The 54,643-nt window shown below is 36.9% G+C and overlaps 3 protein-coding genes across 3 annotated transcripts; all 3 read right to left on the bottom strand.

The window, feature by feature from the left end:
- Positions 1–5,696: 5,696 nt before the first annotated feature.
- On the bottom strand, positions 5,697–6,629 carry LOC114048907 (olfactory receptor 4F3/4F16/4F29-like). Its single transcript, XM_027870067.1, has one exon. It carries the CDS (start codon positions 6,627–6,629, stop codon positions 5,697–5,699), a length of 933 nt encoding a protein of 310 aa, XP_027725868.1.
- A 17,809-nt stretch (positions 6,630–24,438) lies between these two features.
- Positions 24,439–25,377, bottom strand: LOC114048816 (olfactory receptor 4F3/4F16/4F29-like). The gene has a single exon (XM_027869920.1). It carries the CDS (start codon positions 25,375–25,377, stop codon positions 24,439–24,441), a length of 939 nt encoding a protein of 312 aa, XP_027725721.1.
- A 14,206-nt stretch (positions 25,378–39,583) lies between these two features.
- LOC114048815 (olfactory receptor 4F6-like) lies at positions 39,584–40,591 on the bottom strand. Its single transcript, XM_027869919.1, has one exon. The coding sequence runs from the start codon at positions 40,586–40,588 to the stop codon at positions 39,584–39,586; it is 1,005 nt and encodes a 334-aa protein (XP_027725720.1). The 5' UTR covers positions 40,589–40,591.
- Positions 40,592–54,643: the final 14,052 nt, after the last annotated feature.

Below are 54,643 nucleotides of genomic sequence, written 5' to 3'. Positions count from 1 at the left end.
TGTCCAAGTTCAAATCCTCTCTCTGACTCTGCTTGACAATCCATTCAGTCTTCATACCATGGTGTCAACTTCAGTGATTCATTAGCCATAATTCTAGAATCACTCATCCCCAGATCCCATGTCATGTTCAATGATTGGAAAGCACATTATTCTGATACTAACATATGAATAAAAAATGTGAAATTGGAAGAAAACAATGTAACTGCTGAGGCTAAATCTCCAGCCCTAACTTTTCACCTGAGCCTCAGACCCATATCTCAAAATGCATACAGAATATTCCACCAAATTATCCACTTTTTGGTAATGTTGTAGAGGGGATTTCTGTGCAGAATTGGGTTTGACACATGCTCCTTTGGTATCCTTGTGATCTCAAGAGAAAGTGAGGAAGGTCATTACATAGGGTGGACTCCTGTGGCAAGCCTATGGAGAACATGCAAGAATTACACATGTGATGGGCAGGCCATGGCATCTTCAGCATTGGAGGGAACATCCAAATCAATGGGATCACATATCCACTGGAGTACCAGAGGCAGGATGGAGCTAGGTGTAGAAATCCCAGGTTGTGATAAAATACTGTTCTCTTAGTAAATAACTAGTTTCTAGCTTAGTAAATTAATTTGTGGAGATGAAAACTAGAGAAAGATTTAGAGAAAGCTTTGAAATAATGTCATGATCTAATAAGAAAGTTTAAAAAAAGAATAAATGGGGCATAATGAGTTCTAGGAAAACACTTCTGATTTAAATATTGTCAGAAATAAAAATGTGGAATAGGGTTCAATGCACTATATGGGTGGAATTCAACAAGATTTAATGAATATTTGTTAAATATTTATACATGGAAGTGTGGTATTGTGGATAGAAAGTCATCTTTGGAGTCATGGTGCTTTAGGTTTGTAGTTTCCACCACTGATACATACTGTCTTTGTACTTCTAAACAAGTCACCTAATCTCCCAGAATCTAGGCAACTCTATAAGACTGAAAGTTGCAGAAGAGTTGACAATTTGCTTTGATAAAGAGTTTCCTCATCAGGGAGTTCCCTAAACAATGAGTTCATGGATCCAGAACTTTAAAATAAAATGCAAGGGGGGACAGCTAGGTGGCACAGTGGATAGAGCTCCAGACTTGGAGTCAAGACAAACTGAATTGAAATCTGGCCTCAGACACTTGACACTTACCAGCTGTGTGACCCTGGGCAAGTCACTTAACCCTGATTGCCTCACCAAAAAGCAAAAACAAAAATAAATAAATAAATAAATGCTAGGTATTGGGGCTACACAGAAACAAACAAACAAAAACAGATAGATAGATAGATAAATAGATAGATAGATAGATAGATGAGACAATCATTGCCTTTGAAGAGTTTTCATTCTACGAGGTAAAATACAATATGTACTAGAAATTTGTGTTATATGACCTCAATTGTGCTTTCACTACTGCTAGCCAATCCTTCTAGAGTCCCTGATGAACTCACTATCCCATTTTCATCACAGTATCTCTTCCAAACCTTAAAACTTAAACCTCCCATGGCTCTCCCTGTCCCCACCCTCTCAGTTGAGGACATTGCTTCATAATTTATTGGAAAAAAAAGTAGGGCCGTTTCCCAAGAGCTCCCTCTTCCCTCTTCTTCATCTCCTACCACTAGATGCCTTCAGCCACTATCACCTCCTTCACCCTTTGTCTCTTGTGATGAGGTAGCCTTTCCCTTTCCCAACATAAGCTCCTCTGTATACATGTAATCATTCCATTTCATCCCATCTTCTTCAGCAGTTTGTCCCCTCTTTCACACCTACTCTCCCACTTATCTTCAGTCTCTTCCAGTCTACTGGCTGCTTCCCTATCACCTACAAACATGCCCATGTCTCCCTCATCCTCAAAAAACCCTCATTTGATCCATCCATCTCCACTAGCTAGCTATCATCTGAACTCTCTTCTCCTTTTTGTGGCTGAACTCCTTGAGAAGACTGTCTACAATAGACACCTCCAATTCATTCTTCTTAATCTCTTGACTCTCTACAATCTGATGTCTAATCTCATTCAACTAAAACTATTCTCTATAAAGTTACCAGTGATCAGCTTTTTTCAGTTCACATCTTTCTTGACCTCTCTGCAGCCTCTGACACTGTCAATCATCTCTTCTCATTGATATTCTTCTCTCTTGGTTTTCCATTAGTCTCTCATGGTGTTCCTCCTATTTGGCTGACTTTTCTTCTCTGTCTCCTTTGCTGGATCTTCATTCCATTCATGCCCCATAACTATGGGTGCTCCCAAAAGCTGTGTCTTGGATTCTCTTCTCTTGACCCTCTATATTACTGGGACTCATCAGCTCCCAAGGTTTCAATTATCATCTCTATGAAGATAGTTCTATGATTTACTTATCCAGTCCTAACTTTCAGATTGAATCTCCCACTGCCTATTGGACATCTCAACCTGGATACCCCAAAAACATCTCAAAATCAACATGTCCAAAACTGAATTCTTTATCATTTCCTGAAAAATCTGTTCCTAGACTCCCCTTTACCATAGAGGACACCATCATCCTTCCAGTTACTCAGCCTTACAATCTCTCTCTCTCTCTCTCTCTCTCTCTCTCTCTCTCTCTCTCTCTCTCCCTCCCTTTTTCTCATCTCCCACATCCAATATGTTGCCAAGGTCTGTCAATTTTATCTTCAGAATATCTTTCAAATATACCCTCTTCTCTTCTCTGAAACTGCCACCACTCTGATGTAGGCCCTCATCACCTCACATCTGGACTATTGCAATTGTCTACTTCTTGGTCACCCTGATTCAAGTCTCTTCACACTCTTCACACTCCAATCCATCCTCCACTCAGCTGTCAATTTCATCTTCCTAACACATAGGTCTGACCATGTCATCACCACCACCCCCACCATCTTCACTCAATAAACTCCATTGCCTCCTTATCACCTCCAAAATCAAATATAAAGTCACAAGTTAATGTTCAAAATTCTCTGTAATATGATCCTTCCTACATACCCACTTCTTATCTATCTAAGCCTTGGAGTCAAGACAAACTGAATTGAAATCCAGCCTCAGACACTTGACACTTACCAGCTGTGTGACTCTGGGCAAGTCACTTAACCCTGATTGCCTCACCAAAAAGCAAACACTGTTACCTGAACTTGACATTCTACCCAGTCTCCCAGGTTCATGATCTTTTGGTTTTCCTTTGCTCTATACTTTCCATTACCCCTCCTCCTTCCATTAACACACACACACACACACACACACACACACACACACAACCTTCCCATAGCTATCAAGGTGATTTTCCTCAAACAGAATTCTGACAGTCACTCCCCTTCTTGATAAATGCCAGTGGTTTCATATTGCCTCTAGCATAAAATATAAACTGTCCTTTTTGACTCTTAAAGCCTTCATCCTTTTCCAAACTTATTTTTCAAACCTCATTATATATCACTCCATTTCCCATACCCTATGGTATGGGAAAATCACCAAAAAGCAAAACTCTAGAAGGACTGGGTAGCAGTAGTGAAAGCACAATTGAGGTCATATAACACAAATTTCTAATACATATTGTATTTTACCTTGTAGAATGAAAACTCTTCAAAGGCAATGATTGTCTCATCTATCTATTTATCTTATCTATCTAAGTCTTCTTATACCTTATACTTTCTCCAAACAAACTGTTACCCAATGACATTAGTATGATTGCTGTTCCTCAAAGACATTCTATCTCCCAACTCAGAATATTTTCATTGGCTGTCCCCAAAGCCTCAAATTCCCTCTGTCCTCTACCCTACCTCCAGGCCTCCTGGATCCCTGCAAGTCTATACTGAAACCTTACATCCTACAGGATGCCTATTCTGATCCTTTTAATTACAGTGCCTTCCTTCTGTTGGTTATTTCAAACCTATTCTGAATATAGTTCACTTATGCACTTACTTGCATGTTGTTGCCCCCATTAGACTGTGACCTTCTTGAGAGCAGGCCGTCTTTTACATTTCTTTGTATCCTCAGAACTTAGTACAGTTCCTGGCACATTGTAGACACTTAACGAATGTTCATTGACTGACTGATTGACAGATAAATAAATATAAAGTGATTTGAGGAGAGGTAGCACAGCTTAGATCAGAAAAGGTTTCATGGAAGAAATGGCACCTGTATTGAGGCTTGAAAGAAAATAAGGATTCTGAGACATAGCAATGAAGAGGTAATACATTCTAGAAATGGAGGAAGGATTGTTCTAATACACAGAGGTGGAAGGTAGAATGTCAAGTTCAGGTAACAGGTAGTAGCCCAGTTTAACTAGAATGTAGAATGTGTGAAGGATAGCAGTATAAAATAAGGTCAGAAAAGTGTGTTGGAGCCATTTTGGGAAGAGCCATTTTAGTCTCATGAATTTGCGTTTTCTCCTAGTGGCAATGATAAGGAGGCCTTGACAGTTTTTAAGCCAAGAAGTGATGGGGTCAGACTTATAACTTAACATAATTTTGGCAACTGTGTGAAGCAGAGGTGCCAAACTCTCAATTTGAAGGGGGAGCCACGAACTCCCCACCCAGTACAATCAAACCAGATTAAAATGTAATTTGAAAATATTTAACAAAGTAAAAATACAATAAAAACATAGAAAAGGTTAATTTGTGATTTTCTAAGTCAATACATGGCAGCAGGGATCCATTTCTGTTTGAGTTTGACACCATTGTTGTGAAGAATCACTTTGAATGGAGAAATGCTGAAATGAAGGGGGAGGGGAAGTTAAGAACCTATTAAATAGTTCAGACAAGACTGAGGTGCCTGAACTAATACTATTATTTTATGAGGCAGAGGTGAGGATGAGGCTTCAGCTATGGGAGATGGCCAGTGAAAATGCAGAGAGATACAAGAGATGGAGTGCCATATCTAAGGAAGAGAGAAAAAAACCGCTTTGATCAGATCATACTCATAGGGTATGGGAAATAGAGTGATATATAATGAGGTTTGAAAAATAAGTTTGGATAAGGATGAAGGCTTTAAGAGTCAAAAAGGACAGTTTATATTTTATGCTAGAGGCAATATGAAACCAATGGCATTTATCAAGAAGGGGAGTGACTTTGTCAGAATTCTGTTTGAGGAAAATCACCTTGATAGCTATGGGAAGGTTACGTGTCTGTGTGTGTGTGTGTGTGTGTGTGTGTGTGTGTGTTAATGGAAGGAGGAGGGGTAATGGAGAGTATAGAGCAAAGGAAAACCAAAAGATTATGAACCTGGGAGACTGGGAAGCTGGAGGTGCCCTCAGAAGAAATGCCGTCAGGAAGTTCAGAATAGGTACAGGTTGGGTGGGAAAATAATGAGGCAGTTAGGTATTATAATGGATAGCATACTGGACTTCAAGTTGGGAAGTCCTGAGATCAAATGCTGCCTCAGACATTTACTAGCTGTGTCACACTGGGAAAGTCACAACCTCCCTCATCAGTTTTCTCATGTGTAACAAGGATATAATAACAGCATCAACCTCAGAAGGTTTTTGCAAGGTTCAAATGAGATAACACATGTAAAATGATTTGAAAATATTAAAGAGCTATATAAATGCTAGCTATTTATTATATTTTATGATGTTATATTACATTTTAAATATGTTGAGTTTAAGATATCTATGAAACATTCAATGGGAATATCTGGGACACACCAGACTTAAAAAGAGCCTCAGGATCAATAGTCTTTACCCCTACTGAATTTAAACAACCTTCTTTAAAAGTCGACTACAAACTCTTCCCATTGCTACCTTCATCTCTTTGTTCCTGAATGTGTAGATGACTGGGTTCAGAAATGGAGTAAGAACTGCATCAAAGATAGCAAGAAACTTATCCAGGCTTGATGTAGGAAATGGCCATATATAGAAAAATATTAATGGGCCAAAGAATAAAACTACCACAGTGATGTGAGCTGCCAGAGTAGAAAGAGCCTTGGAAGAACCACCTGAAGAATGGTTTTGAACAGTGACTAGGATGAAAATGTAGGAAATAATCAGTACACAAAAAGATCCAAGAGAAATGAAACCACTGTTGGCGGTGACCATAAATTGCAATCTGTAAGTCTCAGTGCAGGCTAGTTTGATGAACCGGGGAAGATCACAGAAAAAGCTATCCAATTCATTAGGACCACAAAAAGGTAAGTTTACAACAAAAGCTAGTTGGACCAATGAGTGGATGAGGCCAATGATCCAGGCAACAATCAAAAGGAAAATGCACATTCTGGGGTTCATAGTGGTCAAATAGTGGAGAGGTTTACATATGGCCACATATCTGTCAAAGGCCATGGCTATAAGCAACACCATCTCAGTGCCACCAAATGCATGAATAAGGAAGATCTGGGCAATGCAACCCCCAAAAGAAATTAATTTACGCTTCCTGAAAAGGTCACAAATCATTTTAGGGGCTGTGACTGAGCCAAAACCTAAGTCGATCAAAGAGAGATTGGCCAGCAGGATATACATAGGGGAATGTAAATGAGAATCAAAGGTCACAGTAAGCAAAATGAGCATGTTTCCCAGAATGCTCACCACATAGAGTACAGAGGAGGACACAAAGAGGAGACACTGAATCTCCCATGAATCAGAGAGCCCAAGGAACACAAACTGAGATACTATAGAATGATTCTCTCCATCCATTGACTCCAATGGGTACAGCTAGATGTGATCTTGCCTAAAGGAAAAAGATGATACAGGAATCAGAATTCATGAGAATAATATTAATATCCTGGTTTGAGGGATGTACAAGTTAGTAAAGTCAAATATTACTCTATGTCACAAACCAAGCAACATTCACATAATCTCTGAAATTGTTCAATATTGTTTTTTCTGCTTTTTCTTCTGTTTTTTCTGTTGATGGATAAGATGAAAGTATAAAAGAAGGATGCTAAATTTTTAACAAATACTCTAAAACTCATCAGAGAATCCCCAAAACAATAGAACTCAAAGGGATCTCAAAAACCATCTAGTCCAACACAATAATTTTATAAATAGGGAAATTGGTAGTTGTAATGAAGTAACTTGCCCAGGGTCAGACAATTAATGTGACTGAGGTACATTTCAAGCACAGGTCTTACTGATTCCAGGTCCAGGGCTCCTTAAGCTCTACCTAAATACTTCAAGAGGTAAAAGAGATGCTGTAAACAGAGGAATGTCACTTAATTGGAATGTAAAATGTTGAACTAATAAGATAAATAGAAGAAAAAGGTATAAATTCCAAGAAATGATATGAAGAATAAAGGTATTCATTATAAGTCTTGTAATTACCCAAAATAATTCTGTGAAGTCTCTTTTGGAAATTACCTTGAAAGCATGAGATACTTTCTTTTAAAAATCCTCAGTGGGAACAAGTCTTTGACCTTAGAAAATGACTTGGATTTTAAGAAATGACCAAAAAATCATTTAAAGCCTAGTGTGGTTAAGAAAAAAAGAACTTAAGATGGATTAATGTCATTTCAGGTTCACAGCTAGCTGTAACTATAAAGGGATGAGACAAATTTTCTTTTTTGCCTCATAAAATAGTTCTGGAGAAAATTCCAAACTATCTTATTCCCAATGACATGAGACATAAGTTGTAGTAAATATAATTAAGTTTTTTATCTAAAGTTTGGAGACAAGTATAAGGACGGGATGTCAGAGGAAGCAGAAAAACAAGCGCAGTAAATTACACAACCAGAAAAAAATGGAATCTACAGAGACTGACATGACAGATCTAAAGGAAACAACAAGGAGGGATATTATCAGAACTATCTAACTTGGTTCTGCCTGATACCATCCCATTGGCAAAATGGAAAATGTCAAAAGTTGAAAGGGTCATGGGGAAAACAGCATTTTAATTCTCTGTTGATATAACTGTGAATTGGCCTAGTCATTATGGAAAACGATTTGGAACTATGTCCCAAAATTTACTAAACTGAACATACCATTTGACCAGTGATACCACTCTTAGGCCTATAACTCAGACAGATTAAAGAAAAAGGAAAAAAAAAGCAATACATATAAAAGTATTAATAGTAGTTCTTTTTGTGGCAGCAAAGAACTGAAAACTAAAGGGATGCCCATAATTTGTGGAATGGTTGAACAAATTATGGCATATGAATGTGATGGAATTACATTGATCAGAATTATTCTGATCAACATAATGACGAACTCGGATTCCAAATACCCAATGATGAAACATGCTCCCTACCTCCTTATAGAATTGTGATGGACTCCAGGTGCAGACCAAGTCCCATATTTCTTGGAGATGTCCAATGCAAAATTTTATTTTGCTTAATTATGCATATTTGTTATAAGGGTTTTGTTTTTCTCTTTTTCCAATGGAGACGGAGTGGAAAGAAATGGAAACAAAATGGATTTAGTTAGGTAAAAAAAATAAAATTTAATTTAATTTTAATGAAAAATTATCAAACTTCTCAAAAAAAATAATTTTACCATGATATTCCAAGAAGCTGTACGAGAAAAATTTTCAGAAATACTGAAAAAAATTAGAAATCAACAGAATGAGTTAATATCTCAATGTAATTGAGGAGGTAGAAAATAGAGATTACATTGGGGATGTAAATTGAAATGCAATATGAAAAACACTAGAAGTGTTCCTTTGATCAGCAGCTGAATGACACAAATGGACGTGGGTCAAAAAAGGAGGAGGAGATGAAGAAAAAGTTGATTTGGGCCAACAAGGAAAATAACTTCTTGTGTTGTAAGAAATAAAAAAGAACCAGTTTCAGAGAAATCTGGGAAGACTTTTATGAACCAATAAAAAGTGAACAAACCAGAATAATTATTTATAAAATAACAATAGTATAAAATTATGCAAATGCTTTTTAACTGTTGGCTGTAAAAACAAACAATTTGAAAAGACATAAGAACTCTGATCACCATAATGACTGAGCAGGATTCCAAACACCCAAGGATGAAGCATGCTACCTACCTCCTTACAGAGTTATGATGGACTGCAAGTGCAGCCTAAGTCCTATACTTCTTGGAGATGGCCAATGAAAGTATTTGTTTTGCTTGATTATGCATATTTGTTACAAGGGTTTTGTTTTTCTTTTTTTTCTGTTGGAGAGTGGGTGGAAAGAAATGGAAAGAAAATAGATTTTAGTAAAGTAAAAAAGAAAATAATATTTAATTCAAAAAAGAATTACCAAAGAATTCTCAAAACAAAGAAAAAAATTTTACCATGATATTTCAAGAAACCATACCAGGAAAATTTTCAGAAATATTGAAAAAATAGAAAGCAATAAAATTTAAGGGCCACTAATAATCATGCACCAGAAATTCAATTCAATTCTTGGGTTCATAATGGTCAAGTGCAGTGAATTTATTACTGTCAGTCTTTGAGAATACAACTTAAGTTGACAGATAACCAAAAGGAAAACCAACACATATATTTAAAAAAATCAAAGCAAAGTAGCTTTTTTTGGTAAAAAATTAAAAATAAAATAAGCTGCAGTATGATATGCTGATGACTGAAACATAAGACTGTCTCCACTAAAAAACTGACATAAGACTACAGTATTTTAGATTTAGAAGTGGAAGTCCATCAAGATTAAATGCAGAAATGGAGGGTGAAAGACTTGTTCAGGATTACACAACTAGTGTCTGAGGAAAGATTTAAACATAGATCTTCCTAACTATAAATCCACTTCTCTAGCAGCCATAACTTTGAAGAATGGGGCTAGAAAGAATGAAATATATGGAAGTTTTTCATATTAAAAAAAAGAGCATAGGTACCCAAATCAATGTACAATTTTAAACTATGATAAATTACTTAATAGCTTCATGGGATTGAGGAATTGGGGAATGGAAATTGAGATGTAATGTGAAAAACAATAGAAATGTTATTTTGATCAACAGCCAAATGACACAAATGGGCTTGGATCACAAAAGGAGGAGGAAAAGGAAGAATAAGTTGATTTTAGCCAATGCAGAAAAATAATGAAAGGAAAAAGTCAAAAAAAAAGGATAGAGTGCAGAAAAGGGTTCAATATGAGTGACACAACATTCTTAAATATGGGTGAGGGGAACAGACTCCTTCCCCTTGTAAAATGTATTTCATAATAATTTAAATACAGTAATTGGGTTTAATGTTGTGTTAAGGAAAGGTTAAGGAAATGTTAGTATTAGTCAAAAAGAAAGATTGTATTATCTTTTGATGAAATGAGTAATTTAACAAAGTATGGGAAAGGCTAAGTCATTTCAGTTATGTTTGACTCTTAGTGACCCCATTTGGAGTTTTCTTAGCAAAGACACTGAAGTGGTTTGCCATTCTTTCTCCAGCTCATTTTACACATGAGGAACTGAGGCAAATACAGTTAAGTGACTTGCCCAGGGTCACACGGCTAATAAGTATCTAAAGCCAGATTTGAACTCAGGAAAATAAGTCTTTCTGACTTTGGGCCCAGCACTCTATCCACTGAATCAACTAACTGCCTAAGAAGACATATATAGCAATTAAAACTTCAAATGTAAATGTATTTAATTCTCAGTAAAAAGAAAAAAATAATTATCAAATATACTAAAAATCACAAGTATTTCAGCACTCAGCTAATGGAATATGATAAATCAAGAAAAAATATAAATGAAAATATTACTGATAGAATAACACATTGAAACTGAATTTGATAGATATATGGACAGAAACAAAAGAAGTAAGTAGGGAATGTAACTTTTTCAGATACTTGGAATCTTTATAAAAATCAGTTACCTCAGACAAGAGAATATTAGAAATCAAATGAGAAATGTTAAATGCTATAATTACAGATCACAACATAGTAAAAAACAGTAATCTCTAAGAAAAGCAAGATTGAGACATAAAACTAAATGAAAAAAGTACTTGTTGAATAGCAGTTAATTTAAAAAGCAAATTACAGAAACAATACAAAAAATATGTGTGTATGTGTGTGTGTATATATACACATATATATCTATACAACATATCAAAATGTGTGCCTTACATTCATATACTACAATTTCTTTAGCTATTCCATAATTATTGAACACATGCGTTGTTTTTACCTGTCATGATGTATTGGGATGCAGTCAAATCAAAACTCAGGGGACAGCTAGGTGGCACAGTGGATAGAGCACTGGTCCTAGAGTCAGAAGGACCTGAGTGCAAATCCAGTCTCAGACCAGACACTACTTGACACTTACTAGTTGTGTGACCCTGGGCAAGTCACTTAACCTCAATTGTTTCACATAAAAAAAAAGTACACAAATCAAAGCTCAGAGCCAAAATATTTCTAAATCTTTTATAAACATGATAAAATAAAAGAAAATTAATGAATCCTATTGCTATCAATTAGCTAATTAGAAAATGAACAAATTGATTCACCAAAAGCAAGCACAAAACAAGAAATCATCACAACTAAAGGAGAAACTTATAAAAATAAAAAATAATCAAATTAATAAAATAGTCAATAAGATGAATAAGTCATTAATAAAATTGATTTTTAGAAAAGAATGCAATCAAAATTTTAAAATCAGAAATGAGAAAGGTAAGATCACGATTAATGAAGAATTTTTTTAAATCAGAGACAATCTTGTGCAACTAGATAAACTCCAATAAAACTTAGATTATTAAAATACAAAATTCTCAAAAGACTAAATAGAAAATAGATAACACAAATAAATAAATCTCAGGAAAAAATTAAATTACTATTAACAAGTTGCTATATGAAAGGATGAGATAAAATCACAAGGAAATTCTAGTAAAGATTCATCAAAGAAAAAAATTCCTATAGCATAAAACTATTTTAAAAGTTAGAGATTCAATGAAGAAAATCTGGTCCTCCTCTCAAAACTTATAAAAATGTAAAAATAAAAAAAAAGATAACTGCAGACCATTATCATTGACCACCAACATTAGAAAATATTGAAAATGATACTTTTGGGTAAAATTCAGCAATTTGTCAAAAATTAATCATTATAGTCAAGAAAGGCAGTTACAGAGGAAAAAGCACTGGCTCTGGATTCAGAGAATCTGAATTTCAATTCTACATCTGATATTACCTGTGTGAACTTAGATAAGTCACTTAACCTTCTTGGACCTCAGTTTCTTCATCTGTAAAATTAATAAATTGGATTAAATTAATTCCAAGGCCCTTTCCCACTCTATGTTCTATGATCTTATGATATTAAGAAGGTTTTATATCAAGAAATTAAGAAGGGTTCAATAATAAAACTCAATTGGCATACTAAGGCATATAAGATAATCCATAAATATTGCATCATTATATCAATAAATGCCCCCAAAAACTTTAATAAAATTACACCTCTTTTTTTTACTCTAAAAAGCTTAGGAGTAGAAAGCTTTTTTTTCCTTAACAGAATAAAGAGTTCTCATTTCACATCAAGAATTATCATTTTATTTAGTGTAGAAACATTAGAGGTTTTCCTACAAAGAATCAGGATAAAGTTGGGCTTTTTACTCCTCCAGTGCTAATATTAAATAAATGTCTTCTCCCATAACCTCTTTCACATCTATCTCACATAAAGAGGTGACCTTCCTCCTTGCCAAGACTAACCTTTCTAAATGGACAAGTAAATCCTTTCCATCTCCAGCAGATTGCTCCCTCCTTCATATCTACTGTCACTAATTTTCAATCTTTCCCTATCAATTGGTGACTTTTGTACTGCTTACAAACATGCTCATGTCTCCTCCATCTTTAGGAAATCCTCACTTGATACATCCATCCCTGATAGCTATCATCCCATGTCTTTCCTCCCCTTTGTGCCTTAATTCCTTAGGAAGCCTATCTATAATATATGTCTTCACTTCCTTTCCTTTCATGGCTCATAGCTCTCTATGGTCTGACTAATAACCTCATCATTCAACCAACCCTTCTCCCTCCAAAGTTACCAATGATCTCTTAATTGCCAAATCTAAGGATTTTTTCTTAGTCTTCAGCCTTCTTAACCTCTTGGCAGCTCTGACACTGTCTTTCACTCTTCTTGATACTCTCTTCTCTCTTGATTTTACTGACACTGCTCTCCCCTTGTTCTCCTGCTATATGTCAAACCACTTTTCTGTCTCCTTTGCTGGATCATGGTGATCCAGATCATGTCCATTAACTGTAGGTATCTCCTCAGGCTTTGTCCTAGGCTTGTTGTCTTCTCCATCTATGCTATTTCATGTGGCAATCTCATCAGCTCCCATGGATTTAATTATCATCTTCAAGTAGATGATTCTCAGACCTATTTTTCCAACTCTTGTCTCTCCTAACTTCTACTCTCCCATCTCTAACTGCCTATTGGACATCTGAAACTAGGTGTTCCACAGACATCTTAAACTCAATGTATCCAGAGCTGAATTTGTTATCATTCCTTGCCTCCCCTCTTCCTAACTTCCCTTTAACTACTGAGGGCACCACTACTTTCTGAGTCCCTCCAGCTCACAACCCAGGTGTTATCTTTGACTTCTCACTTTTTTTCTCCTCCCATTTGCAGTCTGTTGCCAAGTACTGTCAATTCTACCTTCATGTCCTATATATTTGCTTCTCTTCTTTGACCCTGCCACCACTCTGGTTCAGGCCATTATCACCTCCCACCTGAACTACTGCAATAGCTTGCTATTTGATCTTCCTGACTAATGATATTCCCATTCATTCATCCTCTACTGACCTATCAAAATGATTTTCCTAAAGCACAGGTCAGACTGAGTCTTTCTCTGTCTTTCTCTTTCTTTCTGCCTGTCTGTCTGTCTGTCTCTCTCTCTCTCTCTCAACTTCAATGACCCTCTATCACTTCTAACATCAAATATAAAATCCTCTATTTAGCATCCAAAACCCTTTATAGTGTGGCCCCCCCTCCTACTCTTCCAGTCTTCTTATACCTTACTTCCCACCATATATTCTGTGATTAAGTGACTGGCTTCGTTGCTTTTCCTTACATAAGATTCTCTATCTTATGACTTCAGTTTTTTTCACTGGCTATGATCAGGGAATGAAATTCTCTCCTTCCTCATCTCCAACTCTGGCCTCTCTACCTTCCTACAGGTTCAACTAAAATCCTACCTTCTACAAGAAACCTTTTCAAATCCCCTTTAATTCTAGTGTCTTACCTGTGCTAACTATCTACAATTTACACTGAATGCATCTTGTTTGCAAATAGCTGCTTGTACATTATCTCCCTCATTAAACTGTGAGTTCCTTGAGAGCCCCCTTTTTATTATTTCCACTCCCTGGCATATGATAAGCACATAATAAATGCTTGTTGAAGGCAGTTTTCAAAGAAGTCAAAGCTATCTATTGTCATATAAAAATATTTTAAATAATTATTGATTAGAGAAATGCAAATTAAAACAACTCTGAGGTACTACCTCACACCTATCAGATTGACTAATATGATAAAAAAGGAAAATGATGGATGTTGAAGGAAATCCACCTCCAGAGAAAGAACTGATATTATTTGACTGAAACATGCTGTTTTTAACTCTCTTTTATTCTTTTTCTTTCATTCAAGTCTTCTTGTAAAAAATGACTAATATTAAGATGTTTTACATGATTGCACATGTATATCCTGTATGTGATTGCTTACTATCTCAGGGAGGGGGGAGGGGAAGGAGGGAAGAAAAGAGGAATAGAATTTGGGACTCAAAACTTTTTTTAAAAAGTTAAAAATTATTTTAACATGTAATTGGAGAAAAAATAAAATACATATTAAAAATAAATGCTTATTGACTGATGGTTTTTAAAATAAATAACTAAAACAATAAAATGAAAAGACAAAATTAAAGTAATAAGCTGAGGCAAAGCAGTTAAATTATCTTTATTTGCAGTTAATATGAAGAAACAACAAAAAGATTAATTGAGGAAATATATATAAGACACAACATAAATCCACAAATATCATTAGTATGTCTACATATCAATACCAAAAATAATTGGTAGAAGTGAAAGAAACATAAATATCACTTACAATAAAAACAAAATATGTAAAATACTTGGGAATTAACTTATCAAGGCACTTTAAAACCTATATAGAGACAACAATAAAACAATTTTTAGAAAAATAAAAAATAGTTAAACAATTAGAGAGATATTCAGTATATACAGCCAGCTCAGGTGATGCTCTTTGGCTATGCCTCTGCAAGGAGGAAACTTGATTCACAAAAAGAACCACAAGGCTGAGACTGCATAGTCTTGGGTTTTAGTCCCAACTTCATTAGTTCTTTGCTGTTACCTTCTTCAAGTCCCAGGTATACTCCTACCTTCTACAGAAAGCTTTTCCCATTCTTCCTTAATTCTAGTGCCTCCTCTCTATCAATTATCTCCGATTTATATTGTATGTAGCTTGTTGGCACATTATTGCCAACCAGGCTGTTTGCATGTAGTTTTCCCCATAACAATGTGTGCTCCTTAAGAGCAGAGAATGACTTTCCCCTCTCTTTGTATTTCCAGTGTTTTAGGGTGGTGCTTGGTACATAGCATGTGTTTAATAAATATTTATAGATGAACTAGCTAGGTTTCTCTGGACTTCAAATTACTCACCTGCAAAATAAGAAAATTGAACTAGTTGATCTCTAAAGTCCCTTTTAGTAATACTATTGTATTAGATTAATTTGTTTGACAGTCATTACTTTATTGTGGTTCTCAAGAAACTTCAAGGACTTTCTTTGAGTTGCATTCATTTTATCTGCCTCTATAATACCTGTGCTGAGAATCTTGTCTTCCATCATCAGGGAAGTAAGCAGTTGAATAAATTATCATTAGTACAGTCAGTAATAAGATTATTGAACAACTGAGGCTTGGAACTTGACAACTGAATTCTGCATTTGACTCAGTCCACAGTGCTGATTCTCAAAACAGCTCTAAGAAACTACCCCACACATTTTCATTCTAGGTTCCAAAAAGTCAGTTCCCAAAAGGTATGTTCTGCTCTATAGTCTAGAAGCTTACTGATTTGACTGTGGTACTCAGATCCTCCTTCCTTATATTGTATCATGGTGAGAAGGAATAAGATGTAGTGGGTGACATACTGGATCAAGAGTCAGGAAGATCTGGATTCTAATCTAGCCTCTAGCTGCTGACAGTAGTGTAATAAGCAACAATAGATTAAGTCACTTAATCTCTCTAATTTTCCTTATCCATAAAAGGAAGATAATAGCATCTGTAGTATCTATCTCAAGAGTCTTTTAAGACTCTTTTAAGCTTCAAATTATTGCAAGCTTCTTTTGTAAATGTCACATGGTAGCCTTATTACATCCTACATGCCTAAAAGCCAACATTCCATTCACTTATGTAAATCCTAATTCTGTCACCAAAACCAGCTATTGGTCCCTGAAATCTAAAGACCTAGTTGAATCTTCTTCGGTACTGCCAACTTCATATCTGTCATTCCACCTACCTATTCTGAGGCTATAGCATCAACAGGAAGTCAAAGGAGCCCTGTAGCTCAGCCTCTTCAGTCTTGTGTAATGTAATTACCCAGAAAGCATAGAACCTTTTAAAATGTTACCATGAAAGGAAAGATAGATAATTAGCTACACATAATGGGCTCAAACAAGTGAGACTTACAGAGGCCTGGGATTGCCAGCCACAAACCATATGGCTAAGGGAATTGCATCCTCAAATTGTATAAGTTTGTTCTGACCAGTCATGTGAAGAAGCATTTTGAATTTGTCATATACCTGAAGGAGAAACAAGCTATTCATTGTATAGATTTGCAGCTGCATGTGTGATCCTTTATTTTCCCTATTATACTCTGTATATGGAAATGCTGGTTTACTTTTTTTTAAATTCAGAATAAAAACAATTGTTAAAGGAAAAGATCTATCACATATGGAGCCTATTACATGATAGATAAATCTATTACAAAGAGGAAAAACCTACCGAAATGAGTAATAAGCTCTAATTATAAACGTCTACATTACTTGATTACATAAATAACGTTGTGGCATTAAAAAATGAGCATTAGCACAGGACCTAGCACAGAGTAAGTCAATCAATAAGCATTTATTAAACACTTACTATGTGCCAGGCACTGTGCTAAATACTGAGGAGACAAAAAAAGAGAAAATGATATCTATTCTTAAGGAGCTCACAGTCCAATAGGAGAGACAATAAGCAAATTGTTGTTGTTCAGTCATTTCACTCCTGTCTGACTCTTGTGACCCAGTTCAGGGTTTTCTTTGCAGAGATACTGGAGTACAGATGAGGAAACTGAGGCAAGCAATGTTAAATGACTCACCCAGGGTCACACAGCTAGTAAGTATCTGAGTCTCAGGTCTTCCTGACACCAGGCCTAGAGGTCTGTCCACTTGTGCCACTTAGGTGCCCCAACAGGTAAACTAGGTACATGCAAGATATTCAGAGTAGATGGAAGGTAATCCACAAAGCAAAGACTGGGAAGACTTGGAAAGGCCTCTTGCAGAAGGTGAGCTTTGAGCCAGTTCTTGAAGAAAGCCGGGAAAGTTAGGAGTTAGAGGTAAGCATCAAGAGGACTGCAAGATGTCTAGTGCAGGGCTTCTTAAACTTTTTCCACTCATGATCCCTTCAGCACTTCTTAAACTGTGGATATGCGGTCATGACCTATAGTTTAAGAATTGCTGGTTATAGCAGGATCATAGGATAGATGGAGGGGTATGAAGTATAAGAAAATTGGAAAGGAATGAAGGAACTAATTTATTAAGGGCTGGAAATAATAGGGACACATTAAAGTTCATTGAGCAGGGAAGTGACAGGATCAGACTTATGCTTTAGAAGAGTCACCTTGGCAGATAACTAGAGGGTAGATTGGAATGAGAAGAATCTTGAGGGAGGGAGACCAATTAGAATAATGTAGTAAGTAGTCTCAATGAGAGGCTGAGAAGACCTAAACTGGAGTTGTGGCTGTGTGAGTGGAGAGAAGGGGATATGTAGAAACTATATTGTGAAGGTAGACATGACAAGATTTGGCAACTGACATGAAGGATCTGCAAACATCACTACTATGATTGCATGTAAAAAGACAGCTTCAAAGTCATTGGTTCACATAATCAAGAATAAAATTAATAGAGAGTTTAATATTTGGTACAATGTGCTCACCTTGATATTCATTTCATTTACTGCTTACTTGGATCATTATTAGTTAGCTTGATTACTAAGTAAAAGTACTCCATCCCTTACTTATTCTATATTGTGCATTTCAATGATTAAGCTTGGCCCCAAAGAAGAGACAAGAGAAAGAACCTCCCACCACTTCTTTGCAGAGATGGGAAACTATGGGTGAGGACATCTGCATATAAAGTCAAATTTTGGCCAATATATTGGTTAATTTTGCTGAACTGCTTCTTTTTCTTCTATTTTGTTCTTTGATAGAAAGGTTGACTCTGTGAGAAGAGAAAGGAAGATGAACAAATTTGGAAATGTAGGTTAAGAAAAGCTTGGTTAATTAATTGTCTCAAAATCTTAACAACAAAAGTAAGTGATGGTGTGACATAATAATGGTGACCATAAAGGATGGTTGCCTTTACAAACAGAAAAGAAAAAGAAGCCAATGGGAGCCAAATCAAAACCAACCAGAAATGAGCATGGCATAGATGATTCATTCTGTACAGAATGAATATTAGTAATCCCCACAAGGTACACAGACAACTCTGGGCCTTTCCAGTGACCCAGTTTCATTCCTTTCCACTCTCCACCTTCCCATAGCTATTCCCTAAAACTAAGCTGATCCTTCAGGTCAATCACTATCCACTTCCATTGAATTTCTCACTGAGGTGAATTATCATCCCTCTCTTTCAACAGGTCTCTCCATGTAGACTGAAGTACTTTAGCTTTTGAGAGGAGAATGTTAAAAGTGGAAATAAAATGCTTTGAATAATATGAAGTAAGAATGATCAGAGTTGGAATTCCCTTGAACAGTGGTCTCCAAAAGTTGGAACCATGGACTCACCCCAAGGAGTGAGCAAGAAAGTAGATGGGAGAATGGGTCTTATCCCGCCCTCCCCACTATAACCAGTAATGGAGATTATTTCCAACATAATAACTACATCTACAATTATACTCTAACATGCCTCCTTCAGCTCCCTCTATGTGCTATACTAACTATCAAACTCCCCACTGGCAGTTACGATGGTGCCATTGGAGAAATGTCTCCCCACAAAACATGCTTACCTCCTGTCCACATAACATCCTGGATGAAGTAGGCATTCTGGAAAAGTGGGGTTTATGTTCCAACATAGTAATCGGTGAAGTCAAGATTTAATTTGACCTCTTTTTGATTTGGGTGTGACAGAGTTAAAAGCACAGAGTGAAAAAAAAAATCTGAATGAGCTTTGATCTACATCACAGATTTCATTACATTATCTTTCCCCAAAAACCCACCCCTCCTCTGAGCTTCCCTATCTCTGTCGAGGGAACTACCATCCTACTAGTCACCTAGCTTTACAACCTCTGTATCATCTTCAGCTCCTCATCTGTCTTCATGCCACATATCCAATTGGTTGTCAAACCATCTCTTCTACTTCCTCAACATTTCTCACATCTGTCCTTTTTTTTCTGTTCACCCAATCACACCCTAGTTTGGGTCATCTTACCTCTAGCCTAGACTATTACAATGGCCTTCTGACTAGGAAAAGAGTTCAAGCCTAAAGCTGTCTTTTATTTTAACTGATTCAGTATCCCCACCCCTCTATCATTGTCATGGAGTGGAAATAACAAGGGATCACTCATGGTTTGTCATATTGCAGCATAACACCAAGTCCTTCCCAGGGCTAGGCCATTCTATAGCCAGAAGGAGGCCCTAAAACACCCATGTGGTCAAGAGGAAGCATTAAGGGCAACTCTAGGCATGCTCAATGGGATAATATACACATACACATACACATACACACACACACACACACACACATTGTGGCATTTAAAAAGGTTCGAGAGACATAATTTCTGGGTAATTTAACCATTTTATTAATAATGCCAGCATTTTAATAAAAGGATAGTCATTTGGCCTCCTCTTTCTTAGACCGAAGCTCCCTAATGATGGTGGACTCAAAGTTTATATGACCTTGGAAGAGCCGGTGTTTCTCAGGATGTCAAGCAACACTGATTGGCTAACAATTAATGAGAAAATTAATCTTACAATGAGAGAGTGGGTTGTATTACAATGGAGATCTTGGGGTACTGACTTGAGTGACCCAAATCCTCATCAAAAGGACTTATCCAGAACCAGGAGAATGTTGTACACAGTAACAGCTATGTTGTGTGATAACTAACTTTATTAGACTTAGCTTTTCTCAGCTTTGCAAGGATCTAAGACATCTCTAAAAGTCTCATGATGGAAAATGCTATCCACATCCAGAGAAAGAACTCTGGAGTTTGAATGCAGATCGAAGCATACTATTTGATCTTTTTTTTCCTTTTTCTCTGTTTTGTTTTGTTTCCTCTTTCTTGTGGCTCCTCCTATTGGTTCTAATTCTTCTTTACAACATGGCTAATGTGAAAATTAAAAAAAAAAAGACTCATTAATTTCCATATCACCTGTTGACAAAAGGGAGAATCAACACTTCAAAAACCTGTCTAAGCAAACACAATGAGCAAGAATGTACCCATTAGCCCAAACTTAGAATTTCCTTTACTGTCTGATTAGATCTTGCTCTGAGTAAATCTCTGCCTAAGATTACACTCACTGTTGATTTCTGGATGAAAACTAGAAAAGGGGAAAACTTTGGTCCTAATACAATAATTAGTTATTAAATACAAGAGAGAAATAATCATTTCTCATAACACAGTACACTCATACTGGGAGTACATGTTCAAAAATATTTTGCTGATAGAGATGGGCTTGGAGATCACTATCATAAAAGACCATCAAGTTTTTCCTAATAATCTGTGGACTAACTGTTCTAAATACACATAGACAAAAAGAGGATGTAGATTGTCACCAGGAAAACTCTCCTAAATTACCCAATATCATGGGAATTTGCCTTGTATCCTGGGACAAGTACTTTGGCCAATGACAGAAGAATAAATCAAAAGAGATTAAATATAGGAAAATGATTTGCTTTACCTCACTTATGTGTATAAGAAAGTTATTAAATAAGGAAAAAAGGATGATATACCCCATGAAATACTGCTTAATTTATAGAATTTTAACCACTTACCACAGTGTTAATAATACATATACAAGTGGAAAACGTGCTGTCTTCACAGCAGCCACATGAGGTAGTAGTGCCAGTATTGTTATTCTTATATTAAGATGAACATAATATGATTGGGTGGTTAAATAACTTGCCCATGGTCACAAAGATAAATGTTGCATCTGGGACTCATACATCAGTCTCCTAGGTCTAGGCCCAGTGTTCTCTTCTACCTAGATAAGCAGCTATGGGTAGAAAGTTCAAGGAGTGAAGGTATAATGCTCAGACCACTTCAGAATTAACTTGATCCAGGAATTTACTTTTTGGATCCATTAGCATAGGGCTTTCCCAAGGTACAAACTCTCTCTGCTAATACAGAAGATCAGTCAGGGGCATACTGGAGCAATCTGGAATGTGCTGGAGAAAACCAATTGTTAAATTTTTAGAATGAGCATTTATACCTTAGAAATCATGAACTACAAATCAGGGCTTGATTTATTTTTTTGGTGATTGTCTAGACTTAAGAATGTAATGGAGAAAACGTTAATAATGCAGATTAAACTTAAAAGTATGTCCTGCATGCATTTCTTTTTGGAGATCCAGTTGTTAAATATTTACCAGGATACCCCTGGAACAATTGATCTGTCATTTATTAGGAGCTGCCTGGGCACAGAGATGTCCAATGACCCAGGGGTTTCATACTCAGCATGTGATAGATGAGGTGCTAGAACCCAGATATTCTTGATTCTGAGGATGACTCTCTAGCCAGTAAGTCTCCAAGGATTTTTTAAGGCTATGGCATTGAGCTAAATCTACTAAGATAAAAAGTAAAATTAAATCTACCAAGATGTAAATGTAAAGCCTTTCATTTTTGGTATAAAAAATCAAGTCTCAAGTATAAACAGGGGAGCCATGCATAGACAGCAATGATTCTGAAAAAATATCTGAGAGTCTTAGTGAATTGTAAGCTCATCATATGCAGTATAATGTGGTCACCAAAAAAGCTAATGAGAACTTGGTCTACATGAAGATGGACAAAAGCTTCAACGAATGGATAGTTGACAATCTCACTATATTCAGCCCTCCTCACACCTCATCTGGAGTACAATGTTCAGTTCTGGGCACCATCGTTTAAGAAGGACATGAGCTAGAGAGTGTCCAGAGGAGGGCAACCAGGAGGGTGAAAGACCTTGAGTCCATTTTATATGAAAAAACTAGGCACATTTAGCCTAGAGGGAAAAAAGACTAAGGGAAACATTGGGAGGGAAATGATAGTTGTATTTGAAGGGCTGTTATGTGGAAGAGAGACCAATTGTCTATTTGACTCCAGTGGGTAGGATGAGGAGCACTAGGTGGAAGCTACAAATGGGGAAATTTAGGCTTGATGCCAGGAAAACCTTTCTAATCATTAGTGTTATATAAGAGTGGAAAAGACTGACTAGAAACATGGAGGGGCCTGCTATCACAGGAGGTCTTATGCTAAGTTTACTTCTTGCTCATATATTTAGTCATGTCTGACTCTTCATGACCCCATTTGGAGTTTTCTTGGCAAAGATACTGGAGTGGTTTGCCATTTCCTTCTCCAGCTCATTTTACACATGAGGAAACTGAGACAAACTGAGTTAAGTGACTTGCACAGGATCACACAGCTAATAAGTGCCTGAGGCCAGATTTGAACTCAGGGAGAACTTTCTGACTCCAGACCCAAAGCTCTATTCACTGTACCACCTAGCTGCCCATAACTATTTCTAGAGTATGTTATGCTGGAGACTGATTTTGGGTATAAGTCAGACGATATGGCTTCTGAAATCCCTTCCATTTCTCAAATGTTGTGATTCTCTGATTCTCTAATTCTAATTCTAATTCTCTAATAGTTCATGATGAAGGTGAAAATATGGGAAGGAATTAAAGTCAACATTGAAATAATGGTGGAATCTAATAATAAATGAGAAGAAAGAATACAAATAAGAGTGGAATGCACCCTGAAGAATCCCTTCTGATTTTCATAGGGTCAAACTTAAAAATATGTGATACAGCTCAAGGTGCTCTTGGGGTGAAAGAAAGGTTGAGGAATGTAAACACATTTGAAAGTGAAAAAAATAGTGACAAAGACCCAAAGGTCAAGAGACCTTGGTTCTTCTTCAGGTTGATTAATAATGTTAACCTTAAACGAAGCCACATAAGCTCTCTCTGCCTTAGATTACTCATTCTTAAATGAAAAGCTATGAATTTTCATTCAAGTTCTAATATTATACACTCATATTATTCTATAATCATGTGTTTTCGATGTAATGATATGTTATATAGTTATATAATTATGTAGTTATATGATAGTTGGGGGCAGAAACAAAGCAATCTAATAAGAACCAAGAAAAGTAGGGAAAAGGGGCAGAGGAAGGCAAACAAATAGTAATCTGAAAATTTCAGAAAAGAATAATAGTATTTCATATTTATACAGAGTTATAAAGTTTACTAAACATAGGTCATACATTATCTTATTTGAGGTCAGTGCTATTATCACCCCCATGTTATGAGGAATGAAGGCACAAAGAGGTTAGGCAACATGTCCAGGACCATGCAACTACTAAGTTTCTGAGGTAAGATTTGAACCCAGGGATTTATGGCTTTACTCATTCCACCACACCAAAGCAGGGACTGATTTTACATTTGTCTTCCTGTCCCTGGGGCCTAGTAAAGTAACTTGTACATAGTAGATGGTTAATAAATTCAAATGCAATAAAATTAGAAATAAAGCAGATAAGGAGAAAGACTTGGGGTAAGTAGTACACATGGTTAGCATGATATACAAAGAAAAACTTAAATATTGTAGAAGGAAATAGAGATGGGACAAGAAATAACATTCATTTTCCAGCACTGTGGGGCATTTGTATCACTTGCCCTTGGCAAAATTCTGGGAACAGTATCAAAGAACTTTGGGTGTTTTCGAGGCAGCTAGGTGGCCAGATGGAGAGAGCACTGGGCCTAGAGGCAGAAAGAAAAACACTAGTTGAAATCCAACCTAAGACACTTAGTAACTGAGTAACCTCTGTTTGCTTCAGTTTCCTCTACTATAGAAAGGAGGCAATGATATCACCTTCTTAATTGTCAGGGTTGTTGTGAGGATCAAATGAGATAATTATTTTAAAGCACATAGCATGGGACTTGGCACATTGTAAGTATTATATACATGTTAGTTATTATTATTATTATAGCAGTTTTAATTGGATGAAGATATGAAATCTTGAAGGTAATGAATTTCCATTTAAAAAAGCAAATCAAGGCATATCCTGTGACAGAAATTTCTCTCTCCTAGTTCAGTGACACAGGTTTTCATTCCTCCAGATTCAAGAGTCTCAAGACCCATGGTCTTAACCCACAGTGCATTTAACATAATTTCTTTAAAAGAACAAGTTGGCTGTACATTCTCCACATTCCCACCTTCATCTCTTTGTTCCTGAAAGTGTAGATGATTGGATTCAGAAAAGGACTAAGAACTGCATCAAAGATGGCAAGAAACTTATCCAGATGGGATATGGGGTGAGGCCATGTATAGAAAAAAATCAGTGGGCAAAAGAACAAAAGCACCACAGTGATGTGAGTTGCCAGAGTGGAGAGGGCTTTGGAAGAAATGCCTGAAGAATGTTTCCATACAGTGACTAAGATGAAGATGTAGGAAATCATCAATACACAAAAGCAGGCCAGGGAGATGAATCCGCTATTAGCATTGACCATGAATTGCAAGTTATAGGTATCAGTACAGGCCAGTTTGATGAACTGAGAAAGATCACAGAAAAAACTATCTAATACATTAGGTCCACAAAAGGGCAAGTCTACAACAAAAGCCATTTGGACCCCTGAGTGAGTGACCCCAGTGATCCAGGCAAGAAGCAAAAGCAAAATACACATTCTTGGGTTCATAATGGTCAGGTAGTGGAGAGGCTTACATATGGCAACATATCTGTCAAAGGCCATGGCAATGAGCAACACCATCTCAACACCACCCAGAGCATGAGTAAAGAAGATCTGAGCGACACAGCCACCAAATGAGATGACTTTGGGATTCCTGAAAAGATCACAAATCATTTTAGGGGCTGCAATGGAGCAACCTCCCATGTCAATGAGGGACAGGTTAGCCAGCAGAAAGTACATGGGAGAGTGTAAGTGAGGATCAAAGATCACAGTGAGCAAAATGAGCAGGTTTCCCAAAATACTTGCCACATAGACCAAAGAGGAGAATAGAAAGAGAAGAAGTTGGATCTCCCATGAATCAGAGAGTCCAAGGAACACAAACTCAGCTACTATAGAATGATTCACTTCATCCATTGACTCCAGTGAACACAGCTGGCAGTGACATTACCTGAAGGAAGAGGATAACAAGAGAATAAAAATATGTGGCTAGAATATCCATGCTATGGATTGCTCAGTGTCTGTGTTTTAAGCCTAATTATACTTTAACATTTCACACAAGGAAATATTCTCTTCAAAATTCCTGTCTGTGTTTTGAAACAAAGTGGGAGAACAAAGAACAAAGGTTTAATAAAGGTACTAGAACTTATGCTTTCAATTAAGTGTAATTACCTTCCAAGTGTCCACCTGAGAAGGTTATATGGCATTTCTAATGTAGTGAGAGAGAGGACTTGAGTGCCAATGAGATAAATGACTCTAGTATTTGCACTATTGGAAGTAGTAACTTTCTAAGATAGAATTTGACCCTGGACCTACTTGCCTCCATCTCCTTTGCTCTATCCAGTGTACCACAACAGGGACTATTTTATCAGATCTGAAACCATGCATTACTTCCTACGATTACAGAGTTTAGAGGATGTGAGGAAGATAATGCAGAGAAGAGTACTACTTAGTTGTTGGCTACTCCACTAGGTTGTAAGATCTCCAAGGCAAGGACATTGGCATTGATCTTCTTTGCATCCCCAGCATCTGCCTCACTGCTTTGCACATAAAGATTGCTTGATAAATGTTTATTGCTTATTTGAATTTGTTTAAGTGAATTTGATTTAATATTACAGACGAAGGTTGCGAGTGAAAATTCAGGGGATGATGAAGAGAATGTCCATACATAGAAATACATGATAAAGACACTGTGACTGCTTAAAATTAATCCATAACTACTTTACATGACTTTGAATGTCTTCAATGGTGGCAAATCTTTATCCTTTGACAGCAGACTTGATTTTCCAAAATAGGAGAGTCTTTTAGAGCCAACACTGATGAAAAGGCAATGATAGATTGTAGAAAGAGTACTGGTTCTAGTCACAGAACCTAGGATAAAATTCTCCCTCTAATACTTGATAACTTTCATGACCTTAGGCAAGCCAATCAAATTTCCTTGATTTTCATTTTCTCAAAATCAACATTAGAGGATTAGACTAGATCACCTCTAAGGACATTTCCATCAAGAACAAATAATAGATAAGAGAAGTTAACTCAAAGGGATTAATTGGTTCTGTGGTTCTGTGGATTTTCCATGCATCATACCCATTGCTTCTTTTATATGATTAAATCACTTTGAAGAAAAAGGTAAATCTATTTCTCCATTACTCTATCTCTTGAGTTCTGTATTCCATTTTCTCTCAATGAAAGTGATCAGTCTCCTATAACAGATATACAACCAATGTGACAGTGAACAAAATAAAGATAAGCAGTACTCCTATTCAGAATTGTCATTCTAGAAAGAAACTCAAAAGGTCATATAGACCAATCCCTCCCTGTCTTCTACTATATTTAAACCTTGCAAGACACATTTATCTTTTGTTTTCTTCTTTAAGCTGTAGGGGTTGAGAATCCGCTGTCTCACTTAGAACATCATACAAGTGTTTGATCACCCCAATAGTCTAAAAGTTCTTTTTGTTGTTCAGCCATGTTCAATTCTTTGTGAACCCATTTAGAGTTTTCTTGGCAATGAGACTGGAGTGGTTTTCCATTTCCTTCTCTAGCTCATTTTACAGAGGAGGAAATTGAGGCAAACAGGGTTAAGTGACTTTCTCAGGGTCACACAGCTAGCAAGTGTCTGAGACCAGATTTGAACTCAGGGACAGTCTTCCTGACTTCAGGCCCAGCAGTCTATCCACTGTGCCACCTAGCTGCCCAAAAAGGTCTTCCTTACAGCCAAATGAAAATTTCTCTTGAATTCAAGTCCTCTTCCTCTTGTTTGTTGCTCAATGAGCCTGAAGAACAAATGATCACCACCACTCTCATTACAATCTTCCATATATGTACTTGAAGTCATTACCAAGGCAATATCCCCTAATCATCTTCCCTTTTCAAGGAAATTCAGTTCCATGCAGATTTTCATCCTTTTTATCACCTTTGTCACTTTCCTCTTTAACCCTGTCCATATCATCTCTAAATTGCCATGACTGAAACTGGAAACAATCTCTAATAACAAAAACTTGAGTAGAAGGATTAATAACACATTTATTGTTGTTTTCCCTTTGTCCACAGCATAGAGTCAATCAGTAGTACACTACTGACTATTACCATGAAAGATCCCCTGGTGATTTTTTCAATGGACCAATTCCCAGTTAGACATTCTCTATCCTATTCCGCTGGGGTTTGTACCCAGAAATAACACTTAGTACTGGTTGAAACTGAAAGCCTGACATTGTGTCAGATTAATTGTATACATCTTATCTTTAAGTAACTATAGAAGTGAAATACATAATAAAAAGTCCTTCTTTTTCACCTTTCTGTCGTTAATTTTCCTCCTTTACTGGAAGGAAATGAAAAATAAAAAATGAATCAATGGTAGGGGCAACATGTAAAGAACTAAATTTCTGAATTTTGCATCCCAGGCTTGTTCTTGACCTAATCCATAGTGCTAATTCCAGACTTACTCTTATAGGGTGGGTCTTTGCCATGGGTTCCTGGGCCTGGATTAAAACAAGGATCATTTCACAGAATATTTTGCCTTCTCTATAGTTAGATTTATGGGTCTCAACCCACAGTTTAAGAAGTTCTAAAGGCGTTGTGACTAGAAAAAGTTTAAGGGCTGGCTAAAACGCTTCATATTTATTTTACTGTGGAGTTCAGATCCTCTCCATCTTTACTGTCTAAAAGCCAGCATCCCACTCATTTATGAAAATTTTAATTCTACCACCATAAATCTATCTGTCACTGAAATCTGAGGAAATTTATTGTATCTGTAATCAGCTTTACATTCATCTTCCCCACCTACCTGGGCTGAGGCAACATCATACTCAAGAAATACAAGGATCTCCAACAGTTCATGCAGCACAAAGAACCACATAAAACGCTGTCATAGGAGAAAAGGCAGCTAATTAGCAGCCCTGGTGAGTGCAGAGACAAGGGTGGCTAGCCTGAGCTCATTTGACCAAGGGAATTATCTTCTTGAATCTTACTGGTTTGGCCCAGACAGCTAAGAGAAGTACATAATAAGTCACCGGGGGGGAGGGGGGAAGAGGTAAATGGAAAATACCTAAGGAAATAATCATTTGTAATTTTGTGTGTCAGCATTTAAATCATTCTTGGTGGCTACTGGGATTGAAGAGGAATCACAGGGGATTGTAAAAATGTCCTCTTTGAAAAGAAATATGTGAAAATTATTTTGACTATTTCCAGAACATTTAATACTCTTCTCCCAAAGTTATAGATGAACAGATTTTTTTTAAAGTATCATTGGAGGAAAGTCCTGTAAATGTAAGAGGGAAAATGTGGCCCACAACTATATTTGGGGGATATATATGTTATCTAAAAAAAAAAAAAAACACCTGGTTGTTGAGCTGCTCATAGTTTGTTTAGACTTTAGAGTCAAGAAAACTTGCATTCAACCACTACAAGATCCGTATCCCAAGGAGATCATAAAAAAGGGAAAAGGACCCACATGTAAAAAAAATATTTATAGCAGCTCATTTTGTGGTGGACAAGAATGAAAAACTGAGGGGATGCCCATTAATTGGGAAATGGATGAACAAGTTGTGGTACATAAATGTAATGTAATACTGTTGTTCTATGAGAAATGATGAAGAGGTGGATTTCAGAAAAACCTGGAAAGACTTATATGAACTGATTCTGAGTGAAGTGAGCAGAACCAGGAGAACATTGTACACAGTAACAGCAACATTGTGAGATGACCAACTCTGCTAGACTTAGTTCTTCTCAGCAGTACAATGATCTAAGACAATTCTAAAAGACTCAAGATGGAATATGCTATCCACATTCAGAGAAAGAACTGTGGAGTCTGAATGCAGATCAAAGCACACTCTTTTCTCTTTTTTTTTCCTTTTGTTCTGATTCTTCTTTCACAACATGACTAATGTGGAAATATGTTTAATATGATTGTACATGTGTACCCTATATCAGATTGCATGTCATCTTGGGGAAGGGAGAGGGAGGGAGAAACAAATTTGAAACTCAGAATCTTAAAAAAAAGTCAGTGTTGAAAACTAAAAAAAAATTTAAAATTAAAAAGAAAACTTGCATTCAAAACCCACCTCTAACATTTACTCATTGTATGATCATGGACATGCTTTTTAACCTCACTGAATTTCAGACTCCTCATAAACAAAATGAGGATGATGAAATCTATGACATCTGTAGAATACCTACATGACCCAGATTTTCAAACTATACATCACTAGAATGGATCAGTGGTATACATCACAGGGGTTGTTGTGAGATTCAAAGGAGATAATGTACCCAAAATTCTTTACAAACTTCAAAGATATATGTGTGGTGTTATTATTGTTATTTTCTCATTATTTTCATCTTATTCATAAAGTTCAGATACAAATAGTGTGATGACAGGTGTTATTCTAATATTATTCTTTTATATGGTCTGCAGCCACTAAGAATGATTTAAAAGTTGAACTCAAGGGGATGAGTCTCCCTGACTCCAGGTCCAGCACTCTATCCACTACATCACCCAGATGTCCATATCCTTGACTTAACATCAAGTATTTAGTCATTTCTTGAATCCCTAGCCCCTTTATCATATCATGGATTACATCCAACCAAGCCTTAGCTTTGGATCACTCCCATCATTTGTCCCCTTAGTTTCTACATCCGTGCTTCTGAACAAAGGTAGAAAAAAATCATGTAGCCATTCTGACTGGATCTACTTACAAATTCATGTTACATACCCTCAACTGGGATCTCACTGATGCTAGGCAATTATATTATACCTGTCTAATCAACTTACTATCCCCCTTTTCCACATCAGCTCTTCCAAACCTTTTCATCTCTCCTTGAATGTTCCGTTGCTCCCCTACCCCAACTCTCACAATTGAGAACACTGCCTCATACTTTTACATAAAAAATTGAGGCCATTTGCTGGGAACTCCCTCATCTCACTTATTCCCCATATCCCTTCACTCAGATTTCTTCTTCTGCTTCTCCTCCTTTACCCCTGTTCCACATGATAAAGTGACCTTACCAAGGCTAACCTATTCAAATGATCCTAGTCCATTTCATCTCTAATCTGCAATAAATTGTCCCCACTGTCTCCTTGATTTTTTCACTTATTTTCAATCTCTTCCTCTCTCTTTATGGGCTCCTTTCCTACTGCCTTTAAACATGTCTGTATCTCCTTTATCCTGAAAAAGTCCTTACTTAATCCTTCCATCCCTACTAACTATTTTCCTGTATCTCTTCTGCCCATTGTAGTTAAACTCTTCATAATGGCTTTCTACCATTGATGCCTCCATTTTCTCTTCTCTCACTCTCTTCTTAACCCCTTACAATCTGGCTTCTGACCTCATCATTCCACCAAAGCTGCTCTCTCCAAAGTTAGAGGCAGCTAGGTGGCGCAGTGGATAGAGCACCAGCCTTGAAGTCAGGAGGACCTGAGTTCAAATCCAGCCTCAGACCAGACACTTGACACTTATTAGCTGTGTGACCCTGAGCAAGTGACGTAACCCCAATTGCCTAAAAAAAAAAAAGTTGCTAATGATCTCTTACTTGACAAATCCAATCGTTTTTCTTAATCTTCATTCTCCTTGACCTCTCTGCAGCCTTTGACACTGTTCATCACTCTCGCTTCTCTCTAGGTTTCTGGGACACCATTCTTTCCTCGTCTTCCTCCTGCCTACCTGACCCCTCCTCCTGTTTCTTTTGCTGGATCCTCCTCTAGATCACACCCTCTAACTGTAGGTGTCCCTCAGGTTTCTTTCCTGAATCCTCTCCTCTTCTCCCTCTATAGTACTTCATCTGGTGATCTCATCAGCTCCCATGGATTTAATGACCATCATTTTGCTGGTGATTCCCAGATCTACCTTTCCTGCCCCAATATCATATCTCCAAACTGCCTTTCAGATATCTCAAACTGGATATCCAGCAGACAGCTTGAGCTCAATATATCCAAAACAGAGCTCATTATCTTTTACACTAAATCTTCTCTCCTCTTGTCTTCTTTATTACTGTAGTGGGCAACACATCTTCCCAGTCCATCAGGCTGACAACCTAGGAATCATCCTGGATTCCTCACTGTCTCTCACTGCTCCCCTCCATATCCAAGCTGTTTCCAAGGTCTGTCAATTTCACCTTTGCAACATATCCCCAATATGCCCCCTTCTCTCCTCTTACACTGCCACCACTCTAGTGCAGTCCCCATCACTTCACTAACCTATTGCAATAGCTTGCTGGTGGGTCTGCCTGCCTCAAGTCTTTCACCATTCTAATCAATTCTCCCTTCAGCCACAAAAGTGATTTTCCTAAACTAAAGGTGTGATCATGTCCCCTCCCTACTCAATAAACTCCAGTGGCTTCCTATTGCTTCAGGAGCAAATATAAAATGTTTTGTTTGGCATTCAGAGTCCTTCATAACCTAGATGCTATTATGTTGATTTTACAGATGAAAAAACTGAGGCAGACAGACATTAAGTAAACTTATAACATCCAATATCATACCTCCACTCCTCTACCAACAACCCCAGAAGGGAAGAGCAAGACTACCTGCTCCCTCCAGGCTACCGAGTCAAAACCAAACCCAGGCCTGGCCACCAACCCATATCTTCTACCCTCAGGGAACCACCACTCACCACTCCTCAATTACTTGACCTTCATCAAACTCCCAGGTGAAGGAATAGACTCAGACCAGGATTACTCTTCAACACTAGATGATGTTCTTCTCGTCTGTCATCCACATGATGTCTTTTCCTATTTCTATCCTTACCATTGTAATAATTAATCAGTGACCATTTATAAGAAAACTGTGTCCATCCCTGTGACTTCCTAGACCAAAAACCCCACCCTGGCCACCACTGCATAATTGTAGAATTTTTGCCATTTATTCAATACAGGGCCACCACATAGGCAGAAGGAAGCCCAAAAATACCCATGTGGTCCAGAGAAACCAGAACAGAAAACTCCAAGTATACCAATTGGGAGAAACCACCTCCCATTACATTAACATTGGAAGTACATGCTCAAAAATATTTTGCTAATGTGATAAGCATTCAAAAAAGTTTGGAGATCACTGTCATAAAAGATAATCAAGTTTTTCCCAATAGTCTGTGGACTAATTGTTCTAAAGACTGTTCTAAATAAAAACTGTTCTAAATTAAAAAAGAGGGTGTAGGTTGCCATCAGGAAAACTCTCCTAAGTTATTCAATATCAGGAGAATTTGCCTTCTGCTCTGGGACGAGTACTCTCAGAAGAGATTAAATATAAGAGAGTGATTCACTTTACCTCACTTATGTGTGTAAGCAAATTATTAAATAAGGAAAAAAGGATGATATACTCAATGTAATACTGTTTACTTTGTAATTTTGAGTATTTACCATATTGTTAATAATAAATACACAAGTGAAAAAGGTGCTGTCCTCACAACAATCACATGAGGTAGTAGTGCCAGTAATGTTATTCCTATATTAAGATGAACATAATATGTCTGAGTAGTTAAATAACTTGCCCATAGTCACAAAGCTAATAAATGTTGCATTTGGGACTCACACATTGGTCTCTCAGTTCTAGGCCCAGTGTTCTCTTCTACCTAGATAAATAGCTGTGGGTAGAAAGTTCAAGGAGTTAAGGTATAATGTTCAGACCACTTCAGAATTAACTTGATCCAGTAATTGACTTTGTGAATCCAATTCTGTGATTTCATTAGTGTAGAGTTTTCCCAAGGTACAAACTCCCTCTGCTAATACAGAGAAACAGTCAGGGGCACACTGGAGCAATCTGGAATGTGCTGAAGAAAGCCAATTGTTAAATTTTCAGAATGAGCATTTATACCTTGGGAATCATGAACACTACAAATCAGAGCTTGATTTACTGTTTTGTTGATTGTCTAGACTTCAGAATGTAATAGAGAAAATGTTAATAATGCAGATTAAACTTAAAAGTATATCCTGCATATATATATATTTTTTTTTGGAGATCCAGTTGTTAAATATTCACCAGGACTCCCCTGGAACAATTGATCTGTCACTTATTAGGAGCTGCCTGGGCACAGAGTTGTTCAGTGACTCAAGAGTTTCATAGTCAACATGTGATAGATGAGGTGCTAGAACCCATGTATTTTTGATTCTGAGGATGACTCTCTAGCCAGTAAGTCTCCAAGGATTTTTTAAGGCTATGGCATTGAGCTAAATCTACTAAGATAAAAATTAAAAGGGATAAATGTAAAGTCTTTCATTTTGATATAAAAAATCAAGTTCTCAGGTTTAAAAGGGGGAGCCATGGATAGACAGCAATGATTCTGAGAGTCTTAGTGGATTGTAAGCTCATCACATGCAGTATAATGTGATCACCAAAAAAGATAATGAGAACTTAGTCTACATTAAGATGGACAAAGCTTGGACAATGTTCAGTTCTGGGTACCACAGTTTAAGAAGGACATGAGCTAGAGAATGTCCAGAGAAGAGCAACCAGGAGGGTGAAAGACCTTGAGTCCATTATTTATGAAAAAACGGGTCACATTTAGCCTGGAGGGGAAAAAAAAAGACTAAGGGAAACATTGGAAGGGAAATGATAGTTGTATTTGAAGGGCTGTTATGTGGAAGAGAGACCAACTGTCTATTTGGCCCCAGTGGCTAAGACAAGTAGCTACAAATGGGAAAATTTAGGCTTGATGCCAGGGAAACCTTTCTAATCATCATAAAAGTAGAAAGGCCTGACCTGAAACATGGGGGAGGGGATCACCATCCAGGGAGCTCTTTAAGCTAAGTTTACTTCTTGCTTGTATAATAGTCATGTCTGACTCTTAATGACCCCATTTGGGGTTTTCTTGGCAAAGATACTAGAGTGGTTTGCCATTTCCTCCTCCAGTTCATTTTACATATGAGGAAACTAAGTTAAGTGACTTGCATGGGGTCACATGGCTAGTAAGTGTCTGAAGCCAGATTTGAACTCAGGGAGATGAGTCTTCCTGATTCCAGACCCAGAGCTCGATCCACTGCACCACCTAGCTGCCCATAACTACTTCTAGGGTATGTTATACTAGAGATCAATTTGAGGTATAGGTCAGACTATATGGCTGCTAAAATTCCTTCCAATTCTCAAATGCTGTGATTCTCTAATTCTGTGATTTCATGATGGAGGTGAAAATATGGGAAAGACTGAGAGTGAATATTGAAATAATGGAGGAGAGGGGCAGAGCCAAGATGACAGAGTAAAAACAGGGACTTGCTTAAGCTCTCCCCTAAGCCCCTCCAAATACCTGTAAAAAATGACTCTAAACAAATTCTAGAGCAGTAGAACCCACAAAAAAATAGAGTAAAACAAATTTCCAGCCCAAGACAACCTGAAATGTTGACAGGAAAGGCTTATTGCACTGAGCTGGGAGAGGAGCACAGTCCACCATAAGGCACCAGCACAGACCAGGCCCCAGAGAACCAGGAGCAGGCCTTAGGGGACTGAATCACAGGCAGCTGTGATGATTTCCAGACTTCTCAACCCACAAATGCCAAAGACAACTTAGAAGGTCAGTAGGAAAAGTCTATCAGACCTGGGTGAGAGATGTGCATTCCAGCCCTGGCCCCTGCACAGCCCCTAGACAGCAGCAGCAGGTGCTGCTGCTGCTTTCAGAGCTCTCAGCCCATAGAAAGTAAGGAGATCAAACAACTGATCAAAAGGAGATTACAGGGATCCCTTTGCTGCCGCTGAGGTAGGATTCTGTTGCTTTGCCCATATTTGGATCTGGGTCGATATCCTGGGTGGCAGTCCTGGGGTGAAGAAGGAGCACTGCCATAGCAGAGCTTGAGGCAGTAATGGAGAGGGAACCCTCCTCACAGTTCCAATGCAGAAAACAGTGCTTGTGGTCACTCACAGACCAGAACACAGGCCAGGAGAAGAGTAAATACCTCTCCTTAAATCATACCACCTTGGAAGAACTAGAAACTTATAGGTCCCTAGAAGTATCTCTGAAAACAGCTGCACAAAACCCCTGAAGCTTCAGATAGTACACCCTCCACACTGGAAGCAGAACCTACCTTAACAAAGAGTTGAAAAGTCAAGTAATTTACTGGGAAGATGAGCAAACAGTGAGGGAAAAACTCAAGAGTACAGAATCTTACTTTGGTGACAAGGAAGATCAAAACATGCAATCAGAAGAAGACAACAAAGTCAAAGCTCCTACATCCAAAGCCTCCAAGAAAAATATGAATTGGTCCTGATGGGGGACAGGCCCAGGAAAACCCCTGCCCCTCAAACTCTCCTTGAATTTTCCCACATGACCAAGTCTTTGGTGTTTGCCTGAAGCATCGGCCTATCCTAGTAATCCACTCAACTGGCCTTTCATTGTGGCCTACACCCAATCTCTGAATTCTGTTACCTCTAACCTGGCCTAGTCTTTCATTGTCTGTTAGCTCCCGGCCACTTCCCACCCTTAATTCCATCTAGATCACTTCCAAGTTCACCTGGGGCACCAGGCCTTTCCAGGTCTTTCTCTGTTACTTCCTCATCATTCCAGCATACTGGTCACTCCTAGATCCTTCTCACAGTCTGTATGCATATAAGGTCTATCTTGCCCCCCATTAAATTGCCCAGATTCCTTAAAAGTCTGGCAGAGAATGCAAATTCTCAAAATCATGCCCACCTTGATTGTCATTCTAATAAACTTTGTCTTTGGCTGAAAGAAGGCTAGGTTTAAAATTCTTTTGAGGAAGGACCTGCATCACTATTTCAGGGTCCCAGCACCACTAAACCTCAACAATCGCAGGCCGTGGAAAAGCTCAAAAAGGATTTTGAAAATCAAGTAAGAGAAGCAGAGGAAAAATTGGGAAGAGAAATGAGAGTGATGCAAGAAAATAATGAAAAAACAGTCAACAGCTTGCTAAAATACTGAAAAAATACTGAAGAAAATAACACCTTAAAAAATTAGACTAGAATAAATAGCAAAAGAAGTCCAGAAAGCCAATGAGGAGAAGAATGCCTTAGCAGAATTGGCTAAATGAAAAAGGAGGTCCAAAAGCTCACTGAAGAAAATAATTCCTTAAAAATTAGAATGAAGCAAATGGAAACTAATGACTCTATGAGACATCAAGAAATTGTACAGCAAAATCGAAGAATTAACAAGTAGAAGACAATGTGAAATATCTCATTGGAAAAGCAACTGACCTGAAAAATAGATCTAGGAGAGATAGTTTTTAAATTATTGGACTACCTGAAAACCATGATCAAAAAAAAGAGCCTAGACATCATCTTTCAAGAAATTTTCAAGGAAAATTGCCCTAATATTCTAGAACTAGAGGGTAAAATAGAAATTAAAATAATCCACCAAAGATGGCGAAGTAAAAGCAGTGACTTGCTTGAGCTCTCCCCCAAACCCTTCCAAATACCTATAAAAAATGTCGCTAAACAAATTCTAAAGCAGCAGAACCCACAAAAAGACAAAGTGAAATAAATTTCCAGCCCAAGGCAACCTGGATGGTTGATCAGAAAGGTATATTGCGCCAGGCAGGAGAGAAGCACAGTTTGGCGTGGGCACACAGGTCGCAATGAACCTGGAACAGGCCTCAGAGGACTGAATCATGGGCAGTTGTGGTGGTTTCCAGACTCCTCAACCCATGAATGCCAAAGACAACTTAGAAGGTCAGTGGGAAAAGTCTTCTGCCATGAGAGAGAAGAGCGGGATCCCAGCCCCATTCCCCAAGCTCAGCCCCGGGGCAGCGGCTGCCTCCTGACCTTGTGGCCCACAAACTGAGGGGAATCAAGTGGCTGATCTGGGGGGGATTGCAGGGATCTCTGTGCTGGTGCAAGATTCTCTTTTGAGGAGGGACAGGGTCAAAAGAGTGAATAGAATTAGTGGGGGTGCAGGATAGGATGGAAGGAAATATAGTTAGTCTTTCACAACATGACTATTATGGAAGTGTTTCGCATGACTACACATGTATAACTTATATCAAATTGCTTGCCTTCTCAATGAAGGTGGGTGGGGAGGGAAGAAGGGAGAGAATTTAGAACTCAAAGTTTTAAAAATGAATGCAAAAATTTGTTTTTACATGCAACTGGGAAATAAGATACACAGGCAATGGAGTATAGAAATCTATCTTACCATATATGAAAATAGAAGGGGAAGGGAATAAAAAAAAGGTAGGGGGGGAGTGTTGGGAGAATTTTCCCATGGGAGTTCTAGCTTCTCTTGGCAGAAGCTGAGGGTCACAACCTGTTGCGTGGCAAAACCAAGGAAGTCTCACAAGACCTCTCCTTTGCTGACACGCAGCTCCCACAGTTGGCTCGGCTCTCCTCTCATTGGGAGAAAAGTCCTACTCATACCCCTGACACTAGGGCTACAGGTGTCCAGCAGACTTGGTGATTGGCTATCACGTGGAGATCATGCTTTGATCAGGTGTTACTAGGGATATAAAAGAAAGCTACTAGCACTTAATAAACGGAGCTTCTGCCATCTTGCTGTCTCCCGCCTCGTCAATGTACCTCCAGGTTAAGAGTATTGAGCTGGTCTCATGCTCACCACTGCAGCGGCCGCGTCAGGGGAAGGTTGATAGAAGGGAGGACAGATTAGGGGAAGGGGTAATCAGAATGCACACTGTCTTGTGGTGGCAGGGAGGAGAAAGAAGGGGAGAAAATCTGGAACTCAAAATCTTGTGGAAGTAAATGTTGAAAACTAAAAATAAATTAATTTTAAAAAGTGATTTAAAAAAATAATAGTGGAATCTAATAATAAATGAGAGGAAAGAATGCACATAAGAGTGGAATGCATTCTGAGGAATCTCTTCTGATTTTCATAGGGTCCAACTTAAAAATATGTGATGTGGCTCAAGGTGCTCTCAGGGTGAAAGAAAGGTTCAGGAATCTAAAGACACTTGAAAGCAAAAAAAAAAAAAAATAGTGACAAAGACCCAAAGGTCAAGAGATCTTGGTTCTTATACAGATTGACTAATAATGTTAACCTCAAACAAGCCACTTAAACTCTCTCTGCCTTAAATTACTCGTATTTTAAGTGAGAAGATATGAATTTCCATTCAAGCTCTAATATTATGTAGTTATATAATCCTATAATCATATTAAATATATATTATGATCTATATATATATAGATGTATAATATGATTATATAGTTATATCATATGATTATATAGTTATATGATAGCTGGGGGCAGAACCAAAGCAATCTAGTAGGAACCACAAAAAGTAGGGAAATGGAGCAGAGAAAGGAAACAAATAGTAATCTAGAATTACAGAAAAGAATAAGAGTAGTTCATATTTATAGAGTTATAAAGTTTACTTTGTATATTATCTTATTTGAGGTCAATGCTATTATCACCCCCATCTTATAAGGAATATAAGAGAAAGATTAGGCAACAGGTCCAGGACCATGCAGCTACTAAGTTTCTGAAGTAACATTTGAACCCAGGGCTTCATGGCTCCACTCTTTCCCCTATACCACAGCAGATACTGACTTTCTATTTTGTCTTCCTGTCTCCAAGGCCTAGCACAATGCCTTGTATTTAGTAGGTGGTTAATAAATTCATATGGAATTAAATTAAAAATGAAGCAATTGGATGGTGAGACAGAGTCAGGGTAGATAATACACTTGGTTAGTACTTTCCGGTTACAATGAAACAATTAAATATTGTGGAGGAAAACAGAGATGGGACAAGAAATAACATTCATTTCCACAGCAGTGAAACATTTGTATCATTTCTCATTGGCAAGATTCCAGGAACAGGATCATAGAAGTTTTGTGGTTTAGAGGCAGTTAGGTGGCCAGATGGAGAGAGTACTGGGCCTGGAGTCAGAAAGAAAAATACTAGTTCAAATCCAACCTAAGACACTTAATAACTGAGTAACCCTGGGCAAGTCACTTAACCAAAGCTGCAGTTTCCTCAACCATAGAATGGGAATAATACACACATAGCACCTTTCTACCTCTCAGGGTTGTTGTGAGATAATTATTTCAAAGCAGTTAGCGTAGGACTTGGCACACTGTAAGCACAATATATATGTTAGCTATCATCATCATCATTATTATTATATCATATTATTATTATTCAAATTTAATTAGCTGAAGATACAAAATCTCGAGGGTAATGAATTACCAGTTAGGTACAAAAAATCAAGGCATATTCTGTGACAGAAATTTCTCTCTCCTAGTTCAGTGACAGGTTTTCATTCCTGCAGATTCACAAGTCTCAGGATCCATGGTCTTAACCCACAGTGCATTTAAGAAAATTTCTTTAAGAACAAGCCGGCTGTACATTTTCCTCATTCCCACCTTCATCTCTTTGTTCCTGAATGTATAGATGACTGGATTCAGAAAAGGAGTAACAATTGCATCAAAGATGGCAAGAAACTTATCCAGATGGGATATGGGGTGAGGCCATATATAGAAAAAAATCAGTGGGCAAAAGAACAAAAGCACCACAGTGATGTGAGCTGCCAGAGTGGAGAGGGCTTTGGAAGAAATGCCTGAAGAATGTTTCTGTACAGTGACTAAGATGAAGATATAGGAAATCATCAATACACAGAAGCAGGCCAGAGAGATGAACCCACTATTAGCAGTGACCATGAATTGTAGCCTATAGGTATCAGTACAGGCCAGTTTGATAAACTGAGGTAGGTCACAGAAAAAACTATCTAATACATTAGGTCCACAAAAGGGCAAGTCTACAACAAAAGCCATTTGGACCCCTGAGTGAGTGACCCCAGTGATCCAGGCAAGAAGCAAAAGCAAAATACACATTCTTGGGTTCATAATGGTCAGGTAGTGGAGAGGCTTACATATGGCAACATATCTGTCAAAGGCCATGGCAATGAGCAACACCATCTCAACACCACCAAGAGCATGACTAAAGAAGATCTGAGCGACACAGCCACCAAATGAGATGACTTTGGGATTCCTGAAAAGATCACAAATCATTTTAGGGGCTGCAATGGAGCAAAATCCCAAGTCGATGAAGGATAGGTTAGCCAGCAGAAAGTACATGGGAGAGTGTAAGTGATGATCAAAGATCACAGTGAGCAAAATGAGCAGGTTTCCCAAAATACTTGCCACATAGACCAAAGAGGAGAACAGAAAGAGAAGAAGTTGGATCTCCCATGAATCAGTGAGTCCAAGGAACACAAACTCAACTACTACAGAACGATTCACTTCATCCATTGACTCCAGTGAACACAGCTGGCAGTGACATTACTTGAAGGAAGCAGATGAAAAGGGAAGAAGAATAATAGGTAACATTTATACAGGCCCTTAAAGTTTGCAAAGCATTTTTCTTGTATGGACTCATTTGATCCTCACAACAACACTGTGCAGAAAATGCTGCCATTCATCTCATTTTGCAGAGGAGGAAATTGGTAGATTATGTGACTTTAATACTTTCTGGATTGATGTGTCAAATGGTCATGTATAGAAAAAGATCAGTGGACCAAAGAACAAAACCACCACCATGATGCCAAATGCTAGTAAGCTCTGATAAAGAATTTAAACTCAGTTCTTTTTGACTCCTAATTCTACGATCTGTCCTATCCATTACACTACCTAGCTTCCTCAAAATCTGTGGAAATAATATTAGTGCCATATATTAAGCAGTTTCTAAATTTTAAGTCAAATGTCACCTTATTTCATAAAACCAAATGATATATTCACAACCCCTAAATCTATAGTAGTGTAAGTTATAACTATAAAGTAAGGATGCTGTAATTAGTAAATAACAACAGAACTAAAACTCGCAATTAAATGTGATTTTCTTCCAACTATTCACCTTACAAGATTATAAAGTTATTCTTATGTAAGTGGGAGGAGAGGGACATAGATTGGGTACTACTAATAAATTTGGTTTTTTTAAAGAGCCACACTTAAATTACTCCATTGTATGTAGCAAATATCTTGAGACAGGATTTGAACCCTGGTGTTCTCAACACCAGCTCCCGTGTACTATACACTACCCCATGGTGGGAATTTTTATTAGTTCTTAATCCATTTATTACATAGTATCATACATGAATTAAAGGACTGAGGAGACAACATAGAGGAAAAAAACTGTTTAGTTGTAAAATTTTCTGTTATGCCATAAGATCTTCAGGCACAAGGTCATTTGTCTTGTTTGTGTCCCCAGGATCTGATACAGTGCCTTGGACATAAAGATTACTTGAATTCAAATCCTGATTCTGGTACTAACTATCCATGTGACCTCAGGCAAGTCATTTAATGTTGCAAGGACTAATTTTCTTCATGTATAAAGTGAAGGGAGTTGGAATAGTTTATGTCTAAGATCCCTTCCAACTCTAAATCTAGTACGACATTTATAAGAAAATAAATGCCTGTTAAATTCATTTAATTGAATTTTTACTTCATTTCATAGAAACTGGGTGAAAATTCTAGTGAATGTTATGAGCAATGTCTGTATATAGAAATAGTTGGTAAAGATATTACAATTACTCAAATAAATCTGTAATCTTTTTGGAATTGTATTAAACAAGATAAGGCATACTTTTTAATATCATCAGTGGTAGCAAATCATTATTCTTTGAGAAGTCACTGTAACCATATCAGATGGGTTAAGAGAATGATTGAGCTGTCTAAAATAACGTAGGCAGTTCGCAAAAGTAGTATTGGCATAGTCATGGAACATAGGTTTCAGTCACTTTACCTAAATCTTTGATCTCTTCCTTTGGGAAGAAATTTGTCACTTTACCCTACACTTACCTGGCACTTGGTCAGAAACTTCTGGAAAGAGAAATATATCATTCTCCATTTCAACCCCTGCCTTTTCCCAATTTTTTTTTCAAGTATAAACAAGAGGCCACTATATAACCACCACATATAGAATAATCACTGGACCATCTCTAAGACATACTTGGCTGTAACTACCAAAAGAAGGAAGATACTTTATGCAAGAAGACTTCACTGGGACTCAGGACACTCAGGATTTTCTCCCCACTCAGCTACTATTCAGCTATGGGATCTCATGGAATTTAGAAAATCTAGATAATCTCTTTCACTCATAACAATATGTGAGTGTGGTTGTCTCAAATCCAAAAGAAAGGATGCAGGAATTTTAACAAAGCATAATAAATGGTGTTCTTTTTTAAAAGAAAGAGAGAAAACCAAATGGAACAATACCTCAATTCAAAAAACTCCACCCTTTGAATATGGCATTTGCATGTACTCAAGGGACTTCACAGATTTTCCATTTGTTATGCACATTATTTTTTACCTAGTTAAATGGCCATGATAAAAATGACACACCTTTTTCTCCAGGACTCACTCTCTGGGGTCTCAACTTCTTTTTTTCTTGATCTACAAGGAAATGGTCAGCATCCTGTAATAGATTCACAGTCAACATGATGATTGATAAAATAGAAGACCTGTATTCTGAACTCAGAATTATAATTCTAGAAAGACTCTCAAAAGATCATCTGCTCCAGCCCCTGTCTTCTACTATATGTAAACCATGCAGAGCTCATTGTCTTTTGTCTTCCTCAGGCTACAAGGACTGACAATTCATTACCTCACTTGGTATGTAAAACCTGTGTTTCTTCACTCCAACAGTTAAAAAGTTCTTCCTTGTGTTCAAATTAAATCTCCTCTGCTTTAAAACCATTTCTTATTATTTTTTGTTCTGTGATCATGAAGAACAAGTGATCAGCATTCCTCTCATTATAATCATCCATATACTTAAAGTAATAAACAAGCCATCACCCCATACTCTTCCCTTTTCAATATTCTGCAACTCCATTTCCTCCCAGTCCTCCCTCAGAGAATTTACTTTCCACTCTTTCAATCAACTTTGTCTGTCTGTTTTTGAATCCTCTCCACAGAAGACAACAGAAGAAATTTTAGGAGGAGGAAATAACAAACAAGCAGGATAGCATTATGAGTAACAAATTAAATTTAATATATATTTAAAAAAAACAAGTTATACATAATAAAGATTCACACATTTATATACTGTCATCTTTTTTTGTTCTTTTTATTTGGAAATATTCATGCTTATTGAGATTTATCAAATTTACCTCTCCAAATTGTGATGATACAAATTGCAAATAAAATTTAAATAAGGGTCTGCAAAACATGCTAACAGAAGTATTTATTCCCTTTGATAAATATATACCAATACCATGACTTTTTTGTTTGTATTTGTTCATGTTATTGTGGTTATCAAAACTACATTGTTCACTGTCAGTTTGAGAGATGTGTGAGTATTTTTACTTTAGAATTTTTCCCAGAAAGACCTTCTCCATCCTATGCTGTTACTAGGTTTTCTAAGAATAAATAACACTTTGTCCTATACCTTTTTACTTTAGGGGAACAGATTAACTGTTTACATCTGATTTTTAAATAATTTTAGAAGTAAAGCATGTGACAAAATGTCTTGCCTTCTCACTGTCCTGTTATAATAAGGAAATGATAATAATAATAAGGAAATGAAGCTTAAAATGAATTGAACAATGACACTTCCAAAAGACTGATATGCTTTTCCCACTTCTTGCCAGAGAGGTGATGGACTAGGGGAGTAGAAATGAGGAATATATTTTCAGAGTTGGCCAAGAGGTGAGGATTCCCTTAGATTTATTAAACTTATTTGCTTCAAAGGAGGGCTTTTATTTAGAGGAAGGAATAAAAAGGAGGATGGTGAAAATGTCACCAAAAAAAGGAGAAAAAAAGAAAGACTGAAGCATTTTAGAAATACAAAAAGGTGATACAGACAATGATGGCAGTCTTCATACTACCATGTTAAATGTAACATATTCTTAAGTCATTTATAATAGAAAATCACAATTTCATGTTTTATTTTTTCTCTTTTGTATGCGGAATTATTTGTGTTTATTGATGATTGTCAAATTCATAATAAAGAAAGAATTTTAATGTATCTTTGGTATAGGTGGCAAGAATTATGAGTAAATAACTAAATTCTTGAATTTTATATCCCACTCATGTGCTTGACCTAATTCATGCTAATAACTTCAGACTTACTCCTATATGCCAGGTGAGTGTCTTGGGTTCCTGGCCCTGGGTAAAAATCAAGGGTCATTTCACAGAATATTTAGCCTTCTCTGCACTCTAGAATATTTCATACTTATTCTTCTGTGGTACTCAGATCCTTCCTACATATCATCTTTACTGCATAAAAACCAGTATCCCACTCATTTGTGCAAATGTTAATTCTAGCACAGTCTCTCTGCCACTGAAATCTGAAGAAATCTATTCTTTCTGGGGTCAGCTTTATATCCATTTTTCCAACCTACCTATGCTGAGGCAGCAGCACATTCAAGGAGTCCAACAATCTCTAACAGCTCATCCAACACAGAGAACCATATAAAATGCTCCCATAGGAGGCAAAGCAGCTAATTAGCCACCCTGGATAGTGCAGAGACAGGAATGGCTAACTTGAGCTTCCTTGACCAAGGGAATTGTCTCCTTGAATCACATTGTTTTGACCAGAACAGCCAAGGGAAGAAGCAGGTAATGGGTCACCTAAGGAAAAGAGGGTGTGAGTGGAAACTACCTAAAGAAATAATCTTTTGCAATTTTGTGTGCCAATTTTTAAATCTTTCCTGGTGGCTGAGGAAGAATCCCTGAAGATTGTTTTTAAAAAAAAAAAAAAAAAAGTCTACTTTCAAAGGAAAAGAATGAAAATTATCTTGTGTCCAGAAATTTTAATGTGCTTTCCCCAAAGTTATAGATGAACAAATAGAAAAAGAAACAGCATGATGATTCTTAAATGAACAATCTACAATGTAAAGGGTAAAACATGACAAAGAAATGTATATGGGGGAAAATGCGCATAACGACTCAATGAAAATAAATGGCTACTTGCCAAGCAGTTTGTGGCTTCCTAGATCTGGAGTCAAGAAACCATGAGTAAAAATCCCACCTCTGGCATTTACTATTTGTATGAGCATGGGCATTTAATCTCTCTGAGTCTAAATTTTTTCACCTGTAAAATGGAAAGAAAAATATCTGTATTTATCTCAGCAGCTTGTTGTGAAGCTCAAATAAAATGATGCATGCAAAATGCTTTGCAACTTTTAAAGCATTATAAAAAAGGCAATTATCAGTAGTACTACTTTATTTTTTTATTTTTATTTTTATTTATTTTTAATTTATTGAATAAAACAAGCATTTCCATAACAGTGTACTAAAAAAAAGATGATTGCACATGAAACTGTACATCTATAATGTACAACTTGTTAATCTTTTTAAATATATAATAATGTTATCATGTAAATTTCTTTTTTTACTTTTTTTCCTTCCCTCCCTCTTACCCTAGAGACAGCTGCCATTAGACACAAATAGGTATAAATACATATATATGTATATATAAAATATGTAAAATTCTATTTATCAGTTCTTTCTCTGGATGTAAATACTTTAATCACTTGATGTGTATATAGTGAAGGGAAGTGAATAAAGTTGTGTTTGGCAACATGAAGAAATGACTCCCAAAATATTGTGGGGAAGTCAGGGAAGAGTTCTGCAGAAATATGTCATTCCTTTTTAAAAAATAACAATAAACCAATTTTGGTTTTGTTTAGATTACTGTGGTTACTACATGTGAATTTTTCCTTTGGTTCTACTCTCTTCTCTCTGTATCAATTCATGCATGTCTTTTGTCATTTCTATGAATTCCTCATAGTTATTGCTTCATGGGGCACAATAGTATTACATTTCATTTATATACTAGGAAAAGATACTGATTTTTTTAAAGTATAAATAAAAGTTATTAACTGAGTGAAAAAAAGTAACCAATGTCATACAATCTTTAAAACTCACTTCCATTTCTGTCACATACCACTTGATTAAACTGAGTGAAAATAAAGGGGTCTTTGATAAAACGTATATATAAGGGAGCCTACAAATTTCTTATTGTGATTTTCATTCATTGGTATTTTCTCTCAAATACTTTAGGTCAAAGACAGTGTCTAATATTCCCTTGCTATCTTCCTATATCTCTTAGGGAACTTATGTACATATTGGACACTAAATCATTACCAAGGGGGAACCCTGATAAAATCACTGTACTTGACTATTTTTGCCACTTAAAACTATATTAACAGAATCAACCCACTTATGATGGGTCAGATGGGCCAGAAATATGTCTTAGTTAATGACCATTGCAATATTTACAGGATGAAAAGTGGGTGCAAAATAATCCTTTAAAAGAAATTGAAAAGATCCAAGAAGAATGAAATTAAGAAAACTTAAAGTGTAAGGATAAGTATCATATCAGAGTTATCAAAAATCAAATGAGTCAGATGCATCACCGTCATTTAGCTATGGTGTCTAAAGTATCTTTAGTTCTTTTTTTATTAAATGTTTTAATTAACAGAAACCTATTTATCTCTCTATCTCCTACTAAAAAACAAATCAAAACAAAATCCTTTTAACAAGTATCCATAGTCAAGCAAAACAAATTTCCTCATTGATTGTAAGGAAAAAAATATATGTCTCATTCTTCACCATAAGTCCATCACCAATCTGTCAGGAAATGGATTGCATGCTTCACCATCAGTCCTCTAGACTCAGGGATGCTCATTGCACTGTTCAGAGTTCATGTGGCTTTCAAAATTATTTTTACAATGTTATTGTTTTGGTATAAGTAATTCTCCTGGTTCTGCTTTTTTATTCTTGATTTCTTTATTATTATTTGTTAATATTAAATATTAATTTAAAGTAAATTAAACATTAATTGAAATAATAAATATTAACATTTATTAATTCTTATTAACTTATATAAGTCTTCAAAATTATTCATTTTTATAACATTGATTTTAAAGTATGAATTGTTCTGATTCTGCTCATTTCACTCTGCATCAGTTCATACAAGTCTTCCGTGTTTCATTGAAATCATCTTTTTTCCTCATTTCATATAGCAAAATAGTTTTCCATTACATTCATGTACCACAATTTGTTTAGCCATTCCATAATAGATGGATACCACCTTAGTTTCCAGTTCTTTGCCACCACAGTAAGAGCTGCTATGAACATTTTGTGATATGTGTGTGTGTGTGTGTGTGTGTGTGTATAACCTTTTCTTCTTTCTTTGATCTTTTGGGGGTATAGGTCTAGCAGAAATATTGTAGGGACAAATGGCATTCACTGGTTAGTAACTTTTCCTGGATAATTCTAAATTGCTTTCTAGAGTGGTTGTACCCAGTCATAGCTCCAACAAGAGTGCCTCAATGTGCTTGTTTTCCAGAGGTATTATGAGACTCCAATGAGATAAAGGATGTAAATTGTTATTCTTATTATTATTATTAGCTTACAGTAAGCAAGCCTCCAATCTGATAATAACTATATTTCCTGAGTCCTCTGCTGGACTCCTAATGAGCTCTGGTAAATGTTTAATAACCAGATTGGAAAGGTGGAGAGAGAGATAATGTATGCACATCTTTTAGTTTAATTTGCATTAATATTTTCTTAAGTCTAGACAGTCAACAAAACAATAAATCGAGCCCTAACTTGTAGCAACTGCAAATTTCTGAAGTGTTAATATTCACAGTTTGAACTGGCTCTAGAACATCCCTGATGTTTTCCCCCTTGCCCCTCCAACATTTGTCAATTTTCTGTTTTTGCTGTCTTTGCCACTCTAGTGGGTATGATTTGCTTTAATTTGCATTTCTTTAATTAGCAGTGAGTTGGAACTTATTTCATATGGCTATAGATAGCCTGGGCTTCTTCCCTTAAGAACTTCCTGTTCATATCCTTAGACCATTTTTCATTTGGGAAATGGCTCTTATTCTTATAAATTTAAATCAGTTCCTTATATATCTTGGAAATGAGATGTTGCAAGTTCCTAGTTAATTATTTCCCTTTTAATCTTAGCTAATTATTGGCTTTTGTGTAAAAATGTTTTAATTTTATGTAATCAAAATTATCTTCTCTAGGAGCAGCTAGGTGGCATAGTGTATAGATCACCGGCTCTGGAGTCAGGAGGACCAGAGATCAAATCCGGCCTCAGACACATAACACTCACTAGCTGTGTGACTCTGGGCAAGTCACTTGATCCCAATCTCCTCATCAAAATGCAATAAAATAAAAATAAAAATAAATTTTCTCTATCCATAGATATTTTCTCCTTATTTCTCTAATTTATTATGATGTGACCTTTGATACATAAGTCCTATCCATTTAGAGCTATCTTGGCAACTAAGTTGAGAAGCTACAGGGATAAAATATATTCCTGTGTCAGAGAATAATTTAATTGCCTCTCCTGGTCTTATTCCAGAATGGACACTAATTAAAATTATCCGTAAGAAAATTCCATAACAATGTAAGCTCATGAGGCACACTTAAAGGGGATAAAGAAAGCTTCATACAATATTTCTGCAAGTATATTTTATCCAGAAGAGTTAAATGGTAGTCAGGTCAAGAGTAACTTCTCTATTACTGTACCACTATTCTTCTAATCACCCAGGCTACCAACCTAAATAGATGTCATCCTCAGTTCCTAACTCTCTCTCTCTCTTACCTCCCATATCCAATCTGTTGCCAAGTCCTATTGTTTCTACCTTCATAATATTTCTCACATATGGCCCCTTCTCTTCTCTGACATTGCCACTATCTTCATGCATGCCCTCCTCTCTTCACATCCAAACTATTACAATAGCCTGCTGCTAAGTTTTCCTGCCTCAAGTCTCTCTCTCCTTCTCCAGGCCATCCTCCACTCGACTGTCAAAGTAATCTTCCTGAAGTGTAGGTCTGACCATGTCAACCCAACTCCCCTACTCAATAAACCCCAGTAAGCTCCCTGATACCTCCAGGAGTAAATATAAAATCATCTGTTTGTCTTTTAAAGCCCTCCATCACCTGACTCTTCCTACCTTTCCAATCCTCTTACCCTTACCTTCCTCTCCTTACTCTATGATTCAGTGACGCTGGCCACCTTGCTGTTTCTCACATACAGCACTCTAGTTCCTGACTCTAGACATTTTCACTGACTGTACCCTATGCCTGGACTTATCTCCTTCATCATCTGTACCACCTAACTTCCCAGCTTCCTTCAAGTCTCAGATAAAGTCCCACATTCTACAAGAAGCCTTTCTTGGTCCTCTTTACCTTAATGCCTTTCCTCTGAGATTATCTCCAATTTATCCTGTATATGTCTTGTTTATATAGAGTCATTTGCATACTGTCTCCCTTGTTAGAATGTAAGCTCCTTGAGAGCAGGGACTGTTTGTGTTTTGCCTTTCTTTATATGCCCAGCACTTACCACAGTACCTGGCACCTGGTAGGTTCTTAATAAATGCTTGTCAACTTGATGATTTATTTGTTTCTGACAATAATAATAATAATGTTCATAGTTTACCATGGATTGATATTAAGACTTATCTAAGCTAAGGAAAGATAAAATTGGCTATGTAGGATCATAAATGAATAGATTTATAGCTCTAAGAGATCAGAAAGGTTTAGTAGCTGACCCTGGGTGTTGCAGCTTGGAAGTGGCAGAGTCAGAATAATCCACTCTGATTATTTTGAATTGTTTTATGCTAGTTAGGGGGGAAATTTTTCCAAAATAGCCAGAAGATCTGGAATAATATTTTAACCAAACATTGAGTTCATAGATTCCATTTTGAAAAGTGACTTGTGAGTCCACAAAGATAGGAAAGAATCAAATGAGTTTGCAGTATTAAAAAAAAAAAAAACAAATCCATACTTAAAATCAAAATGATCCAACAGGAAGAATTAGAGTGGTGCTTATTTATACGTGTTTTGATGAGAAGGGTCTGGATTTATTGTTAAACTATGTAGTGTTCAGGGCCTCCACACCTGAGAACCCTGAGAACATTTCTCCAAGTTCAAGGTGCTTTGTGGATCAGTGCCCACTCAAAACCACGGCTCATGAACCCTCTACAACATATTACTTTTATTGAGCCAACCAGAAAGGATGCATTAGCTCAAAGCAAAGACATATAACAAAATAATATAACAAGTTAAGAGGCAAGTAAAAGGTCATTCACATTTTCCCATGGTGCACATTCTCCTATAGGCTACCACACCACCTGTAAGGAAGGGCACAAATACAGATGCACAAGCACACATGTAACTAATGGTAACATCTTGAAGGAATACAAGTAGACAATGCATGTGGATGAGGAACATGTATGAAAAGATACATGGCAGAAACATTTGACCAGTGAATATGTCTTTGGCCAGGGTACACATATGGCAACTCAGACTTTCAGTGCTGCAGAACCAGTACTGACCTCTGCTGATATAATCCTGCTGCTCTCTGCCTATCACCCCACTGAGCATAGTGTCATCTCCATTAGATGTTCTCATGGTCAGAGTTGCTTTTCATTGTTCTTTAGCTATTCAGTCTCTTCAAAGTCATCTGGTGTTCTCTGCTACCATCTGCCATAGTGGAGAAAATGGCTGCCCTCTCCCTGTAAAGGAAGCACTGAAGTTCTTTTAGTGAGTGTCCTAGAGCAATGATCCACTGTACCCAGCCTGACAGCTTGAAAAAGCAAGAAATTTCATGCTAAGATTGTATATAATGTTGATTGTCTTTCCCTGAGGTCAATCAACTAGGCAACTTGGAATTAGAAAATTCTTCTTAATGTTTGTCAAATTCCTAATCTTAACACTTGTACAAGAGTCTCCTTGTTGGAGAAGAGCTTTTAAAATTCCACTTTGCTGTGCTGAGTCAATCTGTGGTGGGGATGGGGATTAAGAAATAGCGTGATACTGAATACTCTGCAAGATCAGACTGTGAAGACTGTCTGCGGTTAAAAAAAAAATATTCTCATATCCATTTCTTAAGATGCTTAGCTTCCTTCAAGACTCAGCTCAGATACCACCTCCAACACAAAATCTCTCTTATTCCCTTGGTTGTTAGTTTTCTCTTGCTCCTCCAATTGTCATATACTTATTTGTCAGAGTATGTGCTGTATTCCCCAGTAAAATAAAAACACCTTGAGGCCAAGAGCTGTTTTTCATTTTGTCTTTGTACTCCAACAAAGTGCTTTATAAGTTGTAGATGATTAATAAATGTTTGTGGAATTTGCAAAAATCTGCCTGTTCTCTGCTTGTATTGTCATGATGGATAACCTTGATTTTTGATTCAATGTTATCATTTATAATTTTTTCCATTCTTTTGATATGCTTCTTCAGTGCCTTCAAGTTGTGTCATTTCTAGCATGTATTCTTTCAATGTATATGGTTAATTGGTCTAGTTCTGCTGCAAGTGGACTTCACAGCTTTGTCTTCTCAAGTATCATTTCAGTTTCTCCTTATGACCCTTTGGGGGATTGATGTTCTAAGGTTCAAATGATCCCATTAGTACCAATAGCAAAACTATATCATTATGGTCCTTGACACATCAGTTCTATTTTATTCTGTCTGACAAATCTAATTATGTATTGCCCTTCTGCCAGCTTCATTCCTGAATGCTCTTGGAATGATATTCCTTAGTTGTGTATCACATCAAATTTTCTGAAGACTATTTTCACCCACTATTTTAAACTGTTTATGAGCTGTTACTGCTCATAATTTTTTGTCATCCTTCTCTATGATGATTTATAATGAGTTTGGGTGCTAAATCATTGTTGCCCTTGACTTCAACCTCTATCTATCTGTCACAGAGACCAAAGGTTTTCTAGCTAAGGCAGTTGCTGGGCTCTTTTGGCTTCTTCCTTGTGGCAACTGTCTGGAGTTAAATAAATCTCAAAAAAACAATGTTTGCTGGTCACAGTTTGGGAACCACAGGTATCATAAACTGTTTTGAATGAGGTGCAACCAACAAGTGTCACTATAGAGTGCAAAATTTGTCTGAGAAGGGCTTTCTCACCTCCCTATTGGAAAAGAGTGGAGCTGATCTCTCTCAATCAATGCCTTTCTCCTCCCACTGGGTCAGCACAAGGGCATTACCTCCCCTTAGTCCCTACCTGTACTCACCCACCCCTTCTTTTGGCTTGTAGGCTGAAGTTTTGCCAGAGACTGTGAACTTCAAAGTGACCTGGTCTAACCAAAACAGAGAGAGCTTGCTTGGCCTGAAGGGAAAAGAAAAGCCCCAAATTCAGTTTAAACTCTGCCTTTTCAATTATATTCAAAGGAGGTCATGGATAAGAAGAAAGTCCTCTTATATACCAAAACATGTATAGCAGCACTTTTGGGGGAGTTGAAAACAAAGTAAATGCTCATTATTTGGGAAATGGCAAAACAAATTGTGGTATACGAATGTAATGTAATATTACTATACTGTAAGCAATGACAAATATGGTGAATACAGAGAAGCCTGGCAAGATTTACATGTTCTGCTGCAGAGCAAAGTAAGCAGAGCCAAGAAAACATTATACACAATGACTACAACAATGTAAATGGAAAGAACAATCACAGAATAATCAAAAATAAATGTTGCAAAATTACCAAGAACAAGCACAGCCCCAAAGAAGAGCTATAGGAAGGTGTCTTCACCCCCATTCTTTTGCAGAGCCAGAAGGCGCATGGATATAGTCCATTATATTTACTGTCAAAGGGCTTTTTTGATGTATTGATCACTTTTGCTCATTTTTTCTGCCTTCTTTCTCTTTTTTTCCTCAAAGCATACTGTTTGTTATACAGAATGGTCCTCTGGGAGGGAAGAAGAAAGGTATACTATGAGAAATTTTGAATGTAAGAAAACAAAAAAAAAAAACCAATAAAAATGTATTTAAAAATAAACTCCTGGAGGGAGCTAGTTGGTGCTATGCATAGAGCACCAGCCCTGGAGTCAAGAGTAGCTGAGTTCAAATCTAGCTCAGATACTTACTAGCTGTGTGACCCTGGGCAAGTGACTTAACCCCCATTGCCTCAAAGAAAAAAACAATAACTCCACTTTTCTGGAAGCTTAATAAAAATCATTCATCAAAAAAATCATCACCTAGTTCCAAATGACTCATGACAAAAAATACTATTCACTATTCACAGAGAATTGATGAACTCTGAGGGTAAATTGAAGCATAATTTTCTACTTTATTTTTCCTTTTTTTTTTGCAAAATGGTTAATATGGACATATATTTTTCATGATTTAACATATAAAATTGAGAAGTATTTTTTTGCCTTTTCAATGGGTGGGGGAGGGAGGAGAAAGAGAATCTGGAACTCAAAATTAAAAAAATAAAGAAAAAATATAAAAAATAAACAAACAAATAAATATCCTGCTTACTACAGAACCAAAAAAAAAAAATCATCACCATAAGATTCTCTCACATACATATAGCTTGTCAGGCCTCCAGGTAGGAAAATGTTTAACATTTGGACAGATATTCAGATCTTGGATCTGTTTAAATCCTGTGTGTTTCCAGCTCACCATTTGCATCACTACATATAATTAAAGACATATAGAAATCTAAAGCATTTAAGGCTGACATTATCTTTATGTAGCAAAACATGACTTTAAAGTACAATTGGTAAATAAATAACTTAAAAGAACAAAAAGCTCTGTATTTTGTCATCTGTCCTTTCAGATGAAAAGGGAAGGAGGAAAGAGTAAAGGAGAAAGAATTACTTCAACAACCATCTGAATTTTTGGACAGGGGAAAATTCACTAACAATTGCACATGTCTCACACACTGACCATAGATATTCCATCTGCTCCCAAGGGATGAAGAAGACTTAATAGCACTTGTACTATTTTTGACAGGTTAAAAAAAATATGATGATAAAAAGCCACTATAAGCAATTATTCCATTGTGCTATATAATTTCATGTAAAATATTTTGTTTTTTATTTATTTTTCTCTTCTATGTTAAAATCAATAAAAAGTTACTAAGTATTCAATTACATTTTTAAATGAATTTATCTTTATTTATTATAATAGCATTTATAGACATTTGAAAATATAAATACATATATGTAGAAGTCATCATTCATTCTACAGAAAATATGGTTCCCAATATATCACCTTATCAAGCTGCATATTATTGGAGCTACATAAAAATTAAATGACAATGCTAAGAGACACATAGATTTTCAGATCACTTTGCAATAATTACAGTGATCATTAGCCGACAAGTTGGGAACTACTGGTTTAAATAAAGAACAAATCTGGGACAGCTAGGTGGCACAGTGGATTGAGCACCAGCCCTGAAGTCAGGAAGATCTGAGTTCAAATACCACCTCATAACATACACTTGACACTTACTAGCTGTGTGACCCTGGGCAAGTCACTTAATCCCAATTGCCGAAAGAAAGAAAGAAAGAAAGAAAGAAAGAAAGAAAGAAAGAAAGAA

This window comes from Vombatus ursinus, unplaced genomic scaffold, assembly GCF_900497805.2.
Source record: "Vombatus ursinus unplaced genomic scaffold, bare-nosed wombat genome assembly UNPS02014794.1, whole genome shotgun sequence".
NCBI classification, from domain to species: domain Eukaryota; kingdom Metazoa; phylum Chordata; class Mammalia; order Diprotodontia; family Vombatidae; genus Vombatus; species Vombatus ursinus.
Note: the sequence above shows the minus strand (reverse complement) of the source record. Positions and strands in the feature narration are given on the sequence as shown.

Coding starts and splice junctions, on each gene's coding strand:
- LOC114048907 (XM_027870067.1), bottom strand. CDS start 6,629: ATGGATGGAGAGAATCATTCTATAGTATCTCAGTTTGTGTTCCTTGGG.
- LOC114048816 (XM_027869920.1), bottom strand. CDS start 25,377: ATGGATGAAGTGAATCATTCTATAGTAGCTGAGTTTGTGTTCCTTGGA.
- LOC114048815 (XM_027869919.1), bottom strand. CDS start 40,588: ATGGATGAAGTGAATCGTTCTGTAGTAGTTGAGTTTGTGTTCCTTGGA.